At 40.2% G+C, this 51,551-nt stretch overlaps 2 protein-coding genes across 2 annotated transcripts; one reads left to right on the top strand and one right to left on the bottom strand.

Annotated features, from left to right (window-relative positions):
- The first annotated feature begins 17,796 nt into the window (after positions 1 to 17,796).
- Positions 17,797 to 30,838, top strand: CCN6 (cellular communication network factor 6). Its single transcript, XM_063125744.1, has 5 exons — positions 17,797 to 17,847; positions 24,215 to 24,509; positions 27,356 to 27,598; positions 29,731 to 29,924; positions 30,498 to 30,838. Exons 1-5 carry the CDS (start codon positions 17,797 to 17,799, stop codon positions 30,777 to 30,779), a joined length of 1,065 nt encoding a protein of 354 aa, XP_062981814.1. The 3' UTR covers positions 30,780 to 30,838.
- Positions 30,839 to 32,300: 1,462 nt separating this feature from the next.
- TUBE1 (tubulin epsilon 1) lies at positions 32,301 to 50,064 on the bottom strand. The gene is made up of 12 exons (XM_063124768.1): positions 49,931 to 50,064; positions 49,746 to 49,819; positions 46,257 to 46,309; positions 44,998 to 45,055; positions 43,644 to 43,759; positions 40,623 to 40,744; positions 38,816 to 39,003; positions 36,617 to 36,792; positions 34,767 to 34,907; positions 33,732 to 33,872; positions 33,115 to 33,289; positions 32,301 to 32,714 (listed from the first exon to the last, which is right to left on the bottom strand). The coding sequence occupies exons 1-12, from the start codon at positions 49,953 to 49,955 to the stop codon at positions 32,556 to 32,558; spliced, it is 1,428 nt and encodes a 475-aa protein (XP_062980838.1). The 5' UTR covers positions 49,956 to 50,064; the 3' UTR covers positions 32,301 to 32,555.
- Between the last annotated feature and the right edge of the window lie 1,487 nt (positions 50,065 to 51,551).

Below are 51,551 nucleotides of genomic sequence, written 5' to 3'. Positions count from 1 at the left end.
GTAAACTAATTCTTGTAGACCAGACTGGATTTATTCCCCAAAGACATATATTGGACCTGATATGACGGGTCTTAAATATTATCTGTGATGCAACCAGAACAGGTCACTCATTGTCATTAAATTCACTCAACATATTCAAGGCATTTGACTGTCTTGAATGGCAATAATTATTTATTTATTTATTACATTTCTATACCGCCCAATAGCCGAAACTCTCTTGTTAAGAGCCCTAAACTACCATCAGTTAGGAACCCAATTAGTGACCACAGTTTCCAAATTATATGCTGCTAATACTGCAACAGTGCATACTAACAATATTTCCACCTATCAGCTTCGAACAGAGACCCAAACAAGGCTGCCACTTGTCACCTCTACTCTTCGCCCTCTCCCTGGAACCATTGGCTAATATTATACATTAACACCTATGTATTATTGGATATAGAGGAGGAGGTGAAGAACATGTGATTAATATGTATGCGGATGACATGATAATTATGCTGGGGGACCCACATCAATCAATTTCTAACCTGAAGGAACAACTTGAAAATTTTAGACAAGTGGTAGGTTTAAAAGTTAATCATGAAAAAATAACTATCATGTCGTACAATGTGATACCATCAGTGTAGTACTTTCAAAGTGGTTGCACAGATAGAGTTTTCCGCCACCGTGGTGAGTCGGTCGAACGAACTTTTTCTGCTCCAACCTCACTCTCATTGCTCTATCATCCACCTGTTTCAGCTTCCCTTCCCCCCCGCCCACTCAACCAATTGCTCAACCAATGAAATGCTAAATTGCTAAACGTTAGATTACAAAACCAGAGTGGGGGTGGGGAAGGCGCCCACATCCATCAGAATGCCCATCAACACAAGAACCAATGAATTGGAGGGGGAAGGTGAAGGGGTAGGGTGGCGATACCAGGAAGCGTGAGCCAGCAAGGTGAAAAAGTAAACAAAGCAAAATAGCACAACAACGCACACATGTGAAAGTGACCAGCGTTTGATGCACTAATGAAATGGAGGTGGAAATCGCGGATGCATACCAGGAAAAGAAGTAGGTGTGATGAAGCTCTACAAAACACTATAATGTCCTGTAGTCATTATTCTCATTTATTAGCCTGTGTGGGTGAAGGAACTTGCATTCTTCTCATATTTATTCTCCCTTTGTGCAGTAGCTTTTAAACAATGGAGAAAATGTTAAAAATGTAGACAGTCACAGGGCACATAAGTGGCTCCCTGTAGCCGTTGTCATCAGTGTTCAACAGCAACAGTGGTAACAGATGTACCAGCTATTTTGGAAGTGGTGCATTCTGGAAGGTCAATTTTAAACAATCACTCTATTTTTCATGTTTTTCTTTTTATAGATGCAATATGTCACAAACCATTTAAAATAGAAAGCAAAGATATGAGCCAAAACGATAACATACAATTTTAAAAGACTAAGGAAAAAACAAGCTAAATAAATAAATAGTTTTCATCTATTTGAATAAAGAAGAGAATTGAATCAAACCTGAACTGTATAGATTCCATAAAATGGCCATGTACCTCCTTTTTGAGATACAGTATGACATAATGGTTAGAGTGTCTGACATGGGCAATAGTCCCACGATCAAATTGTTAGTCAGCCATGAAGCTCACGGATGGCCTTTGGCCAATCATTATCTCTCAGTCTAAACTTGGAGCTTGGAGGGGCCTGGAAGTGCTTAGGGGTCAGGAGCAGGAGTGAAGGGGGAAAGAGGTGGCCAAGGGCCCCGCTCGAGTGCCGCAGGACTTGCAGCACATCTCTCGCGGTGTGGCCTGGGGGAGGCTGCCACTGGGGGTCTGCCAGTCCTGCTCCCCGGGCTTCATCAAAGGCCGGGGTGGGGGAGTGAGCAGCCAAGCAGACCTGCCCAAAGCAGACCTGCACTGGCAGGCCTTCTGATGGTGCTCGACGGGGAGTGCGAGCCTGGGCTTTGGGTGGCCTTCCTCCTCTGGGAGCCCTCCTGCTGCTTGGGACAGCAGCTTCCTGCCCATGGGCCATTCTGGCTAAAGATTTTTAGTTGGTCTGCCCTTACTGAGGGGCGGGGATTTTTCCCCCCATCAGGGCCCGAACCCACTCTGGGCAGCCCTGGGGCTTCCAAAAGGCTTCCATTGCTTGCTTCTGATAAGAATGCCTATATTTGGAAGGCCATAGCTCAGGGGTAGAGCATATGTTGTACATGCAGAAGGTTCTAGGTTCAATTTCCCAGCATCTTCAGATAGAGTGGGGAAAGACACCACTCTGAAAACCTGAAGAGCTGGTGCAAGTCAGTGTATGTAGGCAGTAATGAGCTAGACAGACTAATGGTCAAACACAATAAAAGGCAGATTCCTAAAGGTAACTTAGGAAATATTACTGCAGCAATAGTGTTAGCAATGTTATTGCTAAGGAAATATTATTGTAGCAATAGCCAGAGGGTTGAATAGTGGATGACTTGCCAGCTATTCTTCCTCTAAACCAGTCTTCTTCCAATCTGCTGCTCTCCAGAGGTTTTGAACTTGCCATCGGCCACTTAATAAATTCATGACTAAGGTAAGATCTGAAATGGACACTTCTCAGTTTAGTCACTATGCTACACCAGAGACGTTGTCCTATTGAACAGTTCATTAATTTAAAGCACAATCCCATATATGTGTACTGAGAAATGAGCCCATTGAATTCAACCCCATTGAACTTACTCCCAGGTATGTGATTGCAGACTTAATAAGCAAAAACCAAAACCAAAAACCAAAACAAACAACAACAGATAAAACGGAAATGAGAAAATCGGGCATGTCATAGCTGGGCCATAACTCAGTGCGATAGTGCACCTGCTTTGCATGCAGAAGGTCCCAGGTTTGATCCCCTCATCTCCAGGTGGGGCGAGGAAAGAATCCTGCCTGAAACCACCAAGAGCCAGTGCCAGCCAGTGTTGACAATACTGGACTGAATGGACCAATGGTTTGACTCAGTATAAGGCAGCTTCCTGTGCTTTCTGTGTGAATGCAGCTGGGCATGGCAGCCCACGGTGAATCCCCCTTTCACTGCTGTAACAATATCATCATGTTGCAAGTTTCTCCACTCCCATTCCATGTCATTTGCTGGTGGTGGTGGGAGTGGCTAAAAATTATGATATCATGAGTGCTCCTAGATATTATGGCAAGATTAAAGAACATAAGAAGAGCCATGCTGGATCAGACCAAAGGTCTACCTTGCCCAGCATTGTGTTCACACAGTGGCTGCCCAGCTGCCCATGGGAAATCCACAAGCAGGACATGAGTACAAGCACACCCTCCCATTCATGCTCCTCAGCAACTGGTGTACACAGGCTTACTGCCTCTGGTACTGGAGGTAGCACATAGCCATCAGGACTAGTAGCCAATGATAGCTTTATGTGCCATGAATTTGTCCAATCCCCTTTGAAGGGGGAGAATGTGCCACAGGTATGCCATTTTCAGTTTCCTCATTTGTCACTTAACATTTGGGAAAGGCCAAACTGAATGCCAAGATTCATTAAGCAGAATAAAGTGATGTCACTTAACAATAATGCAAAAGCAGTCCCGCTCAGCGGGAGATAAAGCGAGGAGGCGCAGCTGACAAAACACATTGTCAACACTGCTGATAAGAAATCCCTGGGCAGGATGTGCCACACGAAGATGTGCAAAAACATCAGGAACCACAAAGCTTTAGAGGAAACAAAACAGGAAGCATGTCCTGAATAATCAGAGTGCAGGCCCCAGACAGGTTACACTGCTGAGTCAGGAAAGAAAGAAGCGATATGTTCAGGATGGAACGTTAAATGTGAACATTATCATTGTGACAAAATCCTGCCTAAGATGGACTATGGGAAATTCATGCTGACGCTCTTGACTTTCCATGCTTCATCACATAAGTGAGCAAAGTAAAGGAACAGAATGACACAGCTAGGGTATTTCATAGTCTGTGGATATTCTGCACCAGAAAACACATGTTCTGAACCAAAGACAGGGCAAAGAAGCAGTTCTGGGAATGTTTGCTCCAAAGTACATTAAGGATCCCCAGGCACAGTCTCAGAGCCACTAGCAGAAATCACTTGCCCTTAATGACATATATAGAGCACGCTATCTAGATTTATTTATTTATTAATTAATTATATTTTTATACCGCCCAATAGTCGAAGCTCTCTGGGCGGTTCACAAAAATTAAAACCATGAAGAACATAATAAAACAACCAACAATGTGAAAACAGTTTGTCAAAAATACGTGATAATTCATTTTATACCCCTAAAATGTTTCCTTCATTTTCATACAATAAAAGCCTTTAGCAGCTCTATACAAACTATGAATCTGAACATTCTGGGTCTGACTACAATACAAAATCAACAGATAAAAATGCAAAAACTCAGAGAGAGCAAGAAAAAAAAAACTGATTCTGATGTGTGTTCAACAGTTTATTGAACTCATATTCCATTAGTTTAAACCACTGGGCGCCCATAAGAATCTGTGTTGTTGTTTTTCTTGCTGATTATAAGGAGAAGATTTTCATTTTCTTTTTTAAGAAAAAGAGTTAATACGATTTTATACATTCCACTGGTTTGATAAAGTTAATAATTCCTCTGGATTTTTAAAACACTGATTCCCCCCCTCCTACAGCTGAGAGTGTAGAAAATGGAGGATCTGTTGAATAAAAGGACCAACGTAAAGAGGCAATCTGGTATACTCATGGGTTGTTATTAGATTTTATTAAAGGGAATGGGAGGATGGTCTGGGCTTGGCTTGCAAATGGCCTTTGATCCAGCCCTTGAAGGTTCTTGACCTGTCTCCCACCAAAGGAAACTCAGACTCCCAAAATCAATTATGAAAGTCAATTATTGTTAGGTCTGCGTTTTTAGTGAGCAGAAGTATAGATGAAAAGCTTCTGGGGCGAGATACTTCTTTTTACAAAGGGCTAGGAAATTCCTTTTTTTATTTTATAGAAGAATATATGCTGCTTTTCCACCTTCAAAACAGCTTAAAAGCCTAAACACACTTTTTTTCATATTCTAGAGACTGATATTCTTAAACACAGCATCAAAGGAAAAATTGACAAGAACATGGCTAGTCAAACTTGAGAGAAAGTTTCATATCTAGGGTGGTGTCATTAAAAAAACAAACCCTATCCTGTATCATTACCAAGCATGTCTTCCTTGGTAGTGGAATACAGGGCAGAGCTTCTGATGACAACAACTGATGGGCAAGTTCATGTCTTTCAGCTGTCCTGGTCACAAGCCATTAGGGCTTTATTGGTAATAACCAGCATCTTGTGTGGAGAGCTGCTCCATAAGGTTCCAGAGAGTCAGTTCACAAAGGCAAATTCTGGAAGTCCAGTCCATCAATGGCTACAGCCCTCTCAGTGGACTGAGGAAAGCAGACTTCCTCCAGCTCTGGAAATCCTTGATCAGTGATCATACATAAGAGCAGCGCTTCCTCTCCCAATTCCCTCCCCCAAGGCTCTCTCCAGCTTTGGGAGAGGGGCCTCAGAGGGACCTCTATGGGCTAGAAGGACAACCCATCCCTGATCTATTATCACACTGACTGGGAGCCCTATTGGAGATGCCAGGCATTAAGCCTGGGATCTTTTGCCTGAATCATAGAATCATAGAATAGTAGAGTTGGAAGGGGCCTACAAGGACATTGAGTCCAACCCCCTGCTCATTGCAGGAATCTACCTTAAAGCATACCTGATATATGGCTGTCCAGCTGCCTTTTAAATGCCTCTAGTGTGGGAGAGCCCACAACCACCCTAGGTAATTGGTTCCATTGTCATAGTGCTCTAACAGTCAGGAAGTTTTTTCTGATGTCCAGATGGAACCTAATTTCCTGTAACTTGAGCCTATTATTCCATGTCCTGCACTCTGGGAGGATCGAGAAGAGATCCTGGCCCTCCTCTGTGTGACAACCTTTCAAGTATTTGAAGTGTGTTATCATATCTCCCCTCAATCTTCTCTTCTCCAGACTAAACATGCCCAGTTCTTTCAGTCTCTCCTCATGGGACTACACAGCATGTCATCTACCACTTCCCCTTGTATTTAAGGATACCTTTATATGCACCACAGTCAGCAATAGAGATACAGTATACAATTAATACACTCATTAACTCAGGAAACTTTTAGCTCTTCAGTGGCTGTGACTAACTACATCCTCTGTAGCTAATTATTTGAACAGCTCCCCAATGTTTAGCAGGGCCAGATCTACACTACTGCTTTAAAGCGCTTTATAACAGTTTTGACAACTGTATATGGAGTGTGTCCTGGGCCCCAACAGTTGTCAAAACTGTTATAAAGTTCTTTAAAGCAGTAGTGTAGATCCGGTTGCAGTCTAGGTGGACTTAACCCACACTAAACCAGAATTGTGTGCAAGAGCCCCCATTTGAAAAGGTTAAAGAAAGGTACTATTCTCTCTGTGTGTTTGTTTCTGAATAGTAAAAAGCAGCATTGTCAGAAACGCAATTGCCCCCAAATTATCCAAATAATGTTATTTGTAATTACATTATGTCTAAGTGTGTCACCATTATGGGTTAAATAATGGATGGTTTCCATCTTCCTTTAAAATCTAGGTTTAATTTTATCATAATAGTGACATCTAGTGTATAGTTTGTACTGTGTACTCTATGGCATCCATTGTCTAAAATGATCGGGAGATTTCATTGTTTCATGGGAAAGTTGATGGTCCTGAGAGTGGCTTAATTGTGCATTTGAATTTCAACAGGGATAAGCAAACGAACAAAATAACCAATCAACCACCTAGCAAATGGTTTTTTTCATATGGGGTTTTGCTATTTATGCTTTAGGAGACTGACACGCAAACAAGTGTAATAGAATTTATCAGAAATTCCCCTGGTATAACTTAGCTATTTCCCCACTGTTTTCTTAGTCTTGACTTCCCCATCATCTTGGAAGGACAGGCAGACAGAATCTTACATACATACATAAACTTTATTGTATATAGCCATACACCTTTACTATTTTGTTTAAAAAGAGACCTTTCCCAATAGAAAACTTTGATTTAAATAAAAAAAAATACAAACTCAACAAAGCTGTTAAGAACAAACTGTGTTTGCCATTTGCTCAGAAGTTTGACCACTCAAATCTAAAAAGATATGTTTTATTGTGCATTCTATTTCTTGGTGTAACAGGACCGCAGCTTCTTGGCTGCCAAAGCAAATTGGACAACTGAGTATGTGATAAATAAATGCTTATCAGCTAGGAGTTCCATTACCATTTCCTGAGGTGTTCGATCTGAATACAGCTGAATAATAGATGACCAAAAAATACCTCTAGGATCTACATACAAAGGGCAGAACAGCAAGTAATGAAATTTTATATGCAACTCATGAGCCTCCCTGCCTCTCTAGTCTGACCATTTCAATATAGCAAAGATGTACATCTGTAGCCATTTCTCCCACTTTCCTCCCTGCATTGCATATATTGTTAGCAAGCTGCTCAGTAGTAGGGCAGGCACTGTAGGTTCCTGAGATAATTGGCAACCACAGTCATGGTCCCTTTAAGAAATTCTTATCTGAGCCAACACAGGAAAAGTGACAGCAAAGCAACCGTGCAAGTCACATATGCAAGGTCATGTCCTGCTCTAAAATGAGACCTGGCTCTTTACTAGGCAAATACAGGGATGTATTCAATAGAGTAGTCAATTTAGCAGGCAAATGGTCAAGCACAGTTTTTTTTAGAGACATATGGGATTTTTCAGAGCAAGGTCTGAGGTGCAGCCAAGGTCAAAAGCCAAGAGATTAATAAGTAAAAAACACAGTCCAAAAGCTGAGTCATGTAGAAGTACAGAGGTCAGTAGCATAGAAGTCCAAATACACAGCAAGATCAGGGAGAAAATAGAATACAGGGAACAGAGCTGAAATTCAGACTTTAAACTTCTTTAGACAAGCGTTTTATAGTATGCTCTTGGCTGGCCACTCATGGACGATTACAGGTCTTTTTGACAATGCAGTGATCCTCTTGCACATCCCGTGCTCCTTCTGTTGTTTTTCATTACAAAATAAGACTCCAAAAACCTAACTCTTCTGAACTATAACAATATTTGTCGCTATTTCAGGCCTTGTGCAGGAGAAGTTGTGTTATAAAACATCCACTAGAGGGCATTGCCCCACTAAACTGAATGGGCAACATGGGCGCTGCTTTCTTCCCGTTTCTTCCCTGTGTGATTCTGCTCGTTCCTATCGTGGAAGAGAAGCAGGAAACAGAGCAATAGTAAGGAAACACAATTCCCCCATCAGAAATCCCTTGTTTCCAGCATCTCCAGAGTTACAAGCAAGAGCTGATGCAGCTAGAGCTACTAGAATTCCACTTAGTGCTCAGCTGCATTGTATCAGAGGCTTGTCAGAGGTCCTTCTCATGAGAAGAGCCCAACTCTTCAGTAGTCCTCTTCGGTAAGCAAGAACTCCTTCACCTGGCTACCATACTATCATAGATGTCAAGGCACCAGCATTCTTGGAGGCTAGGTGGTAGCCCAGCATCTCCTTCTGTCTCATAAACAGAGCTTGCTGCCTCTCCAGGAGGCATATCCAAGACATCACACCTGAAAGCCCAGAATTCCTTGAGGAGTGCCAGGTCCTCTGAGGAGCCAGTTGGCTCTGAACCTTCTGGTTCCTTCTTTGAAGATGATTCCAGTACTGGCATGACACCTGGGACCGTGACAGGTCATATCCAGCAATACTGATCTAATCAAAACTGCAAACATTCAATAGCTCTAGGACAGGCAAATGTTAATGGAATTAAGCACGCATATGCTAGGCCCAAAGTGATCTCCCAAAGCATGATCAAATCACTATTCAGGCATAAGCAAGAGATTTCTCAACATAGCTGCTCATCCCAAACCACCCTTTTGGTATATGTGATGGCTTTGACAATGAACTACCCCATTGTTTTAGCTTGGAATGGCCATGGCGGCCACCTCGGAATCCTTCTGCAGGTTGCGGGGCAGGAGGTTCTCCAGCACAACATTCCATTGGGTGTGTGTGTGTGTGCAGATGTATCTTGTCCATGATCAGCAAGGGTGCTAAGGCAGTACTCAGCAGCTCAAAGTCCTCCTGACTTCCTCCTGTTACTGGTGGCATGATAAAATAATTGATGCCACATGCAATGGTGAGATGCTGTCAGAATACAGAGGTCTGCTGGGGAAATAACTAGCAGACAATGGTGAGAACCAAATGAACGTGAAGGTCGCATGACTGGATGCAATGAAGAGGCTCAGCAAAAGCATTCTGGGGCATGAATGAAGCATAGGATTGCCTAAACAAAGGCATGGTTACATGTGCCAGTTATTCTGCTTGGGTATAGCACTAGACTGTGTCAGAGGCTGGTGTGGTCTTCCAAGCCCTTTTTCCTGGGATGCTGTAGAGAAGGATCCAGTCTCATTTATGGTGAATCTGTCCTGTTCTACAGCACCACAGCTCCAGAAAGGGAGTATTCAATACCAGGTAGTCCAGTATGGCATACATGGGGCTAGAGAGAGGGAATGGGGCATGAAATTCAAAGAGTAGGGGCAGGATTGCATCAGGAGTTTTTTCATCGCAAGCCTCCTTCTGAATGAGCTGTCAGCCAGGCCACAGTGTGTTTCCATTCCTCTATGTCTTGTGATCACCCTGAACTTCCTTTCTGTTGCAAAATGCTTCTTCCTACCACAGAGGTACTAATATAACTGTGTTGTGTTATAAAGCTTTCAGAGGGGAACCACAGTGGGATTCAAATCTTTCTCCTGAGAAGCCTGTTACCCGTGGGTTCTAAAAGGAAGTCTTCTAACCTGCTGCTTTTGATTGATTGGTTGCTAGGTTTAATTTATTGTTTTGTTATGCTGCTTTTGCTTTGATTTGTATGGATTTGGATTTATTTGTGTTGTTATTGTCTATTGCCCTGAGAGCTATTAGCTGTAGGGCAACTAATAAATCTTAGAGATGGATAGATACTCAGACAGACAAGTGTCTGTCCTATGGAGGCCTCTGCTAAGGGAATTGTTGTGGGAGGGGATCCATTATGTAATCTCAGCATTTCTGCCATTGCAGCATGCTGATTGGTACCTTGCAGGCATGTAACATGGGGATTCACTGCAAGTTGATTTCTGCCTTCCAAGCATGGTTAATACGGCGGTGTCCATGCTTGTTGATTGGTGTCTTGCATTCATGTCTAATTTGGTGGCATCACTGCACATTGACTGTTGTTAGCATAACATGTTTAATGGGAGGGAGGCGTCATCAGTGAACAACATTGTGATTGGTGGGTGTGTGACACAGTTGCTGTGGAAGTGGTTGGATTAGCTTTCATTTCCACTGCTATTCTTGTGTATTTTACTTTGTTGCTGGGGGGAACATAGGATCCCAACAATATGTCAGCAGCATATTGGTGGTTGGCATAGTGGTACAACAAGGTTATCCTGCCAATTCTGTACAATCCACTCCTTGCTGGAAAACATCTAGTATTAAGGCTTTTAAAGAATTCCAAATATAAATTAGCTTCATTGTTATTATTCTGCATATTCAAAAAGGATAGGCATCGTTATCCAAATTATATGTCTTAAAAAGGGTTTTTCACACCAGGGCAAGCTTAAAAAGAGCATTTAAATGGAAAGCAATTTTCTTTCTTTACTGTTTTCTGTATTCCCTTAAGTGGCGTTGAAGTAAAAGCCTTCCTTGTGCTCTACACTAATTTTCTTTTTTTCTCCTTTAATCCAACTGTGAAATCATAAAATTTAGTGTTTATGCCAATGATTTGTCACCATGGAAACATTCATGATGTCATGCATTTATTCTCAAGATATGGTCTCCCTTACTACAAAACAAATAGGAAAAGATATGCTAGGAATGAGACATTTTTGAATCAGAAATTTCTATCAAAACATTTTACTGTTAGCCCCTTTTGTTTTCCATAAATAACTGGATTCTTTGATATGAATTCCAAGGCCAGCCATGAGGTCTTTTGGGTTACTACAATGGTAATTTTTGCTTGTCAGCTATCCTAACTCTTAGGCCTCTTTTTAAGATTCTGATCCGTGTCCCATTTAATACTATATTATTAGTCTTTTGGCAATCACACCACTGTCCTTTTGCATAAGATCATTCTGACATTATTATGGAAATTTTATCACATTCCCCAAACAGCAGTTTAATTCATGGCCAGAAATGCTTTCAAGCTGCTACTCAACCAATTTGCACCAAGATGTCATTTAAAGCCCATGGTTGATTCTTTAATGTAGAATAACATAACAACAAGATTGAAATCAAAAGAACTTACAAATAACAGGTCTGTTTACAATTCAGAAATTGATGCAGATATGTGGGTTGGGGAGGGGCGAATTTAAGAAAGCATTCAGCTGGGAGAGGAAGGTGCATGCATGGTAGTTCTGATCCAGATAAGGGCCCTGAATGCTTACCTTTAAGTAGAAAAGGGAGGCTAAATTGTATGCTACACATTTAATGTGTCAATGGCTACTAGAACTGACACCTCAATGCTACTACCTCCAGTATCAGAGGCAGTAGGCCTATGTATACCAGTTGCTGGGGATCATGAGTGGAAGGATGCTGTTGCACTCATGTCCCGCTTGTAGGTTTCCCGTTGACAAAATGCTGGATTAGATGGACCCTTGGACTGATCCAGTATAGCTCTTCTTATGTTCTTTGATCTTGCCATAATATCTAGTATCTCTCATCATATTATAAAGTTTAGCCACTCCCACTCCCAGCAGCAAATGACATTGAGTGGTTAGTTATGACCTCAAAGGCTGGCAGAGGGACTTTGTGACACCCATATTTGCTAAAACCCCTCACTGGCATTAGGACAGATCATTTACTTGCTGCCAGAGGACACCCACAGCCAGCAGGTGGCTATGCAAGATTATTTGTTCTTGTATAGGGACCCAGACATCTAAAATCAGTGCCAACAGAGCACCAAGTGCTACCTGTTAGTAGGCTACAGCCATTATTTGACATCGAATTAAGGTCCACTGGAATCAATGGGACTTATTTCTACATACTATGTTTCGGGCTGATGTACCATTATTATTATTATTATTATTATTTATTTATATAGCACCATCGATGTACATGGTGCTGTACAGATAACACAGTAAATAGCAGTGCAAGATCTAGTTAATGAAATGACTTGAGACCACCCATGGTGAGTAAATTGTCTGTGAGCATCAACATTCACCTGCACATTCACAACCAGTGTACAAAAAGACTAAAGAGCAGAGAAGGTGCACCCCATTCTCAGTAGTACATACACCTGTTCTGAATGATATATGTTGAAGGCAGCGAAGAAACATGTTACTACTAAAGTCAGCTGATATGAATAGAGAAAGAAACTGCTTGGGCTCACCAGGAATTTCTCACTCTGCTTCACCATGTCCCATGTTGACTTAGATGGAAATGGGAGTCAATTGTAAATTCACCATAATGTTGGAACGTGGTCAGTACATTTCTCCTACATGCTATTAGTGAATTGAATAAAGTGGAGACTGGAGGCTCTGATTTCAGTAAGGCAGTGGATCCATTCTTGGTTTCAGTCAGAACCAGCCAGAACTTTAAAAGAGCTATCCAAGGTGCTGAACCCAGGGTTCATGTGCCCTTACTTTATGTTCAGCCCTTGATGAATTCTTTGGTCTTTCAGTGTTCCTGACACCATATCACTTCAGAAGATGTTTTATAGTTTCAATAAGAATGAGTTCAATTGCAGTGGTTTTCTTTTTCCGGAGACTTTTCACATTTCCCATGTTTTCCCCGCTGCACTTTCCCCACATTGTCTCCCTTGCATTACTGTGCTCCCAAAATAAATCCAGTTCTTCTAGCTGAGGCCTCTGTCAGGGTTATTCTAATACAGAATGCCTTCCTTGAACAATATTCCTATTCACACAGGCCAATTCTTGCCTTGGTGTATGACAGTGACATGCTGAATGCTTACACAGAATATTTATTTTTATCCCCAGACTAACAGCAGTTTTATATGTTCCTCCCCCACTGCCCACTCTGGATATGGTTTAATATTTGTGTTTTTTCTTTAATTAAATATAATTTTATTAATTGAGTTTGATTTCAGTCATTCGTTATGATGAGTCTGCATTTTGAGAAAATAAACAGAAAAGGTTAGAATCATTACTTGGGGTTAATTTGAAATAAACTTGGTCTGTAGTCCTGTACTCACTTACCTGGAAGTAAGACCAATTGAATTCAATGGCACTAACATCTGAGTAAATATGTATAGGACTGCATTGTTAATGATGTTATACTTTTTGTTTAATCTCAAACACCCACAACATAAGAGTCACCAATGCTGCAAGCAAAACATCAAAAGACCTACTTAGTTGCCAGTAGAAAAATATCAAAAAGAACAAGAACAAACAAACAACTGTTCAGGCCTATCGTGGACCAACGAGGTGGTGCCTATACTATATATCAGGGACGGGGAATGTGTGGCCCTCTAGTTGCTGTTGGACTGCCAGTCCCATGATCTCTCACCATTGTTTATACTGACAAGGGCTGATGGGAATTTTAGTCCAACAATATCTGGAGGGCTACACCCCACCCCTACTATACATTAGTGGTACACATATTAGGTACATGGTAAGCTGCTAGTAGTTCCTGTTGTGGCAACTCCTCTGCCTGAGTGATACCACTGACTATATTATTGGACGTAGTAGCCAGCAATATTATCCCTACAAATATTCCCATCAACGAACACCAAAGGACACAATAGTTTTAGAAATGCAGTTCTGTGTCCTCTTTAATATATTACAGACAATGATACTGTTGATTGAAAGGACAGAATTCAGTGCTTCGTGGGGATGGGGTGGAGAAGATATTTTGTAATGCTCCCCACTTAAACTAAAATCAGAGAGAAGGCTATGTTGAACTTTTATTCCTCCTTCTTCTGGAGGAGGGTGTTTTCAGTGGGCCAATGGCACGGGGCATTAACCCCTGTTTTTCACGCTGTGGTACAATCTGAATTATGTCTATCATCCCACCCCCAGCATGGCTGCTTTTTCTTAAGAAAGTGGCAAGCCCTGTCCTAATTGTGCTATTTGTTTATTTACAACATTTATTTATTTACAACATTTGTCTACCACTCCACATCTAAAACAGATTCTAGAGTGGTGATTTACACATTATTAATCTAACATGTAGTCTGGCCCTTTGTTTTTTACACAGAGGGAGCTTTCTTTAGTCAAAGTTCTAATACCTCAGTCTGTGTAATGTGTAGGATAGTTCCCTGTCTTTTCCTAAGAAGAGGCCATTCTTTTATATGTGGGCACATCTAATATTAAATCATATAATATTCCATTCTAATACTGTTATATTATGTATAGATAAGCCCCCATTATTTACAGTATAGATAAACCTGCAGATTTAGGATTTTGTCATATAATTTCAAGAGCTTTTTATATCCAGCATTTTATTTGTGTGTGTGTGCAAAGGACAACCCATCAGCGGCAATCCCGTGTCCAACTGGAATGCTTAAGCCCACCACAACCTCCCTCCATTTCAACAGCTGAAACTAAGGGAATGCTTGTATACTCAGCTTCCAGCTGGCATTTCCATGGAAACAGAGAACTTGATTATCCATTCACTCACATGGGTGTAAATGAATAGCATTTTCATAATAGTAGTAAAAGGACGTACCTTTGTGGAAAACTAAGGCAAAAGGAGAACAAGCCTCCTCTCTTTTTATGTAAAATTTAACAGAACACCCACCTCATATAACACTGTCTAGCTCCTTCCTATCTCTCCTCTCTCATCTCACACTATTGCCCCGCTCGTGCTCTTCGCTCCTCTGATGCCATGTTTCTCGCCTGCCCAGGGGTCTCTACTTCCCTTGCTCGGCTTCGTCCATTTTCTTCTGCTGCCCCTTATGCCTGGAACGCTCTTCCAGAACATTTGAGAACTACAAGTTCAACCTCAGCTTTTAAAGCTCAGCTAAAAACTTTTCCTTTTCCTAAAGCTTTTAAAACCTGATTTTGTTCTGACTTTATACTGTTAGTTTTACCCTACCCAGTGCCTGTTTACCCTACCCTGTGCCTGTTTGCATTCTCTTCCCCTCCTTATTGTCTTATTATGATTTTATTAGAATGTAAGCCTATGCGGCAGGGTCTTGCTATTTACTGTTTTACTCTGTACAGCACCATGTACATTGATGGTGCTATATAAATAAATAAATAAATAAATAAATAATAATAATAATAATAAACTCTTGACACCAAGAGTTGGCAAAAAACAAAGAATGTGGATATTTGAAAAGGGGTGACTAATATGCACCTGTGAATTTATATATACACCAACACATGCACAGTATCCTATTGTGCCCATGTGCTAGTGGGACCTTCCAGTAGTGTTAGGGCCCCCCTAGCGGTTCTTAAAACAACTGGAAATGCACAGAGACACTTGTTTCTGAACAGTTCAGGTCAGCAGAATTCACATGAGGGAGCTCTGGTGATGGTCCCAATTCAGAAATGAGCATTTCCACTTGTTTCCAGGGTTACTTCATGAAGCAACTCTTCATTGTGCTAGCAGTGGGTTCCACTGGTGCAATGGAATGAGCGGAAATGCAGCAATAATACTGGATACTGCCCATATACACCAAATATAGCGACTGATAAAGTGCCCTTCCATTAACCCATTGGAGTTTTAATCACCATTGCATGATGGCATTAACCAATAGAGATTGCAACAAGGAAATGCAAAGATGTTATGTTTGCAAAAAACAAAACAAAACACCCTATCCTAATATTTATCTTCTTTCAGGAATTGGAATTTTCTGTCTTTGCTACTAAGCATGATATGTTGCTGATCACACTTGTACTACAGAATATTGAAGAATTATTTATTTCTCCATGCCTTTTAGTGTTCTGCATTTTCAATGCTACCTCATAGGAACAAAGACAGAACTCCTGCCACTTTCTAGAGAAAGGGTTAAATCGTTCAAGTGCCTTTGCCTTGGCATGGCTGTGAAGAGAGAGTCTTGCTCCCAAAAGCCCTCAAACACCACTTTTGGGACAAATGAGAGCCCGTCCATCTTAAGTAAGGCTGACTCCAGCCAATTAGAGCTTCTTCAGCTTAGTACTTGTAATCAGCAGCTTGCTTGAATGAGAGCCATAAGGCAACTTTGCCACTGTACAGAACATTGAAAGCTGAAGCCTGCAGGGCACTTTATGGTTCAGTTCAGCTTGGAGCTCTTGGGAGAGAGATTGGCCTCAGGAAACTCTTTGCCATATTTTGAAGAGTGGAAATGACTCTCTGGAGGTTGCATGGAAGAGGATGAGAGACGGGGGGGGGGGGGCAGGGGAAAAACACTGTGAAAGTGCCTTGCTTTTTCTGAATTTGTTGACAAACGTTTTGCTGCACTGACACCTTTAGAAAATGCTTGTCAGAATCAACTTTCACAAGCCTTCCTTAAGCAGCTGGTCTCTGTAAAATACTTTTTGCTGTTTCACAGAGCTAAAACTACAAATGGAGTTGATGCAATCCCTGTCACACCCATAGACTTTATTCAGTCACAGGGGAAGCACAAGTGAGGAGGAGGAGGAGGAGGGGCTATAAGGAGCAAGAGCTGCTCCATTATGAGTTGGTGTGATTTCATTCTTACACACACACACACGCACACACACTATATACCACCCCATAGCCGAAGCTCTCTGGGCGGTTTACACATGACATCAACATGCCTAAATCTAGCCCTACCATTTTTGAATACCTGTATGTTTTTTGATGTAGCAATATTAAATGCTGCAAGAAAGCGATGGAGGGACCACTCAGCAGCACCTACTTTTCTCAGAGAATTAATCCTTCTCACCTGGTGCCTGGGAACACTGGAGTGTTACCGTATTGTAGCTTGGAAACTCTCCCTCAGTGGAATAGTGCTCAGTGATAACTAAAAGGGAGTGAACAAGTACTCTAGTCTTAAGGTTGTGTGTGTCAGGCTTGCTACATCTGGCAAGGAATATACCATGCCTCAGAGGATGCAGCCCTAGTCTAGGAGACTAACTCAGTCCCAAGCAGAAGGGACTATGGAATTCTCCAGAAAGCTTCCTAGGATGGAGTCTTCTTGGCTGCAGTCCTTTAGATAAGGCAGATCTGGAGGAAAGTTGGGCAGAGATCCCTAAAACTTGTGTATTCCGTGAAGTTTGTCCCCTAGAGTAGAGGTATTTCTGCTCAATTGGTTTATAGTCAATTCCATATCTCTGCTTCCTTCTTGGCTTTAATCCTGAGTAGAGGGGATATTTTGGAGGTGCCATAACCGTCCTTGGTGTCCAGCCATGTCTAGTGCATTTCATATGGGGTCAATTGTACCTCAGAGACACCCATCTTGCAGATTGCTAGAAATTTGAAAAAAGTGAAGGACGCCTTGGTCTTTGAAAATGTACTGTATATAAACCCGAAACTCTCCATAACACTCCAGGCAACAAGTCCACAAAAGCTTATGCCAGAATAAATTTGTTAGTCTGTAAAGGACTACAAGACTCTTCGTTGTTTTTGGTTGCAATAGACTAACATGCCTTCCCCTCTAGATACCTAAAGGCACTCCGAAAACTAATGTCGACTCAAGCACCCTAACCCAGAGAATGAGACTCAAGAGAAAGAAAGAGCTACTTGAAAGACTCAGGATGAAGCTGGTTCTCTGTGAAGGATTCCAAGTGCGAATACGTGTGTCTTTGTGAGTGTGCTGAGGAGAGTGGGTTTGCCAAGGAGACAGAGGAGACTTTGTGCACAGTGTTGGCTTTGACACAGCTCAGCCTGTTCACTCGCTCTCCATTTTTCATTTCTGCCTTCACAGGAACATGCAGTGGTTCTTCATCCCCGCCATCCTTATAATCACTTATACGCAACAGGTAAGTTTTCTAGAAAGATTTCCTTGCCAGGACAAAGGCTGAAGCATTTGTTTTGCTCTATGAGCAAGTGAAATTTACTTTAGGTAACTATTTGTACTACATATCACGTTTTCCTACTGGTGAGGGAAGCTTTACTGTGACACTTGCAAGTTTGAAATAATACTTGATTCAGACTTTAATTTTTTTTTTGAGACCTTTACACACACACACGGGAATGGGAGTATCTTTATAAACTTTGTATCTTTACAAGTATAAATTATTTTCCACCACATTGTAAGTAAACATCTTCCCCCTAGTTAGATCCTTCCCGTGTTTCATAGCGCAATCTACCTGTGTTACAAAGGAATTGACTGTTAGGAAACTGCTTTAATAATAATAAAAACAACAACAACTAAATCTGTCCATCTTTCAGTGAACTATGAAAATGACCTGAACTACAAGGAAATGGGACTTACAAAGCATGACCAGTCTCCCCGCTACACACACACACTTACTTCATCCACCACAAGGCTTTTTAAGACTGAACAACTGTTTCCTAATTCCTATCCCGCAGCTAAAAGATAATATTGCATGTTACTATTGGTTTATATCAGAAGTATTTTGGTTAATATTACCTTTTCCTCAAGAGATTGATACACAATGCTTCTATTTTAATTCTGTGCAGTGGAGTTGACTGAGAAAATATGTATGTTAGGCTGGTGTGATGTAGACCCAGTTAAAAATAATTTAACTATGGAGGAAAAATAATAATACAATATTGGCTTGTAAACAGACAGATTTAATATACTGAGTGGTGAAATGGTAGACTTCTGAAAATGCTGAAGGTAAACTGAACTATAGATTGGCTGTATCTTTATGATGTGAAGGGATTATTTTCATATATTTTATTTCCTGCTATAAGCTTCAGGATCCAATTCTCTGTCTGGTTTCAAGTTGAGGTTTTTTTTTTTTTTAAATGTGAATATTCTTAGATGTGGATATTTCAGGTTCGAGGTTTGTTTTCCAAATCTTCGCATAACCAAGTTAGCATATATTGTATGCTCTGGTATGAATATATGGTGTGTGTGTATCATAGAATAGTAGAGTTGGAAGGGGCTGATAAGGCCATCGAGTTCAACCCCTTCTCAATGGAGGAATCCACCTTAAAGCATACCTGACAGATGGTTGACCAGTTGCCTCTTCAATGCCTCTAGTGTGGGAGAGCCCACAACTTTCCTAGGTAATTGGTTCCATTGTTGTATTGCTCTAACAGTCAGGAAGTTTTTCCTGATGTCCAGCCGGAATCTGGCTTCCTGTAACTTGAGCTCATTATTCCATGTCCTGCACTCTGGAATGATCAAGAAGAAATCCTGGCCCTCCTCTGTGTGACCACCTTTCAAGTATTTGAAGAGTGCTATCATGTCTCCCCTCAGCCTTCTCTTCTCAAGCTAAACATGCCCAGTTGTTTCAGTCTCTCTTCATAGGGCTTTGTTTCCAGACCCCTGATCATTCTCATTGCCCTCCTCTGAACCCCTCCAGCTTGTGAACCCCTTGATGCCTAGCCACCATAACATTTTTCAAACACTGGTAAGGAGGAGGGAGTGTGGGCACACGAATGCCCTGCACAGCTCAAATGGCAGAAACAGGCGTGACCAATAAAGCCCCAAATCACCCATGCTGTCTCATGATAAAAACTCCTTTCTGTTTATTGTGTGGTTCCCCAAAGGCATCCATCATTGATTGCAGATTGCTAACGCCCCCTCCTCTTGAGTTATATTGTTTAATACGATCCTAGGGGAAAGCGTTGTTTCCTCTCCATAATTGCGCAGTTTCAGGCTGCCATGATTGGATACTGTTGCATTTGTGCAGAAATAATAATAAAAAAGTTTCTGCCCACCAGGAGCCAGTTTGCGAGCAGCTAGTGTTACAAAAGATACTGCACCTGCACAACTCAAATGCCACAAATGGGTGATAAAACCACAATTATTATTATTATTATTATTATTATTATTATTATTATTATTATTTATATAGCACCATCAATGTACATGGTGCTGTACAGAGTAAAACAGTAAATAGCAAGACCCTGCCGCATAGGCTTACATTCTAATAAAATCATAATGAAACAATAAGGAGGGGAAGAGAATGCAAACAGGCACAGGGTAGGGTAAACAGGCACTGGGTAAGGTAAAACTAACAGTATAAAGTCAGAACAAAATCAAGTTTTAAAAGCTTTAGGAAAAAGAAAAGTTTTTAGTTGAGCTTTAAAAGCTGCGATTGAACTTGTAGTTCTCAAATGTTCTGGAAGAGCCTTCCAGGTGTAAGGGGCAGCAGAAGAAAATGGACGAAGCTGAGCAAGGGAAGTAGAGACCCTTGGGCAGGCGAGAAACATGGCATCAGAGGAGCGAAGAGCACGAGCGGGGGAATAGTGTGAGATGAGAGAGGAAAGATAGGAAGGAGCTAGATAGTGAAAAGCTTTGAAGGTTAACAGGAGAAGTTTATATTGGATTCTGAAGTGAATTGGAAGCCAATGAAGAGATTTCAGCAGTGGAGTAACATGGTCAGAGCGGCGAGCCAAGAAGATGATCTTAGCAGCAGAGTGGTGAACAGAAACCAACGGACTGATGTGAGAAGAAGGAAGGCCAGTGAGAAGAAGGTTGCAGTAGTCCAACCGAGAAATAACCAGTGCATGAACAAGAGTCTTGGCAGAAGAGACAGACAAAAATGATCGAATCCTGGCAATATTATACAGGAAAAAATGACAGGATTTAGCTACTGCCTCAATATGAGGAATAAAGGAGAGCGAGGAATCAAATATAAAGCCAAGACTACGAGCTTCCTTGACTGGAGTAAGCGTAACATTATTGACAGTAAGAGAGAAAGAGAGATGAGACTGAAAAAACAGAATGAGGCGGTGGTGGGGGGGAGTGTGCTCATGTCCCTCACAATGTCCCTCACAACCACAACAACTAATGAACTGTAGGGGGAAGGAGAATGGAGGGTGCAGAGGGGCGCAATAGCAGGAGAGAAAATAAGTGAGAGAAGATTTTGCCGGAATAGTAGCAATACGAGGAAGGGCAAGCCAGCACAGGTGAAAAGATGCACGAGCTGAAATAGCGCAACAAAGCGTACACGCAAAAGTGACCGGCACTTGACGTGCCAATGAAACGAAAGCAGACAACGCAGGGGCAAACCAGGACAAAAATGTAGGTGTGATGGAGCTCATAGACAGGATGGCCCTTTTAGTGTATAAATGAAACCATGAGGAGGGGGGTGGGATTATATCCACTGGCCCTGACATTGTGTAAGTTCTTGTTTGTACAGGGGCCTATCTGCATACATATGATTGTGGGTTGGCTTCTTAGTTATTATTATTTATTTATTGCATTTATATCTTGCCTTTTCCCCTCCAGGGAACCCAAGACAGTGTACATAATCCTCCTCACCTCCATTGTATCCTCACAACAACAACCCTGTGAGGTGGATTGGGCTGAGAGTTTGTGACTGGCCCAAATTCACCCAGTGGGTTTCATGGCCGAGTGAGGATTAGAACCCAGATCTTCCGACTCCCAGTCCAACAATTTAGCCACTACACCGCACTGGCTCTTGTGGGTTGGCTTCTTTTTCAGAACAAGGGACATGCAGAGGGAGCCTATGTGTGTTGGGGGCTTCCTCCAGGCCCATGTTCAAAAAGGATTTTGAATGTGTGGAGGTCAGAGATGGCCAGTTGGCACAATCCTGATCCTCCCTGTTTACTGAATTAATTCTTACGGATTTAACAGATATATCATATTGTTGATTAGTGTTTTGAGAGGAATTTATACCTTGAGCTGTTTTGTCTTTTGATATACATTGTTATGTTTTGTTGTATCGATTATCATTTTGAAATTTGTATTAGGTTGTTTTCTCGCCTGTTTTCTAGTTAGCTGCTTGGGGCTTCCCTCGGGAAGGAAAAACTGGTTATAAGCAATAAATTAATTGAAATGAGTTCAGCAGAAGTGTTCCATATTAGCAGCTCTGGGCTTTTTTCCAGCCTGGTTAACAGATAGCTTATTGAGGAGAAGAAAAACAGTCTGCTCTTTTTTTAGAGATATCAGAAATTTGACTTTGAGGGATTAGAACTAGAAAAAAATAACAACATCCCAGTGTATATTATAGCAGCCTTACCCAGCCTGGTGGTCTCCTGATGTGTTGGACAGCAAGTCCCATCATTCCCAGCCAGCATGGCCAAGTTGAGGAAAGCTGGGATAATAGCATGTTTCCCTGAAAAAATCCCAAAACTTGTTTTATAGGAATGCCAGTCTGCTGAAAATGGAAACTCTGTTTTAAAATATCTCCTCTCTTGCCTGGACTTCCTTTTCTTTTCCCTCACTGATATTATTGAGGCTCTTACTGAAATTCTTCCACGTCCACTATGTGCCCACTTGTTAATTTTTTGGCTGGTGAATGGTATGCAGTTGGATGCAAGGACTTATACATACTCCCTTGTGCCTCCAGATTAGCATCTCCTAAATTGCCCAGACTCCTGAGTAACATAAGGTGTCCAAATAGTATCATTAAAATGATTGGCATGAGGCTGCACCTGTGAATGTTAACACAGGGAAGTAAAGTTTCTGTATACCATTTCCTGCTCACTAAGGGCCAAAACAAGCATTTCTTTACATCCATAACTTGCAGATGCATAACTTACATCTTTATCCCCCACCCCAGCCTTTATTTTTTTAATTCTAGGGTAGGAATGGGTGAGAATTTAATTTCAGTTAAATTTTAATAAGAATTTACCAAACTTTGCAAAGTTCTTCATATTCGGGACAAAAAGAACATGTTTTTTTAATGGAATATAGGAGAAATGGAAACTGAGAAATGCTTCCATCTAGGCGTAGAGCTTTGGATGCTTTGTTTTTAAAAGTCTGGGTTTGAATCACAGTGTATTCAGCCATGTTAGTGCTCAATTAGGGTTGCCACCTCTTCCTACCCCCACTGCCAGGCTCATCTTTCATAGCTGTATGTCAGGCAGGGACTGGACTGACAGGGACCAAAAAGGGGTTGCAATACTTTTCACGGCACTCTGTCGTCTCAGAAGGCATCTCCGTGACCAAATCTCCCTGCATGTGGATTCCTCATGTGCATCCTAAGGTGGTCCTATGAAAGGACTGAACTATGTTAGGAACAGCCAGTCTTAGATTGATTAGGAAGCCTCCAAGTAAAAATGTTTTTAAAAAGAAAGGGGAAAAAAAGCGCATGAATCACCCACAGTCCAGTTCAAACTAAATGTTGCTGCTGGTACCGTATACGAACGTTAGTCTGTGCCAGGAAAGCAAAAGCTGCCCCATAGCCCTGGAAAGTGAGGCACAGCTGTCCTACAGTTTCTATCAAGTCCCTTCCTGTTTGAGAAGAACGGTCTGTCATTCAAAAGTCTCTCGGCTGGCCCAGCTGTGTCCCACAAAGGAAAGGAGTTATTGCTGGTATAGGTGGGGCAATGGCTACCACTGGGGCAGTTTTTAGGATAGAGATGGTAGGCACATCATTTCCTTGCCTTGGAACTGAAAGACCTGAACACTTGATTCTAGATTCCCCAACCTGATGACCTCACGATGACCTCACGATTACCAGCCCCATCAGCCCTAACCATTGGCTGTGCTGATGTAGTCCAAAACATATGGCAGGAACTAGGTTGGGGAAGGCTGTACTGAGACAGATTGCCTCAGGGCTGTGGCTTATAGGACCTGGTTTTAAAAGAAAGTAGCGGGCATATTTGTCAAATTTAGGCTGCGATCTTCCACCCCCTTACATGGGGTTCAATAGTAAACCCTACTGAACTCAGTGAGACTTACTTCTGAATAGACATGCATAGGACAGCACCCTTAATTATTTTGAGAGCCCTTATATGGCGGCTAGATGTATTATTTTATTTATTTATTACATATATACCCCACCTTCTTTCCTCCTTAAGGAACCCAAGGTGGCGTACATAATCTTCCTCCTCTCCATTTTATCCTCACAGCAACAATATTTATGTATTTGAACATTAAAATAATGTTTTGTTTTTTAAAAAAATACCCCAGTCTCTGATGTAACACAACAGGTGTGTTAATGTTAGGGATGACATTGAAAAACGGGCTTGTTGCTTATGAGATCTAGTTTTCAGGTAGGGCTTGAGCCCCAATATCCTCATTTTAGAAATTAATCATGGCAGGTAAGGGGAGAGGGAGAATGGGTCACTTCATGCACCTTAAGCCTTTGGGGAAAATAATTTGATGTTGTGTTCTACAGTATTGCAGCCTGCCAATTTATTGTCCTCTTGTGATAAGAGGAAAATAAATCTCAACAACTTCACCATTTTTGTCAGACATTTTCCAGCTCTCAGATAAGTCCACCTATATGAAAGCTTTCTTGTAGGATTGAAGGCAACAGGCAGCAGCCGGGAAAGCCTGGAGGAAAAGCCACAGCGAGCAGTGAGCTTCGTCCACGCAAAGAGTTATGTCATTGGCCCTGCAGATGCCCACGTGCGCCCACATGCAGCCCTGGGGTGAGCCTGGTGAAAGATGGCTGTGGATGCTGCAAGATGTGCGCCAAGCAGTCAGGGCAAGTCTGTAATGAAGCAGAGGTCTGCGACCCTCACAAAGGGCTCTACTGTGACTACTCTGCAGACAAGCCTAGGTATGAAAGAGGACTGTGTGCATGTAAGTCATTACCTTTGTTGTTGTTGTTGTTGTTGTTGTTGTTGTTGTTGTATTTTCTATAAAACATGTAGTGGCAACACAGGGAAAGAGGAGTCCAGTCTGTAACACCATAAACTGCATTCCTTTCTTGAGTTTCACAACTATTTTCTTTGAAAGAACATGTTAAACAGGTCAGGAACCTCTTTCATCTTAAGGTCCAAATTCAGTTTTGGAGAAGCTCTTGTGGGCTGTATTCCACTGGTGGGTGGGGCCAGAGGTAAAATGGGTGGAGGCAAAATATGAAAGATGCCAGCACATTGTAGCTCAAAACTCCTACTGCCTGTAAGTCTTAAGAAAGGCATTTCAACCTTTTAGAAGGGGGGGGTTAAGTAGTTGGGGGATAGGGGGTGGAGCCAGTGGAAGGGGGCATGGCCTTCTGAGTAAACCCAGAAGGTCAAACTGGAACTCCAGGTGGGCCAGATTTTATCCTCAGACCTGAGGTTCCCTACCCTTGATGTAAAACTCCAATCAGTCATTTGGCTCGCCATCTGAAATGAAAGAATAGCACATTCGCTAGGTGTCAATGAGATTTAAATTGTTTTCATATTTATTCTTGTTTTGATACTTACAAAATTCACTAAGTTAAAAACCCAGACTTCTAAATAAAGTTTTAGGGCACAATATACATGTTTAGATGGTATGTGTGTGTGTGTGTGTGTGTGTGTGTGTATATATATATATATATATATATATATATATATATATATATATATTCTCCTATAACTCCCAGCATGGCTCAGCCATGCTGGATGGCAAATGCTGGGAGTTGTAGGACTTTTCCCCCATCTAAACATGCATAGGGTTGTGACTTTAATTGTGTAAGCCACCTTGCATGCCATTTTTTGGTAGGAAGATGGAGTACAAATCAAACCAATGAACCAATTTCAAGAGGTATCCAGTGGCATTGCCTTTTTTATAAAAGGTTTTTTGGGAAAGAGAGTATAGAATAATTGCTGAAGTAACTGGGATATTGCTACCTTTACATTCTGTTGTTATATCCTTTGGGGAGTAGTAGTAGCAAAACATCAAGCATTCTTCATCGTTAATTTTTTAATAGTCACAAAATGGAGGTGGCAGAAAACTGAGAATGTTCTATAATGTGAACTTGGATGTAGTGTGTTCTATAGCAGAATTGTCAGAAATCATATATTATATATATATATATCGTAAAGCACCCATAAATGCTAAGAATTGCTATTAATCAATGCCACTGGGCAAATATCTTATTTTACAGTGGTGGGGAAAAATGTGAACCCCTTAGGATTGTCACATATTTCCAACCTAAAATATCATTCTAACACCATAATCCTAGATAAAGAACAATAGATAACTTGATTTAAGCAAATGATACACAAACATGATGCTTTGTCAACATTTATTCATCCACAACTGATTCAACATTCAATATCTATGTGGAGGAAAATTCTGTGAACCTTTAGATTCAGTACTTGGTGGCACCTCCTTGAGCAGCAATGACTTCAAGTAAGCATTTCCTGTAGCAGTTGGTCACATCGGTTTTGAAGCATTTTGGCCCATTCCTCCTTATAGAATTGCTTCAACTCCATCACATTTGAGGGCTTCCTTACATCAACAGCTCACTATGGGTTCGGCTATATTTTAATGAGCTTTAGGTCAAGACTTTTTTCTTCCATATCCATTCTTTTGTAGATCTGCTTGTATGTTTAGGATCATTGTCTTGTTGCATGACCCACTTTTGGTTCAGGTTCAGCTCACAGATGGATAGCCTAACATTCTCCTCTAGAATCTTCTGATACTCTGCAGAATTCATGGTTGTGTCAATGATGGCAAACCATCCAGGTCCTAAGGCAGCAAAGCAGCTCCAAACCATCAGATTCCCACCATCATGCTTGAAGGTTGGGATAAAGTTCTTCTGTTCAAACTCAATGTATGTTCTTCGCCAAGCATAATGTTTCTCATTGAGGTAAAAAATAATAAAAATCTACCTTTGGCTCACCTGTCCAGAAAACATTGTTCCAGAAGTCTTGGGGATCATCCATGTGATCTTTAGTGAACTTCAGATGGGCTGAAGTTCTTTTTAGAGAACAGTGGTTTTCTCTTGGCTATCCTCCCATGAACACCATTCTTGTGCAGTCTTTTTCTGATCGTTCAGTCACGAACACTCACATTAGCCAAGGCGAGAGTGGCATGCAGATTCTTACATGTTACTTGAGGGTTCTTTTTGACTTCCTGGATGATGCACTGGTTTGTTCTTGGAGAGATTTTGGTAGGACGATTGCTCCTGGGTAGAGTGACTGTGGTCTTGAACCTTCCCCATTTGTAGACTGTCTGACAGTGGCTTGGTTGAGCCCCAAATCCTTAGAAATTGTTTTGTAGAATAAGCAGCAATAGCTGCTTTTCTGAGGTCCTCAGTGATGTCTTTTGATCATGGCATCATGTGTTTCCATATAACCATATAGCGAAGACTAAACTCACAAAGTTTCTGATCTTTTTATAGGGTGAGGCCATCCAAACTCACCCCTAAAGATCTGATTCTAATTATTCCCTTTAATTGAGCTGATGCAACCAGGAGTTCACTTACTTTTGCACATACCCTGACTCTTAAAAACTCATTGTTTGCCTAATCCTTTTATTCTGCAAGACAAGGAATTGGTTAATATCAACCCTATTGGATATTTATAAAAGGACTATCATTGGGAAACTATGGAATGTCTGTGATTGTCATTAGGGTTTGCAAACCTTTTTCTCACCACTGTACAATTATGTAGGAAAAGCATCTTACAGGGATCTGCACAGATTCACTTATTTTTCCTTTTCTCTGTTTACAGATATGATAGCAGTAGGCTGTGAGCTCAATGGTATGCACTATATCAATGGCCAAGCCTTCCAGACCACTCCTCTTTATAAGTGCTTGTGTGTGAACGGTGCAATTGGATGTACACCAGTATTCATCTCAAAGTCAGCACCTAATGAATGCGCCACACTAGAGAGCAGAAAGAAATCTGAAAACTCCAATTGTGTTTCAGGACAGCAAAAGGAGCAGCAATCAACAGGTTACAGATTAATGTCAGGTGAGACAGGGGAAATTGATAATATATTTCTTTCATGACTTGATTTCAAAAAGAAGAAAAAAGAAGCCCTTTCTTATTATTTCGGGGAAAGAGAATAATTAGTATTTTCCTTTATCAATAGGTAACAGAAAAGTCTAGTACTTTGAGGTAGCCTCATTTAACTTGGTCAAGTTTAACTTAACTTCAAGAAGACCAACCTCTTTCCTACACATGCATGTGGCATACATCATAGATCAAGTTGCTTTACAACCCCCCTCCCCACATATGCCAGCCTTCCCCAACCCTTCAGATATTTTGGACTACAACTTCTAGTATGGTGTAAGTTGTAGTCCAACACATCTAGAGGGCACCAAGCTGGGTACACTGATGTATAATATCTGTGCCTGAAGTATATCCTACAGGAACACATTTCTTTTAAAACCTCAAATATACCACATGAACAAGCAGTTAAACCAGCCTACATCCATTTCACACAATGCAGATGCTGCTGCAGAGGATGCAGACAACATGGTAACCTATAGTTCAATAACAACCCATACTCAAGCCTTGAATGTGGATTATCATGTTGTGTGAATGCAGTCAGAGTACTTGGAATCCCTTTCTTTTGTTTGCAAACTGGAGCGATGCTTTCCTCTCTTTCCCGTTATATTTCCAAAGAAAGAAGGTTACAGTGTTTTTCTTTCCTGTCATAGAAGCTCATATTTGTGATGTTCAACTGACAGTAAAAATCATGGATGCGCATGCCTGCCAACTGGCACTCCCCCAGCCCCAATTCAGTCCATTTTTTGTTGAAATGCAAAGCTTTGATATTGCAAAATCATATTGTTACAAGTATCTAGACCCAGAGAGAACTGATATACCTATGGATGAAGGTGTGCCTATCAGTCTTTGTTTGTAGGTCTCTGTTTGGCTCTAAAGAGGATGGGATTCCCACCCACCTTTTAAATATTTACAGTCTTACCAAATTTTAAGCTACCTTGTTATTAGTCAGAATGTCACCAACCAAACCAGTGAGTTTAAGCAAAATTACTTGTAACATAGAAAAGCTTTTCAGGATGAACTGACACTTTTTGACATACAGCATCAGCAGCCATTTGGTGTTACTTTATTGTACATTAGAAATGGGTCATTTTTAGCAACATGGCAAAAGCACACAGACGACGGATTAGGCTAAACAGTTGTGGAAGAATATCCTCACATTTATTAAAAACTGACAATTTCTGTAATAATCCAAGCAGTTTATGATTTATTTTGCTATTAATGCATGGTTTGCATGAAGTGTCACAATTAAATGTTAAAGCTGTTTTTCAGTATCTTGCCAAATACCAAGCTTTATTTTAATATTTTACTATCTTTCCTCCTGCTCTGTCCTAGTTAACAAATCCCTATCATAAAAGCAATGCAATTATTTTATGCTCAATAAAAATAAATCTCCACAGCTTTGTAACCTTGCTTTATTTATTTCAGATCTGTGCCAGGTTTTTAAATTTGCTTCCTGCACTGAGATTTTAAAGCTGCTGCTTACTTCCCAGGTACCCTCATATTTCTGCTCTGTCCTCTAAGCTATGCACAATTAAATCTGGCCAGTGCTCCTCTAGATCACTTCCAGGATTTGCTACATGATTTTAAAAGGCAGGTTTAATATACATAACTATTAGTGCTCAGAATCTTCAGAAGTGAAACATGGGGGAAAAAAAATCCCCTTCAACTCCAATCCTCTTAAGGAAAACCAAATTCATGCAGAACTAAGTTCAGCATATGATAAGTGCAGGTCTAGATGCCCCAATCCATTTTTACACAGGTAAATAGGATGTTTTACAAGAACTATAGAGGAAAAACATTTGCCTTCTACAGCAAACTTGAGAGTTAGGGGCATATCCTCCCCAATTTATAACAAGATATAAAACATGCCAAATCTTAGGGGACAGAGATGCCAAATTACTATAAAATTTAATGGGATAGGAATTTAGGCAGTCCTGCAAATCTCAAACAGAAGTCCAAGGGAATCCAAGGAGAATCTGAAATTCTGACGTTATTTATCTTATTTTGGTTGGCTTACTATCAAGTCCAAATCAGGGGTGTAGTGGTACTCTAAAATATAATTTGAAATATTATGCGTTGATGTTTTCTAGCTTTCAGAAGTGTACCACTAGTTTTGAAAAAGAAATGTCTGGTACAAGCAACTCCATGGACGCCTTGTTCCCAAACCTGTGGCATTGGTATATCTGACAGAGTGAGCAATGAAAACAGTAAATGTGAAATGAGGAAGGAAAAGAGACTATGCTTTATTCAACCATGCCAAGCAAAATTTCCAAAGCCATTGAAGGTAAATTGAAGTGCAGAATATCATTTCTTCTTTAGGCAAAAAGTATGTTTACAGACCTGTAATTTTAAAAATTCAAAAGGCAGTGGACAATAACTTCATTAGGACAAACCAAAATGTCACAGGGGTGCAAACTTTTGAGTTCGTGACATTTTGTGTTGTTCTAATCTGGGTATTGCCCAACTGTGGATTTTGCCTTTTCCCCTCTAATGGTCCATCACAGCTATTTTTTCTTTTTATATAATTTTAAAAAGAACTCTCTCTCTCTGTGTGTGTGTGTGTGTGTGTGTGTGTGTGTGTGTGTGTGTGTGTGTGTATCAGAAAAGCACATGACAAAAGTAAGGTGCTGGGATGAAAATCTCACAGATCATTTCTTGGGTGATATCACAGACTTCTTGGAACTGACAGGATACTGAACCTGCGGGAGCTCAAAAATGTAGACTTAAATTGCCAGCACTGTACAATAGCATATAATGCTGAAATGTATAATTTGGTCCAAGTACTGCTTCTATTTAGGTATGCAAAATGATAGGCCTCATTTTGAATATAACTCCTCTCCCCTCTCTGTATTTTCAGATCCCTAAAGGAAAAATGTGTCAGCCTACATTTCAGCTTGCCAAAGCAGAGAAGCTAGTTTTTTCTGGATGCACAAGTAGACAAACATACAAACTTACCTTTTGTGGAATCTGCCTTGACAAGAGATGTTGCATACCTAACAAGTCTACAATGATTACAGTACAGTTTGACTGTCCTAAGGAAGGCACCTTTAAGTGGAAGATGATGTGGATTACATCTTGTGTTTGTCAGAAGACATGCAATAATCCCAGAGATATATTTTCTGAACTCAAGCTTTTATAGACAATGTAAATGGCATTATGGGAGAGGTGATCAATGACAGCACTGGCTAGTAGCAGTGGCTGAAATTGCAGTGGCTCAAATTCACCCAGCAGATTTTTCATACAAGACAGAGCTTGCCCCTCTCAAAATATACTTTATCCTGAACAGAAGTGAATTGTATATTCTAGTTAAAAAGCCATAACTTACCTTCTAAAGATTTCAAATGCGATAATTTCTGTGGAAAATGAATTAACGAACTTCATCGAAAAAGGAATTATTGTAAAAAAGGCTATCGGTTTTAAATTGTGTCCAACTAATTTTCTAACAAAGAAATGTATGTTATCCAGCTAGTGATGTGTGTGCATAAGCCAGTTAACATTCATGTAACTTCTCAGAAACTGGGCATTTATTGATGAATGTTTGTCAAAGACCTGAAAAGCATTATTGTATCAAAATGCATTATAGTTATTGATAATCAATGATATTGTAAAGCATTTTAGTTTTTATATTTCTTTGAAACCAACTCTATAATTTTCTAGACAGACAATTTTATATTTAGCTATCTTTGATTCACATTAACTTTTCCACTTCAACCAGAACAGAACAAAGCAGCTGTGTAGTTTTGCAGCATTTCTATATGACCTTATTCATGCCATATCTTATCAGTGTCTGCAAAAATACAGCTGCACTTAGTGAGATATAAACTGTTATAGTCAAGTACAGACTCTACTTGTAACCAGTTTCCTAGATACTGGATAGATCCCTAGTTGCATGAAGCAGAACTAGAAGCTCCTGTGGCCAGAAGGCATAAGGAGATTTTTGCTATTTCCCCTCCCCAATGCTGTCTCACAAAAACTGTTCTGGAGAATGAAATCTTAAAAGTGAAAATCACAATGCTGCCTCCTTTTTCCAAGTAGGGAGTTTCTTCTAGATCTCAATTTCCTCTACAAACGGAAGAAACAGCAAGTTTGGATCAAAATCACTATGTATTTGAATTTAGCTTAATTCTACCATATATTTGCACTTACAGAAACATGTACTGAGTATATCAGAACTTGTTTTTCTAATTAGAGCTAGTACCATTTTAGGTTGTCAAACTGGAGTTAAGTCAATAACCAGATGTGTTAGTTTGGGGTATGTTGCAAACAAGGATTCAAGGATGCCAGATTATATTTTATGTAGCTACATATTTTATTTTGCAAATGAAATTGATAATAAAAATGTCATTTATGACAAGCATTTACAAATATAGTAAAAAATATACAAAATGTGTTTGTTTTGATAATCTACATAAAGTATCTTCAAACATAGTACTTAAGTTAGAAGCACATCACAGTATTTATATTTATTTATTTAATTTATATACCGCCCCATAGCCGAAGCTCTCTGGGCGGTTTATGAAAGTTTAAAACAGTGAACATTAAAAAGTATACAAAATGTAAAACCATCAAAAACATAAAAGCAACAGTATAAAAACAACGGTATCCATTTAAAAACAACTACATATGAGGAGAGGTATACTGTAACAGGGTACTATAATATCCTTCTATTTCGATTATATATATTCCAGCATCTGTGCAATATGATATATGAGAAACTGTTAGCCAATTGCCACACAGCATCTTGGAGAATGACATTTATCCCAATCATTGCAAAGAACAACCTTTTAAGAATGGGATGTGACTGGGATGTGTTCTTAGGATGTTGTTGTTTTTCAATTCTATTTAAGAAGGTTCAACATGGGCTGGATTGCATGTGTATAGTTTGCTGATACCTTTTTACCAAGCTCCTCAATTGTTAAACTGCTATCTTCAGTCTTGGTGGATCTACTGCAGGTCCACAGTTAGCAGCATCTAGCTGATTATAGTCATCTATTAAATCTGATAAAGATGAAAGGGCTTCAGAGAAACAGCTCTGCTCCATTCCATCAATGTGTAGGTAATGATGAAGATGAGCCTGCAAGAGTAAATGTTACTTTAGTCATAAGCTTTACTAAAAAGAACTCTGAACAAATGAATTCGATTGTTCTTTCAAACAGGTTGTAGCTTTGACGGGTGCATCTGTCTGTGATAGGAGGATACCCTGCACGAATGCTGGCTTCTCCCCTTACTTTAGTTAGACTTTAAAAGGAGTTAAAATACAATTTGGACTTACAGAAATAGCTGCTGCCTGTGATGCAAATACACACAATGAGGACTGATTGCTTCCCACAAACACAACTGCATACATGGATAGACTGTGCCATGGATTTTGTTTTAATTCACATTTCACACCAAGAATTTCTAAATACTGACAATAATACAAGTATATATGAATTAGTTAAAATGATGGTACTACTTTTCATTCTGTGGCTTACTTTCTTCTTGTACAGCTTTATGAATCTCTCCTTGAGCTCTATAAAAGTCGGCTTCACACAAGTGTTATTTGCCAGTGCTAACAAGGAGTGAGAATGGCCTACAGGAGGTACTGAACATAAGCCAGTTTTCCATCCTTCTTGATTCCAAGAGACAAATTGAAGTGAGGGTTTCAACCTGCAGTAGACAAATTTGGAAATGGCATAAAGGCAAGTAATAAAATTAAATTAAATGCTCAGTATTATTAATAGCATGTGACTAAGTATGATGCTTATTTTCAGGCAAATAAGGATTCCCAAGGTTTAGGTAGCTTCTAATGCATCAATTTGAAAAGCCTTAGCTTTTAAAGCATCTATTTGAAAAATTATACACAAAGCTGGTAATATTAGATGTACATAGAATTCTGTACCAAGAAAAATACGTGACTAGATTATGTACATCTCTCTGGATGATTCAGAATATGATCCATCACCCCATGGGCCCAACTATACTTGCAGGAGGGGATCAGCATAAACTCAGTATGTTGGCTAGCCTTTGATGCTATTACTTAGCACCTATTGTGAAAATTTGCTGTATGAGCAGTTGATTATTCCTCCTCTAATATAGGTTGTATGCAAACCTTTCAATGTTTCTACGAAGATCCGAAACCTGTACGTTTCCTCTGACTAGCAGAGCACAGGCAAGGTACAAGCTGTGCTTTGGGTCAGCTCGTAACAGTTGGTGATCTTTGCTAAAAGCATCTGAAAACATCTGGTCCAACCTAAGAGACAGAGAAAGGAGTAGCCCACAATACTTATCAATGTTAACAAAATCATAAAGTGGCACATATTGAGAAGCCAACTAAGTGGTTTCTCAGTGTGTGCTAAATAGAATTAGAACACTGTTACAAACATTTGAAAAATATGCTGAAGCTTTGAATAACAAAAGTATTAAGATTCCAGTCAATTTTACCCCCTTTTATGGATGTTACTAATCAGATTCAATTTCATCTTCAGAGAGTACGCAGCTATCACTCATAGGCAGTGGTGGCTCGTGTTACTAGGGCTAGAAGAGCAGAGGGTGGGCTACTGGCAGAGTCATGGGATCACCATGATTAGAGGCACTAGAGCTTATAAGGTATAAGTGTGCAATGGCTGGCTGGAGGGATGCTAAAAGTTATAGGACTTTCTCCTGTCTAAACACACATAGGATTGTACTCAAAATGTTTTACAGTGACCTTTTCAAAGCCACATAGGCACACACTGTAAATACAAATTTAACCCCTGCTTTAAACCACAATCCTCAACAAGCAAGAATTGGTGTGAACTGTGTGTGAACTGTGCACACACTCAGCGTGCATGCCCACTTTCATTAATGAAGCAACTAATATGGAGACACGGCAATGGCACGTTCTCTTAGACAAGGCCAACAAGGAAGCAAGTTAAAGTGAGACAATTATGTACAGCACAAACAAGGAGAGCCATGGGGGGGGGGGAGTTTGGGAATCATAGGGGTGCCAACCTATATGACCTGTTATTAGAACCGTCACTACTCATATGTAAAAAAAAATACTCAAAGGCTTGCCTGTTATTAAGATGATGCAAGATTCTTTGTTGTTTTTCCTGAAACAGGCTAAAATGGCTATCCTTCTAGAAATGGTTAAAATGTTACCCACCTTCTTGAAGGCACATTTACATCAGCCAGTGTATAAAGAGGAGTCAAGCTGGAAACCAGATAATGAAGTCGAGGAAATGGGACCAAATTCATACTGATTTCATTAAGATCCATATTAAGAGATCCTTCAAACCTAGCAGAGCTGAAAATTATACATGGAGAAAGATATTAAAAGGGTTTGTTACTGGATACTTTATTCAACTATAGGTCTTTGCAAAAGCATTTGAAGTTAGTAACTCTTTAATTTCTTACACTGCTAAGTACCACCCTTTCATTGTAAAATTTTAACTAATTTCCAAGCTTTTAATGCAGCAAAGTCTAGAAACACATTCCTTAAGGGCTACACGTGCTGGCTAGGTGCTGCAGCCTGCAACAAAAGCTTTTCTTCTTGAGAGCTGTTCATGTCTGCTGAGTTTCTGTCATATGCGATGAAATGGTAGCTTATGCACTTCAAGCTTCTATTAAAGGCAAGGGATGGAATAAAGATGACTTCTACAATAGAGAGAATTCAAGATCTCTAATACAATTTCTCTTATAAAGAAGATCTCAGACAGAATGCAGGCAGGTTCATTAGACATGGGTGGGTGAAGCTGTCTCTGCCAGACAGAAGGAATCAAAGAGAAGGTTCAGATATTCAACACTGCGCACTAACTGTCCAGAGAGATGAGTTTGTGTGGATATTATACTATGTGATCCAGGCCACCCAGGGATGCAGCCACAGCAACCCAGAAGCCATTCCTATCAATAGGGTGACCAAAACATGTTACCTTGCTCATGGAAATTGCTGTTAGGAAGCTTGATTAGGTTCTCTGCAACTATGCATGTATAGAGGCTATGTTAGGACAACACGATAGTCAGTGGTGGAGTAAATAATCAACTTGACAGTTTTTTTGCCTCCCCCCCACAACATGATAATAACCAACAATACAAAGTTAGGGGAATTCCCCAGTTAAGAAAAAAATTAAAACACACACGAAACAGCCTAACACATCCTGACAAGGTCTAAGCATTTTCAATGGTTTCCATGAGGCATGTATTATTGAGTGCTGTTGAAAGAAAGGAAAATGAGGTTGCAGTCAAGCAATAGGCTTGTGCAAGAACCTAGCCACTTTGTAGTATCCTGGGGTGGCTCTAATGCATGTGATGAGGTTAAAGAAATCTCTTCGTTATATGGGAAGGTTCAGTATGGGGGAGGGAAACGAATATTTATTTCCTTTCCCACCCCACTGAAACCTTCCCTGGCTAAGCTACATATTGCTTTAGATTTCAGGTTTGGGGCACTACAGAAGGGTAGAAAAGGGAAAATCTCCCCTTCCCCTGTGGGCTCCAAACAAGAACCCTGTTCCAGGCTGACTGAAATTCTGCACAGGAATACTTCTGTCAGGGTCTGCGAATACACAGTAACATTCTATTGTAAATCTACACTTGTATATACATATTCTCAGAGTGAGCCGCAAATCTGAAGTTTTAAACTTTGGGCTCAAATTGGGGTGCAGTGTTCCAAAAGAGGCAACAGAAATGGTGTGTGTGTGAGAGAGAGAGAGAGAGAGAAAGAATGAATGAGATTTTTTTTGCAGATTAACTTTTTTCTACCATCATCACCACAGATGTTTTTAAAAGCTTTAAAAAAACCCTGCTATCCAGCCACCGATGGTAAACATGTGATCCCACTGACAGTGTTCACAAATATTCATTATCTCCCCTATCTTAAATTAACAAAAAATATTGCCACCTGGAAATGGAGAAGTGATTCTGATTGATTGGGGGGAAATTGCAATAACCCTATTCGCAAGATAAAAGACTTCAGTGTTTCAACAACTGTTTTTTTAATTAGAATTTTTAAAAGCTCACCTGGTCAAATTCAGCAGTAAGTTAGCCACAATATTATTCATAGTATCAAAGGGTTTCTCCCGAGTATGCTTTATTCCTCCTGTACTTGAAGTTACCAAGCTGGTTTGCTTTACGGTTGATCCTAACTTTCCATAGTTGGTCATCTGATTAATTTTACTAACTATGTCAAATAAAGACTGGAGGGTGGGGGAAGAGAAATATAAGTAAAAAAGGTTCTAAGAAATCCATTATGCAAATTAACTTTCTTACTGCACAATCCTATGCATGCCTACTCAGAAGTAAGCCACAACTATGTTTAGTGCCTCTCAAATTTATAATACTGCATAAAATAAAAGCTAAGAGCTTTACTGCTGCAGTGCTTATCTACACTTAGGCCTTAGCTAGACCTAAAGTTTATCCCGGTATTGTCCCGGGGTCATCCCTGTTCATATAAATGACACACAGGATATCCCGGGAGCAGGCAGGGACGACCCCGGGATGATCCTGGGATAAACGTTAGGTCTAGCTAAGGCCTTAGAAAGCTGCTTTTCTTGAATTTACAAAAAGTAACATATACATGAAATGGTAAGAGTATAATTTCTTGTATATTTTGCTGTTTGTTACCCCACCCAAAAGTAGTTCTTGAATTGTTTCCTAAGTGCTTAAGCAAATATCTCAAGATTATTAACAACGGTCACAACCACAACAGGAAATGGCAAGCACAAGAATGGCCATTACTCTCAGTCAAGCTATCTATCTATAGTTAGATTTCCTCACAAACCACTAAGTAGAGATTGGGACTATGATTGGGAGTAATATATGTACAACATTCTGGTATTTTCATAATTTAAAATGACTAGATGAGAGCGTATTAATTTATTAAGGCTCAACACAATTTGGAAAACACATTGCCTTCCTCAGGGGTATTTGACAGTCTGCAAAGTAAACTCCTTAGCTCTTTTATTAAGGAATGAGAGAGCTAAGTTTGCTTTTGCAAGTTGCCAAATGCCCATGAAAAAGGAAATTTGTTTTCTCAGATGCGTCGGGCCATAATAAATTTAGGCACTTCTAAGAATTGTTTCTCTTCTGGTCATATGCTGTATTCAATGCCTTTCCCTTGAGGCTTTTGTTTTCTTCATTAGGAAAGCTCCTAGTTAAAAGAAACGTTACATGCTTATCTGTACAAGTGACTGCTGTTGGCTAAAAATTCACATAAGTTGCTTTCTATTTGTATTCCTACCATGTTGAAATAGTAGAAACTTACATTGTTATGCACAGCACAAATCTTGGATAGCTAAGGTCTGCCAAAGATTTATCTTCTCTACCAATCCTTCCAGAGGTACTGCAAGCTCAAAAACTGTTCAGTAGTACAAGGATTGCTCTGGCAAAGCAAAGCCTTTTTTAATATGCTGTTGTGATAGGGAAACAACCATTTTCCTAGAAACCACAATTTTTCTAGATGGGTCTTTTTCCAAAAAGATACAGATTCTACTTTTCCCAACTAATGTTTGCACACTTAACAGATGCAGTGGTAATTTAAAATGGAGAATACATGCAAGTGATTTCAGCAGTTCTAATATTGCACCAGATTCTTCTAAGGTGACAATGTGATAAAAGACTAAAATGAGATGTTTGAAATGTCTAGACCTGTACAGTTCCATACTGGGGACATAGAATCTATCTCTCTGTTTATAACATGTCTTTCGTTATTCAATAGGGCCTAATGAGTTTTACTGCCTACCCATCATACATGGACAATATTACACCCTCCCTCTCAATGTTAAGATAAGTGGTTCACTTGGGACCTATGTGATCTAAAGAAATAATGACCAGCCATGGTTTAATTTGACCTTTGTTTCTTTTAATATGTGCTTTTTTTCTGTTTTTATTCTATTTTAGTTTGTCCACTGCTCCGAATTTCTGAATGGGGAGTGGTATATAACTATTGTAAATAAATAAATAATGCGTCAAACAATGAAAGATATGGTAAAAAAAGGTTTTGAAAAGTAATACACTTGATTCAAGACTTAAGATCTTGTTTTTAAGAAAAGGTGCAAAAACCTCTTTTCTGCTCATTTTAAAGTCACTGACTGCTACTGACACGAAATATCTCTGTAATGAAGATACTACTATCCTATATATTTCTTATTGTAAAGTTTATCATTATATGAAAAAGACAATGCAAGCATATAACATTCTCATGGTATTATAGATTCTTACTTCATTTTCAATTGGCAATACACAGTCGGCGTGGTCACTGAGTTCCTTCATAGCCAATACACTGTTATAGGGAGATGTAATGACATCATCCTCACGAGATGGATAAACTGAAGTAACAAATCTATATACTTCTGGAAATTCATCCTCAAGCACCTTTAGTACAAATGTACCAAGACCAGATCCTGTTCCTAGGAGCAAGACAGAAAAATAGTCATAATGGCAGGGTGTAGGGGAATATATGAAAGAAGTTCTGCGTTGCAATCTTCTCTTGCTATCCCGCATTTCTAAAAAAATTATGAGACGTATTTTACTTTTAACAATGTTCACCAATCAGAATTAAGACTGGGGTTTGCCTGGATCAATTTATATTTGAAAACTAACTCTGACCTCTTAAGATAGCAGTTCACAATTAAAGGGTTTTTTTAATTACTCTGAAAGGTATCTGAGCAAAGAAGAAATCTGAATGACTATCTTATCACACTTACTCTTCTCCTTTTCTTTGTGGAGCTGCAAAGAACAGCATCAACCAAATACAAAGGAAAGGCTGACAAAAATTCTAGAACCAGACTGGGAGAAACAGTCTAAAATGGCATCCAGCACCCCAAATTTACAGAGACCTCAGCTTGAACACACAGTATTACCTCAACAGTTTCTAACACTAGTTACTGGGCCTGTTCTGACAACACACTAGGCCCCTAACCCATTTGCAATAAATAGTTAGTGAGCAAGTTTAAACCATGGTTATGTAGCCACCATAGTTAAGAATGGTTCACATGACACGCTAACTCATGTTTCACATGACATGCTAAGCCATAATGTTTAACTCAAAATGCTTAACCACAATGGCTTAGCGTGTCGTTTGAATTGGGTCACTAAGTTATTGTTTTTAGAGAAAATATTCTAGTCATAAATGCTATCTAACTTTAAAGTGCTTGAGTTAATAAATTTAACTTGTCTGCAGTCCCGATGGTAGAAATAAACCATTTTTTTTCAAATTAATGAGAACAATAAATGATATGGCCCATTTAAAGGTCATACTTGCACTTGTACATTACTATTTGGATCTCAAAAGAACCCTCTAGTCTTGGCTACTAGTATTCACTGTTCATAGACCTGAGGGTCTACATAAGATGCCATTATGTTGTAGATTACTCTGTACAAGATGCATTACCAAAGATATAATTTTGATAAGAACAGAGGTCTATAATTCAGCTATCTGCTACTGGTGACTACTGATTTCATTCAAGCAAGTACCTGCCCTGACCCAGAGTTAACTGCATAGCGCAGAGAACTTATGAGGATAAAGTGACATCTCACTTTTTGCTGGGCAGGAGACAAACTATCTCCCTCCAGTAAATCTTCTGTCATGCACAGAGGATATCTGGGAGCTGAGGATCTCATCTCTGACCTTGCACTGGCCTTCAGAGGCACTAAGGAGTGAGAACTCTAAATGCATATTGGCGGTCTCAAGGCAGTGCTTGTGGCAACAAAAATAACACAGCCAAATTCTGCATTAGAAAAGTATGCCCTTTAAAATAGTGGATAATTCTAAATAAAGTTATTTAGAAGGAATAATTCAGACAGGAAAAAATGTAATAGATTTGCAAAAGAGCATTAGGGCTGCAGTCCAAAGGCTTTATCATGAATACTCTTTTTGAAGTTAATGAAACATTTAAGAGTGGCTTCTCTATTTATTTTAAAAGCTTGCGTTCTTAATATGTTAATATTTTTAAGATTACCATATTGATGATTTTTATAAGTTTTCTTCCATTTCACCTATTATGGTTGCAGCTGTTGGAATACTCACCCCCTCCCATGGAATGAATGAGAAAAAAGCACTGGAGACAGTCACAGTGTTCCGCCATCTTCCTCAGCTTTTCAACAATATGCTCTCGATACTGCCCCCCATACACTTTGTGACCCGCAGCCCTGAAAATATGAGATCTTTAATAAGAATCTGTCTACTGTAGTTCTGACAATATTAAGTTATTCACAATGGGTTGGATCCAGATATACAAGCATGCACTGGGGCTAGCGGAAGCAATTCCCCACCCCGCTCCTTCAACTCCACTTTCCTGTTCCATAGCCAGCAAGGGGGAAGGCCTGCTAATAATGTATACAGGGCTGACACAGCTGTTTTGTGTCTGAGGACATTCTTTGTTCTGCAGAAGAAATTATATTTGTGTTGAAACATTCTTTTAAAAACCCCAAAACACACAGCATGAATGACCAGAAGCCTTTTTTAACCAAACGTCTAAAAGATCAAGAAAATAAATAAGGCATTAAAAAAAAAGGATATAAGGGGTTGTCTGAGGCAGCATGAAGATTACAGCAGGGTGTTCCAAGATCTGCTTTGCTGTTCTCTCTCTCAGCCTTCTGCCATCAGAAGTTCAGATGTTTTAATGCAGCAAGCATTTGACATGCCAAACTGATGAGTTTCCATGGACTGATGCCTCCTATTAAATTGGTTTTATCTGCTGTTTGTTTACTGTTTTATTGTATGGCAACGTCACTTGCACAACAGGACTTGCTTTTGCTCTCCCTCCTGTAGACCCTGCACCCCCTCCCCCAAGTCTGCTCTAGGGAGTCCCTATATCCTCTGGAGCAGATCTGGAAGACACATAGGGGGCTGTAGAGGTCACAGGACATGTGTTCTGCTAGTGGTTTCCGTCCTCCTGGTGGACAGGCAGCATTGGAAATAACCCCATTAATTGATTTTGTAATTTTAAATTTGTTGGTAGGTGCCACGACACAGGCTCTGAACACCAGACCCGGCCGCGGCTACTCCCTGCTCAAGCCAAGCACCACCGCTTGATACGCCTGAGGCAAGGGATAAAAACCACCTTCCTCCAAACTATGTGGAGAAAGGGGTTAAAATGGAGAAGGATTTTAATATATATAATAATGCGCTGTGAGTTATATCTGCTTAGGTGAATGATTGTCAGAGTGGGTGTTAAATGTGTAAACTTAAGATGATAAGTGCCAAACAGACAAGTGGGATTTTTTGGTAGTTTAAAAAAACAAAACAATCAAAATTTATTTTTAAAAGTTCACAAGCTTTGTTTCAACTAACAACATTTAAAAACCTTTTTGAAACCTTTCATACAATCCTGTCACTCATTCACATACGCGCTTTCCTTTTTCTCACAATCACTCTTGAACTTTCTTTATTCTCAGTATTGATTAATATACATCCACTACGTGCACACTACACTCTAAAGACACCACTCACTACACTGACTCTCAAATTTCCCAGAACTTAAGTACCATAAACACAGAGAGCACTACAGACTCTAAGAGTACCTAACAAGTCCCCCCTGAAAAGTTCTCTCAATCCCCTCAGTCATTCCCTTATATATCACTCCTCCCCCTCCCAAGACATTCTAATTCCGCCCACCACAGACTTACAAACTGCAGACATACATTTGGAATTGACTTGTGGGGTGTAACGCCACAGTAGGTACGCTGAGAATTGTGATCACAATATAACAGCTGGGTGTAAAATCTCTTAAATAAATAAAACATACGCCATTTGGATTGGGGAGCTTCCCTATGCTTGGTCAAACTAACTCAGGAATTGCACCGCTCCTTTCCAACCCCACCCCCAGAGCTTCTCTAGACTTGCCCACAGCCCCCCAGGGCTCCAAAAATTGCATTGGAATGCTCTGTTTGAACTGTGATTCATCTCTAGACATAGAACAAAAAATACACTTAAATCTATGTTCTGTTTATGTACAGAAGGCTGGTTTACATTTTGAGCTGTAGAACTTTTGTTTGATATGAAGTACTACAATATTACTAGCTGGACAAATTTGTATTGTAAACCAGATGACTGAATTTCAGCAGCATCACTAGGTTTGTGTACGAAGCCTGTACTTCCAGATACAAAGCCTGTACACATGTAGGGGGGGGAGGAAGACCAAGTGTTGCCAACTGGTAAACATTCCTTATTTATTAATAAATATTTATCAGTGACTAATCAATGACTTAATAACTTTTTGTTAAATGTAATATTGTGGAACTATACACTTTTTGCTCAACTTACCCTCTTTTTAATGACCGCAGGAATTATTAGAAATTTGTTGGGACTGCACTGTGATTTGTAGCATTACATTTGATCTATTTTACTCAAAATCTAACTTTTCATTAATGAACCACATAAAAGCATTTTTTAAAAATAAAGTTGGGATTTCTCTGGCTTTAGGATCCATCTGTTTCCCTTCATTTGGTCAGCTGTTCATATCCTTAATTAGATTACCATTTGAACTGAAGTAGCAGATTGTCTAGATGACTGACACTTCTCTCCCTGCAGAGGGTTATCTACCACCAACTGTCCCGTGGGAAGGATTCCAGGACAGAGAAGGAGGCAAGCAAAGTTAACCCAAGGCGCCTGCTCCTGTACCAGCTGGACAGTCCCTCCCTCCCGGGCCATCTTCCACCAGCTGCCTTGTGAGAAGTATCCTGATTACTTGTTATATAATACTGTTCATTGTGTTTTTAGAATGTATTTTGATGTCACTTGTAAGCAGCCTCAGGAGTATTTGTATCCTGAAAAGAGGATACAAATATTTGTATTTATTTTATTACATAATAATGAGCAGTAACACAATATACATGTTCATGTTAGTATACAAAATTTGCTAACAAGGAAAGAACAACACAGTGGATTACTAGTTTGTGTTTTTTAAAGTTTTTTCACAAGGTAGCACTAATTAAACAATCTATGTGCTCATTGATGACAGAAACATAAGAATCCTGCTTTCAATTTCTATCTAATTTGTGTCAGAAATTTCTGTATGAAGATTTATGAAACAGAATTTATTCTCACCAGTTGTTTCCAGAACCAGAAACATCTGTGATCAGCTGCTTGCTATCAAAGACATCTCTCAGTGGCCCCTGGAGAATTTCATTCACTACACCCTCTTCCATGTCAATCAAGAGGGCCTTTGGGGGTGGAACAAAAAGAATTTAAACTCACCAAGAATGCCTGACTTTCAAAACATTACACAAAATACATTACACTGAAAGATAAAAGAAATTTTCTTTGCTGTAACGTTCACACATCCATTGAATAAAAAAGCTGACTCCAGAAAATTGTGGCCTAATTCTATGCTTTGGGATGACATTTATTAAAGAATAATTTTAGCTACCCTGATTTAAAGGAACTCAAGAATTAAATGTGCATATGCAACACAAAAGATAAGACACCAGCTTTATACTGAGAAAACGTGCTCTTGCTAAAAAACAAATAAACAGGATGTCCGCTAATATTATTTAATTAAGCTTTTCAGAATGCTACATGAAATCATTACTTTTAATCTTTTCTCATCCAACAAGCATTCTAAACTACTTTCTCATCTTTGTCCTTTTTTATTATTTGTTTTCATAGTTTTAAGCAATGTTTTTCAAGCTAAATAAAATTGGATCGCTCAATCGGTGTTAATAATACATCACAGAATAGCACTTGCTTTTCTTTACTTTTAAAAGCAGATACTGTGCCAATTAGCTATTTAGTGAGGAGGAGGGAACTAAATCCAGCCTCCCAATCACGCTCCTCTCCTGAACAGATTGGATACTTTTACTCTTTTTAATTGGACTCTGAATGTGTGGACATGACAATTGGATACAAGCAAGGGAAGGGGAGAACTGCAAATACAGAAACCACTGCATGTACAGTTCCTAATTCAGCAATACAGTAAGGCTCAGATGCTTCTGAAAGCAATACAGGATGAGGACAATGTAGGGCATCTTTGCTGGTCCTAGGCACTCCATCCTTCCTATCTGGATTTGGGCCTGAAAGATCAAGGAAAAGTGTGGGTGCATGGAGGGTAAGTTGTAAGCAAGCATAATCTGTAACATTGAAAATATCATTACTGATCTTGGGGCACATCAGTTAAGCCATCAGCCTCAGCTTCCAATTTCCTTTTTGGAGTTTAGATCCACATGAGATAGACTTAACCCTAGTCTTTTAAACCAGCAAGGTTGTTTGACCCCTGAATGAACATATAGTCTGCAATAGAATCTGCTCTTCAGTATAGCAATTCTATATTCAGTTTCCATAAATACCACTTTCAATGGGAGACATGTGAAATATATTTTATCATAAGATTTAAAAGTGTAAGAAACATTTCAGTGGCTTATAAAGTATAGGGACTGACAAAATTAAATATTTCCCCCCTTACACGTGCTTTTAGGGAACAGATTTTTCCTCTGGAAATATCAGCACCATCACCATCCGTTCTAGAAAAATTAGAAGTCAAATTAATTAATAACATCATAAAGAAGGACCACACATAAGGAGTCAGGATATTATAATTCTTTCCCCCTTTCCACTGAGGTTTAACATTAAAAAAAGGAGGAAGAACAGGAACACACATCAAGGTAGCTGAATTTGCAGGTGTTACCGCTCTTGTTCATGTTATAAATGTCATATTATTCTTATTATTTCAAACTGTGTTTTAATGTTGTTTTAATAATAATAATAATATTTAATAATAATTTATTTTTATTCCGCATTTTATTATTGTTAGCTGCCCTGAGCACCATTTTTGGTGAAGCTGGGACACAAATATAATAAATAAATAAAAGGCTGGCACATAGAAGTTGGTGAAGCTTTTCCAAAGGAAGAGAAAAAAATCACTTGCTTAATTTATGCAGTCATGTAGGGCCACTACAGAATTTGGCATGCCTAACAACTGTTAGTAGTTGGATCTCAGGAAATATTTCTGTAATTTTGCTAGAGCAAACTGCAAAGTGAAATGCTAACAGCTTCATCTCAGCACCTGTCACGAAGACAAAAAGCACTTTTTCTCCAGTGCAACATGACAAGTGATGGCATTACCACAGCTGCTGCTGCACTACTGTAGCAACTCAAGGTGGTGTAGCTGCACTGTGCAAGCCATGCAAAAGTCTGATTGGACTTAGTGGAAGATTGGTGATAACAGGAGGCGGGGGGAGAAACAATATTAACCAATGCATCAGGACTCCCCCACCAGGAAAAACACTGAGAATGAAAAATGTAATTATTATTCAAACAATGAACACCAAAGGTCCATGGCCCAATCAGTCACATAAATGGTAATTAAATGCCATATTCTGATCAAGCACTTCATAGGTTTACAAACCCCCAAAGGAAAGGAGATAAAGATTATAACTCTATACCCATTTACCTGGGGAATAAGCCCAATTGAACTAAATGGGACTTTAGAATATACAGGTAAAGGATTGAGCTGACAGAAATGGTAGCAATTGGGACAACAAATCCACTGAAACAATATACAGTGAATGCCCAGATGTCATCTTGCATTGACAGCATGGTGAATGCGCAGACATAATCTTTAACTGCTAACTAGCTTGCAGTAGTGCAAGAGCATCTCCCATGGACCCCAAGTAGGTTTAAAAACAAAGGCATTTTTAGATTGCTCATAAAAAGAAAACTTACCTAGCGTCCACATTTCGAAAGAAACTGCTTAATGCTTCATCGTAAATTCCTTTCTAAAAAATGAAGCTTTCTGTAAGTAAACACTGATGTGAAACTTGTGATAAGACTTATAGTATGTATACTTAAAAATAATTTATTTTTTTTAAAAATAATTTATGCACTCTCCTAATATCTTCCAAAGGCTTTCATTATGGCCCAAAGACCAGTGCATACTATGATGTGCATGTAGAGTTCCCTCACGCATGGTCTCCATAAATAATTTCAAATTTGCAGTGCAAAGAAAATTGAACCCCTCCTATAGTCAGTACCAGAAAGTAGCTTTGAGGGCTTACTGTTTGGATCCATGGCATTTGCACTGGCATCCCACAAGATTTTATCTTGCTCCTATCCTAATTAATATCTATATGGAACAGCTGGAGAAGATTACCTGAGGATTTGAGGTTGTGTCTGCAGTATACGGATGGCACTCATTTCTATTTCTTCATGCCAGCTAAACCATGTGGGGCAGTAGAAGAGTTGAAATTATTGTCTGAACTAAGTAACTGCCTGGATGAGGCCCAATAAACTGAGGCAACACAGAGACACTGGGTAGATGGTTTCCCAGTTTGGTAAATTGTTTTCAACCCGTTTTGGACAGGGTTCCACGTCTTCTGAAATTTGCAGCTTGGGACTATTCCTTAATCCAGCTTTGTCATTTGTGGTGCCAGTGTCCTCCCTGGTACGGCATGCTTGTTACCAATTTAGGCTTGTACATGAGCTATGAACTCTCCTGGACAGGGATAGTTTGGCAATAGCTCTGACTGCATTCCATTAGACTATTGTGGGCCTGTTCAGACAGCATACTGAGCTATGGTTGAGCTGCTAAGCCTTTTGCAGCAAGTGGTTAGTGTGTTTAAGCCATGGTTATGTGGCCACCGTAATGTTTAGCTCAAAATGCTTAACCATCGTAGTTCAACATGTTGTCAGAAAAGGGCCTGTAACATGTTGTATGTGGGGCTACCCTTGAAAATAATTTGGAAGCTGCAATTATTTTAAAATGAAGTAGCCCAAGATTTTGACATTCATCAGATGTGGGGTGGGGAATCGCGTTTCCTTACTGCTGCTTCTATGCCATGATACTTCCTCTTTCTTCACACAGGGGAAGAAAGAGGAAGTAAACAATGACCTCATGGCCCATTCAGTGGCCGTTTTTATCACATTCCTTTTCCTGTAAACAGCAGGAAATGGTGGTACATTCTGTTTAAAAATAATAATCAGATGTCTATTTTGTGATGGAAAAAAGGCAAGAAGGAGGGGGAGACGCATGGGGGGCTGACGTCGTTGGCAAAAGGACCCGTGAACATCAGTAAGTGGGGAATAACAAGCATGCAGTAAAACACTCATCTGATGACACTCTTAGACTGAGACAGTTTGCTGGGAACATATCTCACAGTTTGAAAGGTATGCACTGGTTACCAGTTCACTTCTGAGCTCAATTCAAGATGCTAGTTTTGATCTTTAAAGCCCTTCATAGGAGCAAGGTACCTTAAATGGCTGCCTTTTTCTCATCAACCTGCCTGAACACTAAGATCACCACTGAAGACCTTCTAGTGCCACCGTCAGAGATTAAACAAATGGCAACAAATGGTTGAATTATGGAACTCCTGATGCTAAAGGGCTGAGGTTAGGGAGAGACATTTGGCCAGACGTCATTGGGACTAGCTGACTAAATTACCTGGGCTTAGGAAAAGAAAGAAAAGTCAAGGAGGAAGTGCCAATTGCAAGCTTGCAAGGAGGAAAAGTGAAATGCTAAGAGGAGACCTGAGGCGTTAGACTGAAGAATATTTCCCCTTCTCAATCTCTGTATTTCTTTTCCTTGTTCCCCACTCCCTATCTATCACTGTAAGTCCTGCTTCAGTCTTTCCTACTATTCCTGTTTCTTCCCCCTGTAAATGCAAACGCATGCATGATTGTTCTTTTTCTCTTTGGTGTATGTTGAGATTTTAGGGGGTACTTTTGGGTATTCCCTAAGCATGTGGAGACTTCTGTCTTGTGGGTGGGTGGTGCCAATTTGACCATATAAGCATATACACTCTCCTACTGCTAATTGGAGAGAAAATATATGAAGATCATGGTGCATGTCCCTCCCTCCTATTGCCACTCAGTTACCACACTGTTGGTTCCTCTTGTCCATCCACAGGAAACATCAACAATAACTGTAAGACCCCAGAGGTACATTGGAACATACACTCTTCTCTGTCTCTCAAACTACAAGTCCTAGGATTTCTTGTAACAGCACTTTCTCTATTCTAACAGATGGCTTAGGTTGGCATTGCACTATTCAGAATGCTGTGTGCTTTGTTTTAAGGGTTTTTCTCTTGGAAGTTCTGGACACCTCCCTTATAGATACAGGGAAATAAATTTAAGCATCCCCAAGAATGATCTACAATTTAGACTTATTCCCCCCACCCCGATACTCATGGGTTTGCAGCTAGCCTAGACTGCACCCACCCCGACTTGGGTCCTGATTAAGTTCCCACCAGCATTCAATCCCCCAAAACCATCATTACCTGGAACCTCACTGCGGAGATTCCACAACTTCCTAAAGAAGCCCACTACAAGAAGCCAACTATAAGAAAATCTCAGGTCATAACTCTTTACTAGTAGCAAGGGTCAAAGTGGTATTTCCACATAAACAAGTAAAATTTCACCCTGTTTATTGACATGGCTTTTTAATAGCCTTATTTTATATTGTGCCAGGCAAGAGTGCAATTTGTAAACATATTCAAAGTAAGAAAAAAAGACTGCAAGTCAGCCCAAAAGCTTGTTAGTCAACCAAACAGTCGAACAGTTGAGGAAATTCAGAATTTGTTTCACAGAAAAAGCAGCTGTGATTTTTAATTCAGATTAAATTGGAGAATTCTCAGGAAACATTAGACCGTTATGGAATATGTGTATGTCAATACGAGTAATAACGCAGTGCTGTTTTATGGTAACACAATGCAAGTTACGACAGCTACCATAGCAAGTGCCTAAACTACAGCACTGGTAGGGCAGCGATGCCTCACGGCGGCTTACAAAGGAATTACAGCCATCAGCAACGCAAAGCATGTCAACGACGGTTTGGGCCGCCTTCAGCGCACTGCCCGGTCCTTTCTTTCGCATTTGGTGGCGGTGTATAACGATTGCCCAGGATAGCAGAACAAGGGAATGGCAGTTATTTTTAAGATCACTGAGTGCAGCTATGATTTTGCGGTTTCGAAGCAGCCGCCATTTTAACTCTTGCGCTGGAGAGTTCGGTACGTGGGGAGGGTGGCGAACGAGGCGCACGCGCCGCCATCAAAACAGCAGCGACCAGAACCGTCAACGGCTCCTTCCGAAGACCAACAGCCGGGGCGGGGCTAAAGTAGGCGTGGCAGGGGAAAAGGCTTCGAATGGTTAGCATTCTATTGCGCACGCGCGCTCACTAATTCTAAACCTTCCCTACGAGAACCAGGCGGGGCTTATTACCTTGTTAACAGCGGCGTGTTCCCGCAGTGCCAGATCCCAGAAGCGGCAGCCTATCTGGTTCCCGCACTGACCCACTATAAAGGGAGGGAGAAAAGACAGCAGCGGCGGTCAAGTAGCTGTATACAGGGAAGAGTTATGCAAAAAGGACCGGGAAGGAGGGAAGAGAATAGTACTCCCGTGCTCACCCTGAACCACCACTGACTGCGTCATGACTGCCGTTCGCAAAAATCCCGTTTCTAAGGCAACCTGCTCCTGAAAGCCTGGGTGGAACGGTAGGCCCGCCCACTCTGAATGTACATCCTGAAAGCCGTGCGGGCGCCGCCGCCGCCGCACAGAGGAATTCTTAGTCCTCGTTCTATTGCTGAGGCGCGCGCGAGAGCAGCGGGGCCGTTGGAGAGGAGGTGTCGGCTTTGGGCGCATGCGCTCTGCCTCTTCCTTTCTCCCCGCTCACTCGTTCACAATTTAAAACCGTTGCTGGTCTAAAGCTGCAGAGTGGTCACACCCACGTTAGTTTATTACGAAGGCGCTGCTTGCTTTGTTTAGAGGACAAAGCTGAACCATTAAGAGTACTGTAGTGAATTTTGGCCCCAGTCTTTTAACACCACGCCCCGTGCAGGACCATCTGCAGCTCTGTCTTTACATAACTGCTAAAGGAAGCACCTTGCCATTTTTCTCTGGTCAGGGCGCGATCCTATGCATGTTCAGACAGAAAAGTCTAGCTGGGGAATGCTGGAAATTGTAGGACTTCTTTCCGTTTAACATGCATAGGACCATACAATAAACATTGTACCAAAACAACTCTCTTCTGGCTCTTAATTGAAATTTGACGTTTCTAATTAAGTATCACGACCTTCAAGCCCTGTTTATTCAATCAGGTCTTTCCAGCATGGCTTCTGAACCCCTCAAGGTTTCAGTAGCTGGGTGCCTTTATTTACGGAAGAAAGAAGGATCCATGAAATCCGAAAGGGAGCCTTATGATTTCATATGGAAAACACCATCCATTCACAGAGCACATCTGTCTCCACATTCTGAATCAGAAAAATCACATCCATTTCTCATGAACACCCCCACAGGGCAAAAACATGGATTTAAGGCAGGGATCCTCATGATTTTTACAGAGCAAATCCCCCAAAACACTAACATCACAGAGCACATCTGCTTCCACAGACAGCAACAAAAACCACGGGTCTGCTGCTCATGGGTGCCTCTATGGTGCAAAAATGTGGGTTTGAGGTAGGAATCCTCTGGGATCCTCATGATTTTACATGGAAAATATCCCAAGCCACAATCCAGTCACAGAGTATATTTGCCTCCATGGACTATATTAGAAAAATTCGGGATCCACCACTCGTGGCCACAGCCATGGTGCAAAAGCACCAGTAAAGAGCATAAGAATCAACTAGATGGAGAGTTCCTAGTGCTACCAATTAGAAAGCATTGTGCAGCTCTGCTTATTGAATTTTCTGTGTTAAGAAAAAAGATGGAAGCAGCAGTGGGAAAGCAAGCACAGGAGGGTTATGAATAGCAGATGGCAAAGTCTGGACTTCTGTAAATTTCTGTGAATGATGCAGGATGACGGCACTATAAAAACCTTATCTGGAATCTGAATAGTTGATTACATTTATGGAGATGGAAAACACTGTCCTTTCAGACTCATAAGTGGCCGTACTTGCAGAGGAGTTGGTCTAATAATATAATAAGAGTTGCTGGGAGAGAAAAGTTGACACTAATCAAGGTAAAAAAAAATTGCTCTAAAAACTGACATTCATCCTTATATCTTACTTTCACAGGATCTGTGTTGCACAC

Source organism: Elgaria multicarinata, chromosome 4, assembly GCF_023053635.1.
Source record: "Elgaria multicarinata webbii isolate HBS135686 ecotype San Diego chromosome 4, rElgMul1.1.pri, whole genome shotgun sequence".
Taxonomy (NCBI): Eukaryota; Metazoa; Chordata; class Lepidosauria; order Squamata; family Anguidae; genus Elgaria; species Elgaria multicarinata.
This window is presented reverse-complemented; position numbering and strand designations above follow the sequence as displayed.

Coding starts and splice junctions, on each gene's coding strand:
- CCN6 (XM_063125744.1), top strand. CDS start 17,797: ATGCAGTGGTTCTTCATCCCCGCCATCCTTATAATCACTTATACGCAA. Junction 24,510..27,355: donor TGAAAGAGGACTGTGTGCAT/GTAAGTCATTAC, acceptor CTCTGTTTACAG/ATATGATAGCAGTAGGCTGT. Junction 29,925..30,497: donor AATTTCCAAAGCCATTGAAG/GTAAATTGAAGT, acceptor CTGTATTTTCAG/ATCCCTAAAGGAAAAATGTG.
- TUBE1 (XM_063124768.1), bottom strand. CDS start 49,955: ATGACGCAGTCAGTGGTGGTTCAGG. Junction 40,745..43,643: donor TCTGGTTCTGGAAACAACTG/GTGAGAATAAAT, acceptor TCATATTTTCAG/GGCTGCGGGTCACAAAGTGT. Junction 36,793..38,815: donor TATTGCCAATTGAAAATGAA/GTAAGAATCTAT, acceptor CCCACCCTCCAG/TCTTTATTTGACATAGTTAG.